A 72,089-nucleotide genomic window follows, 5' to 3' on the forward strand; every position below is an offset into this window, starting at 1 on the left:
CTTCGACATAGTCCCGTTCCGCAGTGGTTATGATGCACTGCTCGGGCGAACCGCATTCGCCAAGTTCAATGCGGTACCGCAGTACGCATACCTTAAGCTCAAGATGCCAGGCCCTCGAGGAGTAATTACGGTCAATGGAAACACCGAACGCTCCCTCCGAACAGAGGAGCACACGGCGGCCCTTTCAGCAGAAGTACAAAGCAGCCTCTCCAGGCAGTTCTCCAGTCTGGCCACTAAACAACCGGACACTGTCAAGCGCTCCCGGAGTAACCAACAACAAGACCGCCTGGCACGATCCGAGCAGGCGTAGCAATGCGGCCCCAACCCCAACCCTCGCAAAAAGGCGACGCCAGTACTTCGCGTACATAACTACGCTCTAGAGATACCATGGGTATAGGGGGAGGGGCACCATCACGGCACGCCCGAAACATGGCTTAAACCGTACCAGGGGTGCCGATTTTTTAATTTTCTCTTACTTTCAGGACTCCATCCTTTGGAAGGCCTGTTCGGCAGTTCAATTGCCGCACAAACGATGCAAGAGCCAGGGAAGCAGACAAGCCACGCCGCATTACGGAACTCCCAGGTGGTCTCCATCACGAGCAGTATACCTGTTCCGCATACTATTCTGCAGCTTGCCCCTGGAGGGGACATGTTCACTAGTCCAACCTTTCACTTATCGCATTAATTGTATCGTTCTGCTTTGATCGCAGCCCTTTTTAATAAACAATGCATAGCTTTTGTCTATTTTTGCATTACTCTTATATATATATATGTTCCTTAACGACATGTTGCACCCGTACACTTTGGTACGGCCAAAATACGCCAGGGGCTTTAGTACCCCTCAATATGGTGTGAGAAGTCCGAACACTTTAACAAGTGCGGCACCCCGAACTTAAAGCATTATATGCATCGGCTCTGAATCATGTCTTGGGTCAATAGTTGGGTTTGCCCGGCTCCTATGTTTTGGTGCCTTACGTTCCGCTTTATCGGCTAAGGTAGCACTAGGAGAACCACTGCGATTGTGCCCTAGTTGAGCTGGGTCGAGCACCTCAGTGGAGAAAGCTAAAACTGACTGTCATGATGAAGTGAGAGCTGGTCGCTGTTCGAGAGGTTTTTCGAGTCCCTAAAGACTCATGCCGCTTAGGGCGAGGAGCCGGCTCTGTCCGGCCAAGGCGTGGATAGCGCCCCAAACTTGGTCTTCCGAATACCAGGGGCTTCGCCGAAATTTAAAATTATAGAATTCTATGGCTAAGTGGGAGTGTTCACGCATTATAGTCCAATTGCCTTGTTCATTGGGTTGAGCGCCTCCCTCGAAGGACCCAAACATGGGAAAAAGAGCGCTCAGGTTTATCCCCGAACACCCTAGCACTAGCGGCACGGGGGCACAAGCTGACGACTCGCCATCTCTCAGAATTGATAAAAAGCCGCACAGAAGGTAATATTTTAAATTCCAACAGCATTGCTTAGTGCATATGAACAAGTTTTTAGCGCACGGGACAAAACGAGCAAGTTTCACTCAAAAATTACATCCCTAGAACATTCATCCGCCACAAGGCAGGCACCCTTCAGAACATCCTTATAATAATTCTCGGGCTTGCGATGCTCTTTCCCCGGCGGTGGCCCGTCCTTCACAAGCTTCTCAGCATCCAGCTTGCCCTAGTGCACCTTAGCACGGGCAAGGGCCCTACAGGCACCTTCAATGCAGACGGAGCACTTGATGACTTCGAGCCTTGGACAGGCCTCCACCAGCCGCCACACCAGCCCGAAATAGCTCCCAGGCAGAGCCCCTCCAGGCTAGAGCCGAACAATGAGGCCCTTCATGGCCTGTTCGGCCGCCTTGTGGAGCTCGACCACTTGGGCACGGGGTGTCCGGCCTCAGCATACTGAGACCAGAACACCTTCTCTGTCAAGCTGCCCTCCTCGGCTCGATAGAATGCGGCGGCATCGGACACACTCCGGGGAATATCTGCGAACGCTCCTAGAGAGCTCCGGATTCGGGTAAGTAACAAGTAACTCATGTTTATGTGTTTGCTTTGCATAAAGAATGCCTTACCCGCCGCTATCTTCTTCACCTCATCCAACTCCTGGAGGGTCTTCTGGGATTCGTCCTTGGCAGACTTGGCATTTTCAATAGCCACCGCGAGCTCGGACGCTCGTATCTTTGAGTTAAGCTCCAAACTCTCATGTTTTTCGATGAGAGCCTGGTTCTCTTGCCGTACCTTGCCAACCTCGGCCTCATACTTATCCCGCTCGGTGCGCTCCGAGGACACCCTCTTCTCGGCCTCGACCAGTGCTTGCTTAAGGGTCGCCACCTCAGACGTGGCCCCTAAAATAGCCACGATAATCCTGTCATTCTTTGCAATTGCACCTATTATATATAATTAAAAACAAGGTATTTCTTACCTTCATTGTCCTCGAGCTGCTTCTTGGCACTCCCGAGCTCTTGCTCGGACCGCTCGAGGTTCTGCTTTAGCGCGTCCACTTCCGCAGTCAGTGCGGCAGACGCAAGCAGAGAAGCCTGCATACGCATACGGACTCATTTTTGTTAGACTCCTGCGAATTTTATTTGATCCTCTATTCGGCTTTTCTTCTCGAACGCCAAACAGAGCATCAGGGGCTACTGTCTATGCGGTAATATTATTTAAACATTCTTTACTTACCTCAAAGCATGTTAAAAGGCTAGTACAAGCTTCAGTCAGTCCGCTCTGGGCGGACTGAACTTTCTGGATCACCGCACTCATAATGGTGCGGTGCCCCTCGTCGATGGAGGCGCCTTGGAGCGCCTCCAACAGATTGTTCGGCGCCTCCGATTGGACGGGGGTCACCGGCATGGTGGGCTCGCTCCCCTTGGAAGGAGGTCCCCCGCCAGACTCTGGAAACTTTGAAGGTTCCGGAGCGGTGTCCGGCCTAGAGCCGGACTTGGAGCCCTGGGGGGTTTCATCCCCTTTACTCCTGGAGTCCGGGAGGTCGCCTTGCGGCGCCTCCAGGACCACCTCCTCCCGGCTTGGAACCTGTTGGGACAACACTTCGGTGTCGTCCGTAGGGTGGGGGGGAAGCCGTCGGAAGCGAGTTCACATCCGACGAGTCTAGTGAGCTGCTCGCCGACGCGTCGAGCCGGTCTTTGGGTGGGCTGCATAAACATATTCGACATAAGGGAAAGTTGTGCAATAAACGAATACTATGAATTACTCTGGTATCCGGATACTAACGATTTTGCCAGGGGCTTGGCCCTGGGCAGCTACTCCTCTCCGCCGTTGTCGGCGTCGGTGGAGTAGTCCGGAGGAAGGGTTTTCCCCTTCTTGGACCCTCCGGCCTCCCCAGAGAGGGTGGCCTTCCTTTTCTTCTCTCCTCCCGCTGGAGGGGGAGAGGTCTCTTCTTCTTCCTCCTCGTCTTCACGGGAGGAATGCGCCTCGGAACCGTCGGATGACGGATCCGACACCTCCTGGCGCCGGGCACTCTTTCGAGTCCCCGTGGCCTTTTTCGCGGCCTTCTTCTCCGGCACAACATAGGGTGCCGGAACCAGCAGCTTCGCCAAGCGAGCGTCCGCTGGGCCTTCGGGCAAAGGAGCCGGACAGTTGATCTGTCTGGACGTCACCTGCCAATCCTGTCAAAGGTAAGGGAGCTTAGATCCCGCATGGAGTCAAACTATGAAAAACTGATACCCTGTAAAAGGAAAAAACATCTTACCGCGAGAGCGTGACGCTGCGCACTGAATCCGCGATCCTTGGTAGCGGATGCGGGAGCCTCGGCGCCCTTGAAAAGCACCTTCCAGGCACCTTCGCACGTCGTGTCAAAGAGCCTACTCAGAGTTTGGTGTCGCACCGGGTCGAACTCCCACAGGTTGAAAGCCCGTTGTTGCCACGGGAGGATCAAGCGGATGAGCATAACCTGGACTACGTTGACAAGTTTGAGCTTCTTGTCCACCACGGTTTGGACGCATGTTTGGAGTCCGGTCAACTCTCCCTTTTTACCCCATGACAGGCCCGTCTCCTTCCAAGAGGTGAGCCGCGTAGGGGGTCCGGATGAAACTCGGGGGGTACGACCCATTCGGCGTCGCGCGGCTCGGTGATGTAAAACCACCCCGATTGCCACCCCTTCAGGGTCTCCACAAAGGAGCCCTCGAGCCATAGCACGTTGGCCATCTTTCCCACCATGGTGCCTCCGCACTCCGCCTGGTTGCCGTGCACCACCTTCGGCTTGACATTGAAAGTCTTGAGCCATAGGCCGAAATGGGGGCGGATGCGGAGGAAAGCCTCGCACACGACGATAAACGCCGAGATGTTGAGGACAAAGTTCGGGGCCAAATCGTGGAAATCCAGGCCGTAGTAGAACATGAGCCCCCGGACAAATGGGTGGAGAGGGAAGCCCAGTCTGCGGAGGAAATGGGGGAGGAACACCACCCTCTCATGGGGCCTAGGGGTGGGGATGAGCTGCCCCTTTTCAGGAAGCCGGTACGCGATGTCGTTAGACAGGTATCCGGCCTTTCTCAGCTTTTTGATGTGTCCCTCCGTGACGGAGGAGACCATCCGCTTGCCTCCCGCTCCGGACATGGCTGGAGAAGGTTGAGGTGGGGAGTGTGGACTTGGCCGCTGGAGCTCGAGTACGCAAGAATGGATAGGCGAAGGAGGAAGAAGGCGTAGGTGAAAAGGTGGATCCTTATCTCCTTATATGGGTGGACGCAACTACATGTCCCCACCAGCCTGGTAAAACTCGCTTATCTCCAAGCGCCGTAATCAATGGCGCGGTTGGGTTACCCACACCCGTATTGATGAGAATCCCGGAATAAGGGGACACGATCTCTGCTTTAACAAGACGTGCCAAGGAAACCGCCTCGCATGACGCGCTGAGGTGGGATAATGAAACGACTCGGATAAAGGCTTGGCCGTGGTGTGTCACATTACGGAATACGTCAGCAGATTAGATTTGTGTAAATATTATTCTCTCTATGGCAATATGTGGAAACTTATTTTGCAGAGCCGGACACTATCTTTGTGTTCAAAATCTTCTATGAAGTACGTGGAGGAGGAACCCGCCTTGCAATGCCGAAGACAATCTGTGCGCCGGACTCGTCGTCATTGAAGCCTGGTTCAGGGGCTACTGAGGGAGTCCTGGATTAGGGGGTGTCCAGATGGCCAGACTATACCTTCAGCCGGACTCCTGGACTATGAAGATACAAGATTGAAGACTTCGTCTCGTGTCCGGGAGGGACTTTCCTTGGCGTGGAAGGCAAGCTTGGCGATACGGATATGCTGATCTCCAACCATTGTAACCGACTCTATGTAACCCTCACCCTATCTAGTGTCTATATAAACCGGAGGGTTTTAGTCCGTAGGACAACATACAACATAACAATCATACCGTAGGCTAGCTTCTAGGGTTTAGCCTCTCCAATCTCGTGGTAGATCTACTCTTGTACTACCTGTATCATCAATATTAATCAAGCAGGACATAGGGTTTTACCTCCATCGAGAGGGCCCGAACCTGGGTAAAACTTCGTGTCCCTTGCCTCCTGTTACCATCAGGCCTAGACGCATAGTTCGGGACCCCTACCCGAGATCCGCCGGTTTTGACACCGATAGTACTGCTCTTCCCTAAACCATATTTTTGAGTTGTTAAACATGCAAAGTAAGTACATCATGTTAAACTAGGCATTTTTCCACCCCATTTACATATAAAGTTTATTAAATTTGGAGCTACGGTTATTTAGTTATGAAATAAAGCATTCTAGCATGGCAATATAGCAAATTTAAACAAACAGCATTTTAAACATTTTAAACATTCATTAAAGTGGCATATTATGAAACTAGATGAAATTCTAGTCATATTTCATATATAAGTTATTTACATATGATGCACGGTTGTGAAGTTATTATATGCATGTTGTGTAGGGTTTTTTTTTGCAATACAAGCGCTCTTTGGAAAAAAATACTAAAACGCGGAACTAGAAAAAAACACATGCAGGCTAAAAGTGCTGGGCGTTGGGCTTTGGGTGGCTAACCATGGGCTTAGGCCCAAGCGAAGAAGCAGGCCGGCTGGGAAGCTGGGCTTCGCGCGGCGCTGGGCCTCGTAGGCAGAGCAAATCGGAGGTAGCACGATTGGGCGCGGCCTCTCTGTTCGACGGGAAGCGGACAGATGGGCGAGACTCGGGCGACAGCAGACGATGCAGGGGCGACGGCTGCGGTCGGACTTGGCGACGGGGACGGCGGCCTCCACCGATGGGCAACGAACGGGCGGCGGCCAAGGTGGTTTCCTGTGAGAGAGAGATGTGAGAGAGAAGCATGGGGAGGAAGGGAGACAGGAAGGAGAGAAGCGGGACAATGCCGGTCCTGGTCGTGGTCACCGGCAGTAGGGTCGCCGGAGGGCGCGGCCTGCGGGGTCGTGCTGGTGGCTCTCGTCGCCGATGAGGAGCTCGAGGAGGAGAGGGGCGGTCGAGGTGGCGACAAGGACGGGTTGCAGGTTCATGGGAGGCTCGAGCAGAGGAGGAGCATGGCAAAGTCGAGACAGAGGCGGGGACGAGCAGAGGAGGCGCCCATGGCGTTGGACTTGGCGTCTTGCAGGTCCGATAGGGATGGCGACCTTGACGCAGGGGAGAGGTGGAGGCGTGGATTCGGCGAGGCGGCGGAGTTCCTTCAGTGGCCATGGCGCCTGGCGTGCCCCCAGTTGCAGCGGTAGAGAGAGAAAGAGAGCCATGAGAGAGAGAGAGAAGTCGGGAGAGAGAGAGGACAAGAGGTGAACGAGCGTGCGCAGCTCACCGAGGTTCTCACCATGCACGCGAGGCATGACGGATGGAGCGACTTCGGCGGTGCTTGAACGAGGAGGCAGAAGCGGGGTGGTGCTCTAGTGGCTCAGGGATCAGAGCAGTGGCTGCATCCGGATGGCTCAGTGGCTGGACACGGGGAGGATGCGATGGAGAGGACAGGGAGGCGCCGGATCGAGCGAGGTGGAGGGCGAGGGGATCTGGAGGCGATAGGTGGCGAGCGATGGTTGGGGAGGGATGGATCCCGAGGGGGATTTGGTGAGTGGGTGGCGGCGGCTGATCCGAGGAGGGGGAAGGGTGTAGTTGGTGGCGGTAGGGGGGACAAATGTCCTAGGATTTAGGGTTTGGGTCTAAAATGGGTTAGGGGTCTACATATGTACAAAAGGGGAATGATTTGGATCCTCCGATCGCGATCGGGCGGTCCGGAATAAAAGGGTTAGGGAGTCCAAAGGAGAAACGCAGATATTATACGGATGTTTGGGGATGATCCGGACCCAACGGTAGCGATATTTCGGGTTGTGTTCGGGGAAGTTTCGGACACGGGCGAGGGGTCGATGCACTATGCAAAGAGGGGTTAGGCAAACAAGGTCAAGTGTGTGGTTGGACTGAGAAGAGAGAGGAGGAATGCAACCCGGCAACCGTTTCCGGAGACCGAAAATGTCCGACGATTTGACCGACTATATGCCACTATAGATATCTGTTGGGGCATCAAACCAACCCCGAATGCGATGAAACTTGGCAGGCGACCTACTGACAACATAAAAACACCGCACTCGAATTTTCATCCCATTCCGAGAACATTTTCCGGCCACTTATAAAATATTATTTCGGAGGTGCCGCGGGCGCGTGCGAGTGTGTCTGGGCTCAGAACGGACAATGGAAAGAACTGGGAGACCCAGACGGATGCAAGTTTGAAAACATGATGATGCAATGCACATGATGACATGGCAAGATGCAACACGCAAGCAAAAGACAAGGTAACAATAGTGAATAACTGGAAGACACCTGGTGCAACGGTCTTGGGGCGATACACTACTGAGGGAGTCTTGGATTAGGGGGTCCTCAGGTGTCTGGACTATTCGATATGGGCCGTACTGATGGGCCCTGAAGATAAAAGCACAAGACTTTCCTCCGTATCTGGGTAGGACTCCTATATGCATGGATGGCAAGATTGGTGTCCGGATATGTTATTTCATTCCCGTACAACCCGACTCTGCATAACCCTAGACCCCTCCGGTGTGTATATAAACTAGAGGGTTTAGTCCGTAGAGGCTATCAGAATTCTCATAGGCTAGACCGCTAGGGTTTAGCCATTACGATCTCAAGGTAGATCAACTCTTGTAACCCCTATACTCATTGAATACAATCAAGCTGGACATAGGGTTTTACTTCCTTTAAGAGGGCCCAAACCTGGGTAAACATCATGTCCCCATCATCCCTTGTTACTATCGATCCTCAGACACATAGTTCGAGACCCCCTACTCGAGATCTGCCGGTTTTGACACTGACAGCGGGCGCGTCCGAGTGTCCACATATTCACCCCAGATGTGGACCGGGAATGGGGAGTGCTGGTCAGCCCAAACATTTGGGCTGAGTTTGCCCGACCCGATTCGGTGGCAATTTTCTGTCGGGTCAGTGACCAGATAGGTCGCTCGGAAGTTTGGGATGGGTATGGGCGCTCCAGTTGTAGAAGCTCTTATGACTCCTCACATGGGACAACCACCGCGTCGGATGTTCCACTCGCCGTCGGACCCTTCTCACAGCCCCCCTTCGCCATCAATCTGGCGCCCCTCCCTCATGGCTACACTCCATGGGGGCACTGCGGTTGCCGGCCAGGACCACGGGCGGCCATGGCCTCAGGAGCAATCCACTCATCGTCAAGGTTGAAGCTGTCCGTAGGGGCGCTGTAGTAGATATATCATTTTTGGGGACTAACTAATAACCTAGTGCCCAGTGCCAGTGATGAGGGCACGACCTCGGACATGCCGCTGATTTGTCCCGATCTTTTGTGGCGATTCTTGATGAGCGGTTTGTCCCCCGTGTTCCTCCTTGCAGCCTCCAAAATCAACATCTACCCATGTACGCAAATACACGAACAAATATAATGATCCCCTTGGATCGGCACATAGGCTTCGATGTGATAATCAACCCTCCGTCGCTAATATATTTTCTGGATGGAAAATTACATAAAATACTCATGACCTGGACACCCCAAACATGGGCGTTTCTGACCTTTTTCAAGCATAGCTCACGAATAAATTTAAACTAAAGGAAATATGCCCTAGAGGCAATAATAAAGTTATTATTTATTTCCATATATCATGATAAATTTTTATTATTCATGCTAAAATTGTATTAACCAGAAACTTAGTACATGTGTGAATACATAGACAAACAGAGTGTCCCTAGTATGCCTCTACTTGACTAGCTCGTTAATCAAAGATGGTTAAGTTTCCTAGCCATGGACATGTGTTGTCATTTGATGAACGGGATCACATCATTAGAGAATGATGTGATGGACTAGACCCATCCGTTAGCTTAGCACTATGATTGTTTAGTTTATTGCTATTGCTTTCTTCATGACATATACATGTTCCTGTGACTATGAGATTATGCAACTCTCGAATACCGGAGGAACACTTAGTGTGCTATCAAACATCACAATGTAACCGGGTGATTATAAAGATGCTCTAAAGGTGTCTCCGATGGTGTTTGTTGAGTTGGCATAGATCGAGATTAGGATTTGTCACTCCGATTGTCAGAGAGATATCTTTGGGCCCTCTCGGTAATGCACATCACTATAAGCCTTGCAAGCAATGTGACTAATGAGTTAGTTGTGGGATGATGCATTACCGAACGAGTAAAGAGACTTGCCGGTAACGAGATTGAACTAGGTATGAGGATACCGACGATCGAATCTCGGGCAAGTAACATACAGATGACAAAGGGAACAACATATGTTGTTATCCGGTTTGACCGATAAAGATCTTCGTAGAATATGTAGGAGCCAATATGAGCATCCAGGTTCCGCTATTGATTATTGACTGGAGATGTGTCTCGGTCATATCTACAGAGTTCTCGAACCCGTAGGGTCCGCACGCTTAACGTTCGATGATGATTTGTATTATGAGGAATGTGATATGATGTACCAAAGATTGTTCGGAGTCCCAGATGAGATGACAGACATGACGAGGAGTCTCAAAATGGTCGAGACGTAAATATTGATATATTGGAAGGCTATATTAGGACATCGGAAAGGTTCTGAGTGATTCGGGTATTTTTCGGAGTACCGGAGAGTTACGGGAATTTGCCGGAGGAAGTAGTGGGCCTTAATGGACCATACGGGAAAGGAGAGAAGGGCCTCAAGGGGTGGCCGCGCCCCCCCCCCATGGGCTGGTCCGAATTGGACTAGGGAGGGGGCGGCGCCCCCCCCCCTCTTTCCTTCTCTCTCTCCTCTCCTTCCTTCTTCTCCTACATGGACTAGGAAAGGGGGAAACCTACTCCTACTAGGAGTAGGGATTCCCCCTTTGGGCGCGCCCCTTGAGGCCGGCCCTCCTCCTCCTCCTCCTCCCCTCCTTTATATATGGGGGAGGGAGCACCCCGTAGACACACAAGTTGATTTCTTAGCCGTGTGCGGTGCTCCCCTCCATAGTTTTCCACCTCGGTCATATTGTCGTAGTGCTTAGGTGAAGCCCTGCGTCGGTAACTTCATCATCACCGTCACTACGCCGTCGTGCTGACGAAAATCTCCCTCGACCTTAGCTGGATCTAGAGTTCGAGGGACGTCACGGAGCTGAATGTGTGCAGGTCGTGGAGGTGTCGTGTGTTCGGTACTTGATCGGTTGGATCGCGAAGACGTTCGACTACATCAACCGCGTTACTAAACGCTTCCACTTTAGGTCTAGAGGTTATGTAGACACACTCTCCCCTCTCTTGCTATGCATCCCTAGATAGATCTTGCGTGATCGTAGGAAATTTTTTGAAATACTGCGTTCCCCAACAGTGGCATCCGAGCCAGGTCTATGCGTAGATGTTATATGCATGAGTAGAACACAAAGGAGTTGTGGGCGTGGGTATATACATATTGCTTGCCGTCACTAGTTGATTCTTGATTCAGCGTTATTGTTGGATGAAGCCGCTCAGACCGAAATTACGCGTACGCTTACGCGAGACTAGTTCTACCGACGTGCTTCGCACATAGGTGGCTGGTGGGTGTCTGTTTCTCCAACTTTAGTTGAATCGGATACAATGAACAGGTTTCTTTCTGAAGATCAAGATGCAATCACTATACCGTGTTGTGGTTTTTGATGCATAGGTAAGAACGGTTCTTTCTAAGCCCGTAGCAGCCACGTAAAACTTGCAACAACAAAGTAGAGGACGTCTAACTTGTTTTTGTAGGGCATGTTGTGATGTGATATGGTCAAGACATGATGCTAAATTTTATTGTATGAGATGATCATGTTTTGTAATAGAGTTATCGGCAACAGGCAGGAGCCATATGGTTGCCGCTTTATTGTATGAAATGCAACCGCCATGTAATTGCTTTACTTTATCACTAAGAGGTAGCGATAGTCATAGAAGCAATAGTTGGTGAGACGACAACGATGATTCGATGGAGCTCAAGGTGTCAAGCCGGTGATGATGGTGATCATGACGGTGCTTTGGAGATGGAGATCAAAGGCACAAGATGTTGATGGCCATATCATATCACTTATATTGATTCCATGTGATGTTTATCCTTTATGCATCTTATTTTGCTTAGTTCGACAATAGCATTATAAGATGATCTCTCACTAAATTTGAAGGTATAAGTGTTCTCCCTGAGTATGCATTGTTGCTACAGTTCGTCGTGCCGAGACACCACTTGATGATCTGGTGTGATAAGCTCTATGTTCACATACAACGGGTGCAAGCAAGTTTTGCACATGCAGAATACTTGGGTTAAACTTGAAGATCCTAGCATATGCAGATATGGCCTCGGAACACTAAGACCGAAAGGTTGAGCGTGAATCATATAGTAGATATGATCAACATAGTGATGTTCACCATTGAAAACTACAACATCTCACATGATGATCGGACATGGTTTAGTCGATATGGATCACGTGATCACTTAGATGATTAGAGGGATGTCTATCTAAGTGGGAGTTCTTAAGTAATATGATTAATTGAACTTTAATTTATCATGAACTTAGTACCTGATAGTATTTTGCATATCTATGTTGTAGATCAATAGCTCGCGTATAGCTCCCTGTTTTATTTTTGATATGTTCCTAGAGAAAAATAAGTTGAAATATGATAGTAGCAATGATGCGGACTAGGTCCGTGATCTGAGGATTATCCTCATTGCTGCACAGAAGAATTATGTCCTTGATGCACTGCTATGTGAGGGACCTATTACAGGAGTAGATGCAAACGTTATGAACGTTTGGCAAAGCTTGGTATGATGACTACTTGATAGTTTAGTGCACCATGCTTTACAGCTTAGAACCGGGACTATAAAAACATTTTGAATGCCACGGAACATAAAAGATGTTCCAAGAGCTGAAATTTGTATTTCAGTCTCATGCCCGAGTCAAGAGGTATGAGACCTCTGACAAATACTTTGCCTACAAGATGGAGGAGAATAGCTCAACCAGTGAGCATGTGCTCAGAATGTCTGAGCACTACAATCGCTTGAATCAAGTGGGAGTTAATCTTCGAAATAAGATAGTGATTGACAGAGTTCTCTAGTCACTATCACCAAGTTATTGGAACTTCATGATGAACTATAATATGCAAGCGATGACGAAAACTATTCCCCGAGCTCTTCGCGATGCTGAAATCGGCGAAGGTAGAAATCAAGAAAAGCATCAAGTGTTGATGGTTGACAAGACCACTAGTTTCAAGTAAAAGGGCAAGGGAAAGAAAAGGAACTTCAAGAATAATGGAAAGCAAGTTGCCACTCCCGTGAAGAAGCCCAAAGCTAGACCTAAGCCTGAAACTGAGTGCTTCTACTGCAAAGGGAATGGTCACTGGAAGCGGAACTACCCCAAATACTTGGCGAATAAGAAGGATGGCAAAGTGAACAAAAGTGTATTTGATATACATGTTATTGATGTGTACTTTACTAGTGTTCAAAGTAACCCCAGGGTATTTGATATCGGTTCAGTTGCTAAGATTAGTAACTCGAAACAGGAGTTGCAAAATGAACAAAGACTATTAAAGGGCAAGGTGATGATATGTGTTGGAAATGATTCCAAGGTTGATAAGATCACCGTAACACACTCCTTTTACCTTCGGGATTAGTGTTGAACCTAAAATAAATGTTATTTTGTGTTTGTGTTGAGCAAGAATATGATTGGATCATGTTTATTGCAATACGGTTATTCATTTAAGTCAAAGAATAATTGTTGTTCTGTTTACATGAATAAAACCTTCTATGGTCATACACCTAACATAAATGGTTTATTGAATCTCGGTCATAGTGATACACATATTCATAATATTGATGCCAAAAGATGCAAAGTTGATAATGATAGTGCAACATACTTGTGGCGCTGCCGTTTAGGTCATATTGGTGTAAAGCGCATGAAGAAACTCCATGTGGATGGACTTTTGGAATCACTTGATTATGAATCATTTGATGCTTGTGAACCATGCCTCATGGGCAAGATGACTAAAACTCAGTTCTCTGGAACAATGGAGCAAGCCACTGACTTATTGGAAATAATACATACCGATGTATGCGGTTCGATGAGTGTTGAGGCTCGCGGCGGGTATCGTTATTTTCTGACCTTCACAGATGATTTGAGAAGATATGAGTATATCTACTTAATGTAACACAAGTCCGTAACGTTTGAAAAGTTCAAAGAATTTCAGAGTGAAGTGGAGAATCATCGTAACAAGAAAAATAAAGTTTCTACGATCTGATTGCGGAGACAAAATATTTGAATTACGAGTTTGGCATTCAATTGAAACAATGTCGAATAGTTTCGCAACTCACGCCACCTGGAACACCATAGCATAATGGTGTGTCTGAACGTCATAATCATACTTTGTTAGATATGGTGCGGTCTATGATGTTTCTTGCCGATTTACCACCATCATTTTGGGGTTATGCATTAGAGACAGCTGCATTCACGTTAAATAGGGCACCGTCTAAAAATCCGTTGAGATGACACCGTATGAACTGTGGTTTGGCAAGAAACCTAAGCTGTCATTTCTTAAAGTTTGGGGTTGTGATGCTTATGTGAAAAAGTTTCAGCCTGATAAGCTCAAACCCAAATCAAAGAAGTGTGTCTTCATACGATACCCAAAAGAAACTGTTGGGTACACCTTCTATCACAGACCCGAAGGCAAGATCTTTGTTGCTTAAAATGGATCCTTTCTAAAGAAGGAGTTTCTCTCGAAAGAAGTGAGTGGGAGGAAAGTAGAACTTGATGAGGTAATTGCACCTTCTCCCGAATTGGAAAGTAGTTCATCACAGAAATCAGTTCCAGTGATGCCTACACCAATTAGTGAGGAAGTTAATGATGATGATCATGAAACTTCGGATCAAGTTACTACCGAACCTCATAGGTCAACCAGAGTACATTCTGCACCAGAGTGGTACAGTAATCCTGTTCTGGAGGTCATGTTACTTGACCATGACAAACCTACGAACTATGAGGAAGCGATGATGAGCCCAGATTCTGCAAAATGGCTTGAGGACATGAAATCTGAGATGGGATCCATGTATAAAGAACAAAGTATGGACTTTGATTGACTTGCCGAATGATCGGCGAGCCATTGAGAATAAATGGATCTTCAAGAGAAAGACGAACACTGATAGTAGTGTTACTATCTACAAAGCTCGAATGGTCGGAAAAGGTTTTTGACAAGTTCAAGGTGTTGACTACAATGAGATTTTCTCACTCGTATCGATGCTTAAAAGTCTGTCCGAATCAAGTTAGCAGTTTTCGCATTTTATGAAATCGAGCAAATGGATATCAAAACTACATTCCTCAATGGATTTAATAAAAAGGAGTTGTATATGATGCAACCACAAGGTTTTTTCAATCCTAAAGATGCTAACAAAGTGTGCAAGCTCCAGCGATCCATCTATGGACTGGTGCAAGCATCTCGGAGTTGGAATATGTGCTTTGATGAGTTGATCAAAGCATATAGTTTTATACAGACTTTTGGAGAAGCCTGTATTTACAAGAAAGTGAGTGGGAGCTTTGTAGCATTTGTGATATTATATGTGGATGACATATTGATTATCGGAAATGATACTGAATTTCTGGATAGCATAAAAGGCTACTTGAATAAGAATTCTTCAATGAAAGACCTCGGTAAAGCTGCTTACATATTGGGCATCAAGATCTATAGAGATAGATCAAGACACTTGATAATTTTTCAATGAGTACATACCTTGACAATTTTTAGAAATAGTTCAAAATGGAACAGTCAAACAAGGAGTTCTTGACTGTGTTGCAAGGTGTGAAGTTGAGTAAAGACTCAAAACCCGACCACGGTAGAAAATAGAAAGAGAATGAAAAAGCCATTCCCTATGCCTAAGTCATAGGGTCTATAAAGTATGATATGTTGTGTACCAGACTTATTATATACCTTAGCCTAATTTTGGCAAGGGAGTACAATAGTGATCTAGGAGTAGATGACTAGACAGTGGTCAAAATTATCCTTAGAGGACTAAGGAAATATTTCTCGGTTATGGAGGTGATAAAAGAGTTCGTCATAAAGAGTTACATCGATGCAAGCTTTTGACACCGATCTAGATGGCTCTAAGTCTCGATCTAGATACATATTAAAAGTGGGAGAAATTAGCTAGAGTAGCTCCGTGCAGAGTATTGTAGACATAGAAATTTGCAAAATACATACGGATCTGAATGTTGCAGACCCGTAGACTAAACTTCTCTCACAAGCAAAACATGATCACTCTTTGGGTGTTAATCATATAGCGACGTGAACTAGATTATTGACTCTAGTAAACCCTTTGGGTATTCGTCACAAGGAGATGTGAACTAATCACATAAAGATGTGAACTATTGGTGTTAAATCACATGACGATGTGGACTAGATTATTGACTCTAGTGCAAGTGGGAGACTGAAGGAAATATGCCCTAGAGGCAATAATAAAGTTATTATTTATTTCCTTATATCATGATAAATGTTTATTATTCATGCTAGAATTGTATTAACCGAAAACTTAGTACATGTGTGAATACATAGACAAACAGAGTGTCCCTAGTATGCCTCTACTTGACTAGCTCATTAATCAAAGATGGTTAAGTTTCCTAGCCATGGACATCTGTTGTCATTTGATGAACGGGATCACATCATTAGAGAATGATGTGATGGACTAGACCCATCCGTTAGCTTAGCACTATGATTGTTTAGTTTATTGTTATTGCTTTCTCCATGACTTATACATGTTCCTATGACTATGAGATTATGCAACTCCCAAATACCGGAGGAACACTTACTGTTCTATCAAATGCCACAATGTAACTGGGTGATTATAAAGATGCTCTACAGGTGTCTCCAATGGTGTTTGTTGAGTTGGCATAGATCGAGATTAGGATTTGTCACTCCGATTGTCTGGGCCCTCTCGGTAATGCACATCACTATAAGCCTTGCAAGCAATGTGACTAATGAGTTAGTTGCGGGATGATGCATTACGGAACGAGTAAAGAGACTTGCTGGTAACGAGATTGAACTAGGTATGAGGATACCGACGATCGAATCTCGGGAAAGTAACATACCGATGACAAAGGGAACAACGTATGTTGTTATCCGGTTTGACCGATAAAGATTTTCGTAGAATATGTAGGAGCCAATATGAGCATCCAGGTTCCGCTATTGGTTATTGACCGGAGATGTGTCTCGGTCATGTCTACATAGTTCTCGAACCCGTAGGATCCGCACGCTTAACGTTCGATGATGATTTGTATTATGAGTTATGTGATTTGATGTACCGAAGGTTGTTCAGATTCCCCGATGAGATGACGTACATGACGAGGAGTCTCGAAATGGTTGAGACGTAAAGATCGATATATTGGAAGGCTATATTCGGACATCGGAAAGGTTCCGAGTGATTCGGGTATTTTTCGAAGTACCGAAGAGTTACGGGAATTTGCCGAAGGAAGTAGTGGGCCTTAATGGGCCATACGGGAAAGGAGAGAAGGGCCTCAAGGGGTGGCCACACCCCCCCCATGGCCTAGTCTGAATTGGACTAGGGAGGGGGGCGGTGCCCCCCCCCTCTTTCCTTCTCCCTCTCCTCTCCTTCCTTCTTCTCCTACATGGACTAGGAAAGGGGGAAACCTACTCCTACTAGGAGTAGGAATTCCCCCTTTGGGCGCGCCCCTTGAGGCCGTCCCTCCTCCTCCTCCCCTCCTTCATATACGGGGGATGGGGGCACCTCATTGACACACAAGTTGATTTCTTAGCCGTGTGCGGTGCCCCCCTCCGCAGTTTTCCACCTCGGTCATATTGTCGTAGTGCTTAGGCGAAGCCCTACGTCGGTAACTTCATCATCACCATCACTACGCCGTCGTGCTGACAAAACTCTCCCTCGGCCTCAGCTGGATCTAGATTTTGAGGGACGTCACCGAGTTGAACGTGTGAAAATCGTGGAGGTGTTGTGCGTTCGGTACTTGATCGGTTGGATCGCGAAGACGTTCGACTACATCAACCGCGTTACTAAACGCTTCTGCTTTTGGTCTACGAGGGTATGTAGACACATTCTCCCCTCTCTTGCTATGCATCCCTAGATAGATCTTGCGTGATCATAGGAATTTTTTTGAAATACTGTGTTCCCCAACATAAACCTGATCTCTATCACTTTCCGTTTGAATAAGAGGTAGACTGATGCCCACGGGAAGCAATAGGACTTGTTCCTAACAAAATGAAACAACCATTCACATAATTCTCTAGCTTGGTAGCTTCTAGTTAATGTTTGGCTAGGCCCACTTGCATGTGTACCTAATTTAGCCCTATATTCCAAGGTGCTAGTCTGCCTCTGGTCATTCTCTTTGAACCAAATATACCGAGTCCCATGAACAACAATATATATTGGTTGCGCCACATCATTCTCCCCATCTTCAGGCGAAATTGTCCTTGGTTTCGAATCATGTTTTGCAGCAACATCTTCATCAACAGGTACATCGACAACACGGACGTCAACAACTTGACCTGCACAGAAAATAGGAGCAACACAAACTACAACAGTGTCATCTTTCATGTGAACTGGCGTAGACAGAAGTATTGCAACGTCGGCTTCCTTCTTTTTCGCCTCTTAGTGCTCTTTCATCTTTGCTTTATCCTCATCTTTCTTCTATTGAAGCCTGTCATCTCTCCAAATTTTAAACAGAGCCATATCCATAGACAGCAAATTATACTCAACCCGACCACAACGAACAACATATTTATAATACCAATTTGTGTGATCGAGGTAGGTGATACGTCTCCGTCATATCTATAATTTTTGATTGTTCCATGCCAATATTCTACAACTTTCATATACTTTTGGCAACTTTTTAAACTATTTTTGGGACTAACATATTGATCCAGTGCCCAGTGCCAGTTCCTGTTTGTTGTATGTATTTTGTTTCGCAGAAAATCCATATCAAACGGAGTCCAAACGGGATAAAAATGGATGGAGATTTTTTTTGAAATATATGTGATTTTTGGGAAGTGAAATCAACGTGAGACGATGCTCGAGGGGCCCACGAGGCAGGGGGGCGCCCCTGACCCTCGTGGCCACCCCATAAGGCAGTTGTAGCCCTTCTTTCGCCGCACGAAAGCTAATTTCCGGATAGAGATCGTGTCAAAATTTCAGCCCAATCGGAGTTACGGATCTCCGGGAATATAAGAAACGGTGAAAGGGTAGAATCTGAGAACGCAGAAACAGAGAGAGACAGAGAGACAGATCCAATCTCGGAGGGGCTCTTGCCCCTCCCACGCCATGGAGGCCAAGGACCAGAGGGGAAACCCTCTCCCATCTAGGGAGGAGGTCAAGGAACAAGAAGAAGAAGGAGGGGGGCTCTCTCCCCCTCGCTTCCAGTGGCACCGGAGTGCCACCAGGGGCCATCATCATCACCGCAATCTTCACCAACAACTTCACCGCCATCATCACCAACTCTTCCCCCCTCTATGCAGCTGTGTAACCCCTCTTTTACCCACTATAATCTCTACTTAAACATGGTGCTCAACGCTATATATTATTTCCCAATGATGTAAGGCTATCCTATGATGTTTGAGTAGATCTGTTTTGTCCTATGGGCTATTTGATAATCAAGATTGGTTTGAGTTGCATGTTTTATTATTGGTGCTGTCCTATGGTGCTCTCCGCATCGCGCAAGCATGAGGGATCCCCGCTGTTGGGTGTTGCAATACGTTTATGATTCGCTTATAGTGGGTTGCGTGAGTGACTGAAACACAAACCCGGGTAAGGGGGTTGTTGCGTATGGGATAAAGAGGACTTGATGCTTTAATGCTATGGTTGGGTTTTACCTTAATGATCTTTAGTAGTTGCGGATTCTTGCTAGAGTTCCAATCATAAGTGCATATGATCAAAGTAGAGAAAGTATGTTAGCTTATGCCTCTACCTCATATAAAATTGCAATAATGATTACCGGTCTAGTTATCGATTGCCTATGGACAAATAACTTTCTCATAACAAAAAGCTCTTTACTAAAATTAACTTAGTTATTTCTTTACCTAAACAGCCCCTACATTTTATTTATGTTCTCTTTATTATCTTGCAAACCTATCCTATCACACCTACAAAGTACTTCTAGTTTCATACTTGTTCTAGGTAAAGCGAACGTCAAACGTGCGTAGAGTTGTATCGGTGGTCGATAGAACTTGAGGGAATATTTGTTCTACCTTTAGCTCCTCATTGGGTTCGACAGTCTTACTTATCGAAAATTGTTGCGATCCCCTATACTTGTGGGTTATCAAGACCTTTTTCTGGCGCCGTTGCTGGGGATCAATAGCGTGGGGTGAATATTCTCGTGTGTGCTTGTTTGCTTTATCACTAAGTAATTTCTATTTGCTGTTCTTAGTTGTTCTTTATCTTTAGTTATGGATATGGAACACAAAATACCAAAAAAATTAGGTGTACTTCCTGCTCATGGAGATGGGGAACCTCCTAAAATCCTCGATGCTAGTTATGTGAAAAATATTATGTACTACTTTAATAATCCTGAGAAAACCCCATTCAATTATGTAATGGGAGTAACGTTGGATCAACGTGAATACTTTAGGGATTACCGCTTGACACAAAAAGGGAAACTATTATGGGATCAAATTCATATATTGAAGTGGTATGCTAGGCAACTATGCTTGAGATATGATTATACTTGTTGCTCTAGGATGAAGGCTCCACACCTTCCCTTTTCATGCGAATTTAATGATAATAAAACCTTAGCTTCTTATGCTAATGGTATACATGATTACTATGATGTGGAACAAATAGAAGAATTTGTTGCTTTTATGGGTGCTTATGAAATTGAATCTATGTTTAAAGAGTTTGAAGACTTTGATGATTCGGTTTACAGACCTGAAAATTTAGCTATCCTTAAATATTGTTATGAGAATTATGAATACAATTACGAAATTAATGCACTTATTGAGAAAGTCTCCGCTGTCCAAGAAGAGACTAATATTTTGCAGGAATCTATGGAAGAAGAAGTTGATGAAACTGTGAGCTCATTGGATGAAAAAGATGAGGAGGAGAGCGAAGAACAAAAGGAGGAAGAGCGGATTGATCACCCATGCCCATCTTCTAAAGAGAGTAACTCTTCAACTCATACATTGTTTAATTCCCCTTCATGCTTACCGAAGGATGAATGCTATGATAATTGCTATGATCCCGTTGATTCTTTTGAAATATCCCTTTTTGATGATGCTTGCTATGCTTGTGGCCAAGATGCCAATATGAATTATGCTTATGGATATGAACTTGCTATAGTTTCTTATGTTAAACATGAAATTGTTGCTATTGCACCCACACATGATAGTCCTATTATCTTTTTGAATTCTCCCGACTACACTATATCAGAGAAGTTTGCACTTATTAAGGATTATATTGATGGGTTGTGTCTTACTATTACACATGATGATTTTGATGAATATAATATGCATGTGTTTGCTGCTCCTACTTGCAATTATTATGCGAGAGGAACTATATCTCCACCTCTCTATGTTTCCAATACGATAAAATTGCAAGAAACTGTTTATACTATGCATTGGCCTTTACTAGGTGTGCATGAATTGTTCTTTTATGACATGCCGATGCATAGGAAGAGAGTTAGACTTCGTCATTGCTTGATATATGATACTTTGTGCTCACTACTAAATGCTAAATTATTGTTAATTAAAATTGGCTTTGATATACCTTGGGATCCGGGTGGATTCATTACTTGAGCACTATATGCCTAGCTTAATGGCTCTAAAGAAAGCGCTGCCAGGGAGACAACCCGGAAGTTTTAGAGAGTCATTTATTTCTGTTGAGTTCTTTCATATAGTTTAAAAACAACAAAAATAAAGAGGGGAACCCAAAACTTTTTCAAAAAGGAAAGCGAAAGTGAGAAAGACAAGCATTGTTGAAGTGGGAGAGCTCCTTGAACTTTGTTCATGCTCATGGCAACTTTGTGAATCTTGATCACAGAAACTTTTCAACAAAAATAATTATCCCATTGTACAGTTCCATTTTATTATAAAAATAATGTGCCAAGGTTTGCTTTTAGGATGTTTGCATTTGCTTGATGGTCTGTACGGTGTAGGACAGAAACTTTGGCTGTAGTGCGCAATTTTACTTTTTTAGCTGGAACGTAAAATGGTTCTGAAACTTTTTGCACTGTCTTCCTATACAAATTGTTTATTTTTCCTAATTTTGGCAGAATTTTTCAAGTATTATAAGTATGGTGAATGTTCAGATTGTTACAGACTGTTCTGTTTTAGACAGATTCTGTTTTTGATGCATAGTTTGCTTGTTTTGATGAAACTAACGATTTATATCAGTGGATTAAGCCATGGAAAAGTTATATTACAGTAGAAAAAATTCAAAAACAAAATATGAATTGATTTGCAACAGTACTTAGAGTAGTGATTTGCTTTATTATACTAACGGATCTTACCGAGTTTTCTGTTGAAGTTTTGTGTGGACGAAGTGTTCGATGATCGAGAAGGTCTTGATGTGAGAAGAAAGAAGAGAGGCAAGAGCTCAAGCTTGGGGATGCCCGAGGCACCCCAAGTAAATATTCAAGGAGACTCAAGCGTCTAAGCTTGGGGATGCCCCGGAAGGCATCCCCTCTTTCTTCAACAAGAATCGGTATGTTTTCGGATTCGTTTCGTTCATGCGATATGTGCAATCTTGGACTGTCTTTTGCATTAGTTTTCATTTTTCTTTTATGCACCATGCTGGTATGAGGTAGTCATTGGTTGATTTATAGAATGCTCTATGCACTTCACTTATATCTTTTGAGTATGGCTTTATAGAATGCTTCATGTGCTTCACTTATATCATTTGAAGTTTGGATTGCATGTTTCTCTTTACATAGAAAACCGCCATTGGTAGAATGCTCTTTTGATTCACTTATATTTGTTAGAGTGTGGGCATATCTTTTGTAGAAAGAATTAAACTCTCTTGCTTCACTTATATGTATTTAGAGAGATGACAGGAATTGGTCATTCACATGGTTAGTCATAAAACCCTACATAAAACTTGTAGATCACTGAATATGATGTGTTTGATTCCTTGCAATAGTTTTGCGATATAAAGATGGTGATATTAGAGTCATGCTAGTGGCTAGTTGTGGATTAGTAGAAATACTTGTGTTGAGGTTTGTGATTCCCGTAGCATGCACTTATGGTGAATCGTTATGTAACGAAGTTGGAGCATGAGGTATTTATTGATTGTCTTCCTTATGAGTGGCGGTCAAGGACGAGCGGTGGTCTTTTCCTACCAATCTATCCCCCTAGGAGCATGCGCGTAGTACTTTGTTTCGATGACTAATAGATTTTTGCAATAAGTATGTGAGTTCTTTATGATTAATGTTGAGTCCATGGATTATACGCACTCTCACCCTTCCATCATTGCTAGCCTCTTCGGTACCGTGCATTGCCCTTTCTCACCTCGAGAGTTGGTGCAAACTTCGTCGGTGCATCCAAACCCCGTGATTCGATACACTCTATCACACATAAACCTCCTTATATCTTCCTCAAAACAGCCACCATACCTACCTATCATGGCATTTCCATAGACATTCCGAGATTTATTGCCATGCAACTTCCGTCATCATCATATACATGACTTGAGCATTCATTATCATATTGCTTTGCATGATCGTAAGATAGCTAGCATGATGTTTTCATGGCTTGTCCGTTTTTTGATGTCATTGCTACGCTAGATCATTGCACATCCTGGTACACCGCCGGAGGCATTCCTATAGAGTCATATCTTTGTTCTAGATATCGAGTTGTAATATTGAGTTGTAAGTAAATAAAAGTGTGATGATCATCATTATTAGAGCATTGCCCCAGTGAGAAAAGGATGATGGAGACCATGATTCCCCCACAAGTCGGGATGAGACTCCGGACGAAAAAAAAGAGAAAGGCCAAAAAAAAGAGAAGGCCCAAAAAAGGAAAGAAAAAAACAAAAAAAATGAGAGAAAAAGAGAGAAGGGGCAATGTTACTATCCTTTTTCCACACTTGTGCTTCAGAGTAGCACCATGTTCTTCATATAGAGAGTCTCTTGAGTTATCACTTTCATATACTAGTGGGAATTTTCATTATCGAACTTGGTTTGTATATTCCAACGATGGGCTTCCTCAAATGCCCTAGGTCTTCATGAGCAAGCAAGTTGGATGCACACCCACTTAGTTTCAGTTTGAGCTTTCATATACTTATAGGTCTAGTGCATCCGTTGCATGGCAATCCCTACTCCTCACATTGGCATCAATTGATGGGCATCTCCATAGCCCATTGATTAGTCGCGTCGATGTGAGACTTTCTCCTTTTTTGTCTTCTCCACAGAACCTCCACCATCATATTCTATTCCACCTATAGTGCTATGTCCATGGCTCACGCTCATGTATTGAGTGAAAGTTGAAAAGGTTTGAGAACGTCAAAAGTATGAAACAATTGCTTGGCTTGTCATCGGGGTTGTGCATGATGTGAATATTTCGTGTGAAGAAGATGGAGCATAGCCAGACTATATGATTTTGTAGGGATAACTTTCTTTGGCCATGTTATTTTGAAAAGACATGATTACTTTATTAGTAGGCTTGAAGTATTATTGTTTTTATGTCAAATGATAGACTATTGCTTTGAATCACTCGTATCTTAATATTCATGCCATGATTAGATATGTGATCAAGATTATGCTAGGTAGCATTCCACATGAAAAATTATCTTTTTTATCATTTACCTCCTCGAGGACGAGCAGGAATTAAGCTTGGGGATGCTGATACGTCTCCGTCGTATCTATAATTTTTGATTGTTCCATGCCAATATTCTACAACTTTCATATACTTTTGGCAATTTTTATACTATTTTTGGGACTAACATATTGATCCAGTGCCCATTGCCAGTTCCTGTTTGTTGCATGTTTTTTGTTTCGCGAAAAATCCATATCAAACGGAGTCCAAACGGGATAAAAACGGATAGAGATTTTTTTTGGAATATATGTGATTTTTGGGAAGTGAAATCAATGCGAGACGATGTTCGAGGGGCCCACGAGGCAGGGGGCGCGCCCCTGACCCTCGTGGCCACCTTGTAAGGAAGTTGTAGCCCTTCTTTCGCCGCAAGAAATCTAATTTCCGGATAGAGATCGTGTCAAAATTTCAGCCCAATCGGAGTTACGGATCTCCGGGAATATAAGAAACGGTGAAAGAGTAGAATCTGAGAACGCAGAAACAGAGAGAGACAGAGAGACAGATCCAATCTCGAAGGGGCTCTCGCCCCTCCCACGCCATGGAGGCCAAGGACCAGAGGGGAAACCCTTCTCCCATCTAGGGAGGAGGTCAAGGAAGAAGAAGAAGGAGGGGGCTCTCTCCCCCTCGCTTCCGGTGGCGCCGGAGTGCCACCGGGGGCCATCATCATCACCGGAATCTTCACCAACAACTTCACCGCCATCATCACCAACTCTTCCCCCCTCTATGCAGCTGTGTAACCCCTCTTTTACCCACTGTAATATCTACTTAAACATGGTGCTCAACGCTATATATTATTTCCCAATGATGTATGGCTATCCTACGATGTTTGAGTAGATCCGTTTTGTCCTATGGGCTATTTGATGATCAAGATTGGTTTGAGTTGCATGTTTTATTATTGGTGCTGTCCTATGGTGCTCTTCATGTCGTGCAAGCATGAGGGATCCCCGCTGTAGGGTGTCGCAATACGTTCATGATTCGCTTATAGTGGGTTGCGTGAGTGACTGAAACACAAACCCGAGTAAGGAGGTTGTTGCGTATGAGATAAAGAGGACTTGATGATGTAATGCTATGGTTGGGTTTTACCTTAATGATCTTTAGTAGTTGCGGATGCTTGCTAGAGTTCCAATCATAAGTGCATATGATCCAAGTAGAGAAAGTATGTTAGCTTATGCCTCTCCCTCTTATAAAATTACAATAATGATTACCGGTATAGTTATCGATTGTCTAGGGACAAATAACTTTCTCGTAACAAAAAGCTCTTTACTAAAATTAACTTAGTTATTTCTTTACCTAAACAGCCCCTACTTTTTATTTACGTGCTCTTTATTATCTTGCAAACCTATCCTATCACAACTACAAAGTACTTCTAGTTTCATACTTGTTCTAGGTAAAGCGAACGTCAAACGTGCGTAGAGTTGTATCGGTGGTCGATAGAACTTGAGGGAATATTTGTTCTACCTTTAGCTCCTTGTTGGGTTCGACGCTCTTACTTATCAAAAACTGTTGCGATCCCCTATACTTGTGGGTTATCAAGAGTAGGGAACTGCTCCATGTATGTTGTACCATGGTTTACCGAGAAGCAAATGACACGACACCATGCACAGTGGAATAATATCACAATAAACCTCTTCAAAAAAATCCCATGCAAAATTGTACCTTGGTCTATTCGGTGACAGTGAACTAGTTGGAACCCCAACACAAAAAATATGGTTGTGGATGTAGCGTCCTTGGCAATCCTAATTTCTCCACCATCTTGGTGCTAGCGGCGTTGATTGAACTCCAATGGTCGATCGTCAAAGACGCGCTCTGTCCCGCACAATCGCCTTTGTGTGAAATTTTTTATCATGGAGGCCTCTCTCTTCGAGCCGAAAACTTGCTGACATAACAGCCATATCATCCATAGTAGTCGGCAAAGACCAGTAGCTACGGTAGAACATTGCTCTTTCCTTAGTTTATTTTTCCAGCCAAAGACCCAAATCTAATCAGAAGTAGTACCTACACGGAATGACCTCCAATACGATGCAGGCCTAGCTAGCTATCCACGTTAATTGCAAACCATGTCTCAATGAAACCAATCTGTACCGATCTTCTCAGACTCCAAGATGGAATCCAACAGGACTCACACGAGCTATGGAACAACCTGTCTACCCAATCCCAGCAGAAAAACAAATATAGCGATCTGACACAACTTCACGTACCAGCAGATCGACGTTAGATAAAAAACAATTGCACCATAACAAACCCAGTAATCTGATACCAATTGATAAGGGCACTACCTCGGACACGCGGTTGATTTCTCCCGATCTTTTACGGTGATGTCTTGATGAGCAGTTTGTCCCCCGTGTTCCTCCTTGCAGCCTCCAAAATCAATTTCTACCTGTGTACACCAATACACAAACAAAGATAATGATTTCCTTGGATTAGCGCATAGCCTTCGATGTGATAATAAACCCTCCGTCGCCAATATATTTTCTTGATGGAAAATCACATAAAATATTCACAATCTGGACACCCTAAACATGGGCGTTTCCTGACTTTTTCATACATGACTCACAAATAAACTTAAACCTGATCTTGATCACTTTCCGTTTGAATAAGAGGTAGACATTTCCACGGGAAGCAATCGGACGTGTTCCAAACAAAACGAAACAACCAATCACGTAGCTTCTGGTTAATATTTGGCTAGGCCCACTTGCATGTGTAGCTAATTTAACCTTGTATTCCAAGGTGCTAGTCTGCATCTGGTCATTCTCTTTGAACCAAAAATACACAGTCCCGTGAACAACATTATATATTGGTTGCGCGACATCAGTCGGTTGCTATTTTTTGCTCGTTTTTGGCTTTCCAGAAAATCATTGTCAAACAAAGTTCAAATGGAAAAAAACTTTGGATTAATTTTTCTGGACCAGAAAAGACCCACGAAGCTTCGACAGGAGACCAGACGATATATGAGAGATCCACAAGCTCGAGTGGGGCACCCCCTAAGCTTGTGGGCTCCACACAGCTCCATTTGACCTAACTCCGCTTCTATAAATTCCCAAATATTCCCGAAACAATAGAGAGCCCCCCAAAACACTTTTTCCGCCGCCGCAAACTTCTGTTCTTTCGCAATCCCATCTGGATGCCTTTTTTGGTACTCTGCTGGAGGGGGAATGTAACACCCACGATGCAGCTATATCTCCCACGTGTCGAGGCACAACTTAGAGGCATAACCGCATGGTGGTTTTGTCGCAAGAGGGGTAATATTCACACAATCACATGTACTGAATAAGAAAGGCACTACTAGGAAAAACGCTACCAGTAGCGTAGGTTTTTTGCATACCAGTAGCATGGGGTACCGTGCTAGTGCTATGACGCTACAGCTATGTTTTAGCGGTAGCGCGTTTTTTACCCCGCGCTACAGCTAAAAAGTTAGTAGTAGCGCGTGAAACCCACGCTACTATTATTCTGCACCTACGCTACTACTATCTAATTACTAGTAGCACACCATTTTGCCCCATCGCTACTGCTAATTAATTAGAAAATAAAAAATAAAAATTAGATGCAATATTCATGGATGGAAATCAAGACACGTCTAGTCCAAAGGTCACATAACCATCTTAGCAGTTGCAACGTTCATGGATGTAACATTGAACATCTCAACTCAAAGAGATCATGAGATCCCATTTAACATCAGACACGAATAACCAGACCACTTCTCTAGATGTATCTACCACAGCCTCGGAGTTCAAACTCCGATGGACCTGAACCCTCCCTCCCCCTGGAGGGTGGCGTTGGCGTCGAGGTCCTCCACCTCGGCGACCTCCGGCGTCGCAATCACCTGGACGATCATCTGCGCGACGCAGTCTCCGGGCTTCACGACAAAGTCCGCCTCTGAGGGGTTGAAGTGCACGGCACCCACCGGGATGTGGTAGTGCTGCGTTATCTCTCCGTCTTGAAGAGCGTTTCCGGTGGCGTGGAGGTAGTCTTGTGTTACCTCTCCTGCTTGATCGCCATACCTACAAAAAGGAGAAGAAATATTAACGATCCAATCAACCAGCGGCATCAAACGATCATGACCGCGCAAAAGATTTTGGTTATGACTAGTTGTTGTTGAACCAAAAACATTTGATGTTTTGAAAGCATGGGTGCAATGCAGTGTATGTACATTACATGTGCATTACAACCGAAGTTGTGACAACTAATGATGTTTGCATCACGTTCTTGCCCGATACCTCAACAGCATCCCATACTTTACGTGAACCATTAAGAAAGTAAGGGACAACTAATAATAATATGTGATGCAACAACGGTTACGCATATCAAATCTCTTGAACTAATACAAATATAGTTCTGATCACACATTAGCTCTTAGAACTGTTTGACTTTTATTTAAATTCAGGCATCCTAACCCAGTGTACTCTATAATAGTAGTATGCTAAATACTTGGGATTTGCTTGGGGAGGCCCAGTAAAACATAAAATCCAAATCACAGTATGATTTCATCTTATCTGGTTGTTTGGTAATGCGACTATTAATCTGATCCATCTTTGGATCAATAAATTCCATATTTTCGGAACAGAATCACGAACTACCTAGACCAACTCAAAAGTTCGGAAATTATTGGCAGATCTAAGAACTGTTTGACTTAAGTTAAGGCAACTTAACCCAGTGCACTCTATAATAGTACACTTAATACCTGGGATTTGCTTGGTAAGGCCCAATTCTGAATGTAAAAAAATGTTTGGTTTTGTTCCTCAAACATGAACAAACAAACAAAAATGTTTGGCTAAAACAGAGTAATCACGGAGTTTGATCAGAAGTATATGAACAGTAGCACTAGTTTGTGGTGTTCACAAATGATTCATTCTGAAAATTTGTTCTCATTAGAGAAGCAAAACTTTCCCGTATACAAGAACATAAAACCATACTGAAGTGATTACTTTTTAGTGAGCATCCATATGTAGCAACTAGTCAATAAGCATTTAAGTTGCTGAAAAAGCAAGAAACCATTGGATAAAAAGAAACAGTTTAACATGAGCAAACTTAGCAACCACTAACTTCACATTTTCCTCAAATACTGCATTTGTTGGAAGAGATCCTGAACTCCACACCAGTCCAACTTATGGCAATTTATATCCTACACAAGCATTTTATTTCATGATATCTCCAAAGTGGCCAGGCCAGCTACTACCAGTTTCAGATAGTCCATTGGTCATTTCTAATTGTGTTTTGGGGATTCAATATGCCACCGCCATCACCAGCTTGAAAGCAGTAACCGCAGCAGAGGTAGGATAGGAATCATCCTGGTTACGTGTTATCGAACCACGCTATGTACTTTGTGGCAGGCAACACAGTGTGCTTAACATTTCTGAATCACATCTAAAGAGTAGGGAGCCTGACAGTAAATTAATTAAACATTCTGATGACCCCCCCCTCATACTAGTATAGTACAGGAGCTAAACTAGGCATAAAACAACCAAATGCCTAATTGCAGGTGGTCACTAGTATAGTACAGGATCATCTTTGCACGAGCGATTTTATAGATATCATCTCCACATACATGCGAGCTGAAGACCAGCAGTTGGTACCAATCAGAGAGGGAGGGTAAGTGTCTAGGGAGGAGGGGACCTAGACGACATCCTCGACGCGGTCGTTGCAGCGGTGCGCCTTGGGCTGCCGCTTGTCCCCCTCCGGCAAACCCCACGGGCTCTTCCACCTTGACACCGGCCTCTACTCGCTCTCGCTCATCCTCCTCCTCCCCTACCAACACCACCACCGCTCTTCCCTGTCCACTCCAAGAAAAGGACCAAAATGGCGGCGGCTCAAATCCAATCCACACATGAATCCTACTCGGCACCATCGACGGAGAGATCAGAGTAGGCCGACTCACCTCGCAACCACCGCCACTACAAAAAAAGACACATCCGTGACATTTTGGGCCAAACGAAAAAAATTATGTCATAGATATGACACTTCTATGACGATAATTGTGACAAAACCCGGTATCCTCATAGATGTGGTGGGCTCCTACTTCTATGACAAAAAATCATGACATAAAATGGGCTTTTCGTCCTAGGCGGGCCGGAGACACAGCTGCATGACATTCTTTGGCCCGTCCATGACGGAAAAAAACCGTGGTAGAAGCGAGGGGGGGATTTTGGGGAGTTCCCGATTATGGTGGGAGGCCGGGGGCCGAGCGATGCGCGTTTCTCTCGTACACGTACGCGCATGTGTGCGAGGCGTCGGCTCTAACTGAACCCGAGCGATTGCACTATAGGCTAAGCGTTACTGAACCCGAGCCATTGATCGATGGATGTTAACTGAACCCGATCGAGCGATTCCTTCGCTACTTCTGCTAACTGAAGCCGATCAATGCCGCCTCTGGGATGAACAGTGAGCGTTGCGGGGGGTTTGGATGAACAGTGAGCGGTGGTGTTGCCTCTGGATGAACAGGACCCCGTGGTGTGGTGGAGGGCTGGATGAACAGTAGATGGTGGAGGGGTGCCCGTGGAGGGGTGGTTGAATAGGACCCCGCGGTGTGGAGGGCTGGATGAACAGTAGACGGTGGAGGGGTGCCCATGGAGGGGTGGTTGAATAGTAGCCAGTGGAGTAGCGTGTGGTGGAGGTTGGATGAACAGGAGCCCGTGGAGGCTAGAGGAGGTCGACGGTAGCCCATGGAGCCTAGAGGAGGTCGACGGTGGAGATGAACAGTATCTCGTGGAGTCCCGTTTTGCAGCACGCCACACCCCTCCCGATGAACAGGACCCCCGTTTCGACCATAGCGCTCCAACACAAGTCCGTTTCGTCCGTTTTGCGGTACGCCACACCCCTCCCAATCAACAGGACCCCTGTTTCGACCGTAGGAGGTCCGTTTTCTCCGTTTTGCGGTACGCCAGACCCCTCCCGATGAACAGGATCCCGTTTCGAACGTGGCCGTCCGAACACAAGGCCGTTTCCTCCGTTTTACGGTACACCAGGCCTCGTTTCCATCACCTGTTCCGTCCAAGCCCTCCCAATGAACACGACCACGCATTCCATTCCAACCCAGCCGGTTGGCTCCCACGCGTTCCATTGCCTCCCGATGAACACGACGCATTCCGTTGCCTCCCCATGAACACGACGCATTCTGTTGCCTCCCCATGAACACGACGATGACGATGTTTCTCCGTTCCGACCCAGCCATGTACACGAGCCCTGGCCGTACGTATGCGCGAGTAGGCGTTCGAGACCCCGCCCGTATGTACACATACATGGCCGTATTTTCTTTCTTGCACCCTGGCCGCTGTACGTACGTGTACATGCTACGTGCGCGCCTCTACTACGACACGTACGCGCCTCTACTACGACACGTGCGCGCCTCTACATCCACCAGTATATATGTACGTACACGTTCGCGACCAGAATGACAACGCTACGTATGCTTCGACCAAGTGGGTCCCGACTGTCAGGCACTTCCTTGCCTGCGAAGATGTAGCTGGTGGGTCCTAGCAGTCAGGGGGCGAATAGTTTTTTTTGCCCGGACGCACTTCCTTGCGTGCGAAGATGTAGCTGGTGGGTCCCAGCAGTCAGGGGGAAACGTTTTTTTCACGAAATACAGTGGCCCGTCCGGTGGGTCCCAGCTATCAGGTGGAGGAATCATTATTTTCCGCGTAATAAGGAGGCACTTCCTTGCTACGGCCGTGGACCCAGCTGTCAGCCTCTCCACGTACAGTCCATGTCCGATGGAAGTCGTTCCTTGACCACGTTGACCACGCCGCGCCGAGAGCACCAGGGCGGTGGACGATGGCGAGGCCTAGGAAGGGGACGACGGGGAGCCAGGGAAGACGCGGCAGTGGAAGCCCGCACGGAGAGGAGTACGAGGGTTCACTGGTTCGGCTGCGGTGTGAGGCTGCCGTCGCCGCAGGGCCTGGCCAGCGGTGGGAATAGTAGGGGCGGTGAGGCCTTCGCGGCAGCACAGCCAGCCACGGGAGGCAGGAGCATGCGGCACGACCGGCGCTTCTTTGGGCGGCTGGAGCAAGAAGACCAGAGGTTGAAGAAGCACTACGACCGTTGGATGGATATCATACGGTCACTGGAGCTAGAATCGTTTATATTGACTAAGTTGACAAAGCCCTCCGTCCCCGTCAACTTATTAGGCCCACAAGTCATCCTCCCACCAAGGTGGGTCCCAGCTAGCAGGGGGTATTCTTTTTTTGTGCGTGATAAGGAGGCACTTCCGGTGGGTCCGAGCTGACAGCAGGGGGAATGTTTTTTCGTGAAATACGGTGGCCCTCGGGTGGGTCCCAGCAGTCAGGGGCAAACATTTTTTTGTGAAATACTGGTGGGCATCCGGTGGGTCCTTGCTGTCAGGTGGAGGAATAATTATTTTCTGCGTAATAAGGAGGCACTTCCTTGCGGCTGCCATGGACCCAGCTGTCAGCCTCTCCACGTACAGTATTCTTCCGATGGAATTCGGTCGTTGACCACATTGACCACGCCGCACCGAGAGCACCACGGCGGTGGACGACGGCGAGGCCTAGGAAGGGGACAACGCGGAGCCGGGGAAGACGCGGTAGTGGATGCCCACGCAGAGAGGAGTACGAGGGTTCACTGGTTCGGCTGTGCTGCAGTCGCCACAGAATAACAGGGGGTGTGGGTAAGTGGAGTGAAGGGATGGCCTGGCCAGCGGTGGGAGTAGTATGGGGGCGGTGAGGCCTCCGCGGCAGCACGGCCGGCCACAGGAGGCAGGAGCAGGCGGCACGACCAACGCTGCTTTGGGCGGCTGGAGCAAGAAGACCAGAGGTTGAAGAAGCACTACGGCCGTTGGATGGACATTGTACGGTCAGTCGAGCTATAATCATGCATATTGACTAAGTTGACAAAGCCCTTCGTCCCCGTCAACTTAGTAGGCCCACTATACTGGGTCCCAGCTAGCAGGGGGAGTATTCATTTTTTTGTGAGTAATAAGGAGGCACTTCCTTGCGTGCGAATATATAGCTGGTGGGTCCGAGCTGTCAGTGGCGGTAACGTTTTTTCGTGAAATACAGAGGCCCTTTCGGTGGGTCCCAGATGTTAGGTGGAGGAATCATTATTTTGCGCGTAATAAGGAGGCATTTCCTTGCGTGCGGCCGTGCACCCAGCTGTCAGCCTCTCCACGTACAGTCCACTTCAGATGCATGTCGGTCGTTGACCACATTGACCACGCCACGCCGAGAGCACCAGGGCGGTGGACGACGGCGAGGCCTAGGAAAGGAATGGCACGGAGGCAGGGACGACTCAGCAGTTGTTTTTGTTTCCCACGCGGAAGGGAGTACGACTGTACGAGGGTTTACTGGTTCGTCTGCCATCGCCGAAGAATAACAGCAGGTGTGGGTGAGTAGAGGGATGGCTAGGCCAGTGATGGGAGTACGATGGGGCGGTGAGGCCTGCACGGCAGCAGAGCCAGCCGCGGGGAGGAGGGAGCATGCAGTCCCGCCGGCGCTTGTTTGAGCGGCTGGAGCAGGAAGAGCACAGATTGAAGAAGCACGATGGCCGTTGGATGGACATCCAACAGTATACATGCCATCTGTGGAAAGCCTCAAATCTGTGGAAAACAGCATACAGCCCATCTGCCATTATTTCAAATAATTTACAGCCCATTTGCTAATTCTTACGGGTTTTTTGGAGCCCATATTCTTTTTATTAGCATTACAGCCCATATCCCTGTTCAAGAATTCATCTGATTAACCAGTTAACTTGCCGATTAATCCCTACTCATAGGGTCCCCGAGTAGCCGATTACCTGATAAATCATCCGATTAATTCATTAAATGGTCGATTAACTTGCCGATTAGCCTATTAATCCCCTACTCACCAGCCGACCGAGTAGCTACCAGTTAATGATTTCCTCAACAATGGCCCATATTGTGGCCACGGTTAAAAAATTATATGAAATTTTGCATATGTCGGTGCGGTCTGAACTGTTTTTAATCCCGAAATTTCGAGTCACATTCAGACTGATTTTTAAAATAAATGTATATCAATATAAAATCCAATAAATTGTCCACGCATAAAAATCAATGCAATTTAAAATCTCGAAATGAAAAAAAGATATTTGAAACTAATTGCCGGTTTGGTGTGTTTTAACAATGTACAGCCCATTTCTCATTACTGATAGGCCATTTTCTCGGCCAGCCGAATGAAGCTCTCCTCGTCTTGAAAGATTTGCAGCCCAACAGGCCTGATAAAGTGACTTACTTGACAAATCACAAAAAACTGGGCTAGCCATTTTCAGAAAGAAAAAAAACTACTGGGCTGGTCTGTGGTAAACATAAAAGAAAAGGCTGTCTAGACAAGCCAGAGTGTCCCGCACAGCCCAGTTGACACCCTGCTTCCGTCTCAAAAACAAATTAGATAAATGCCACTCCAATTATGGCGATTCATAAAAATGCCACTGCAATTTCCAAACTTTGGAAAATGCCACTGCAATTTTTGCAAACTTTGAAAAACGCCACTGCAGTTTGCAAACTTTGAAAAACGCCACTCCGGACTTTGAAAAATGCCACTAGAAATGACATGAAATGGCATTTTTCAAAGTTTGGAAATTGCAGTGGCATTTCTCGGGTACACCATATTTGGAGTGGCATTTATCAAATTAACCCAAAAAATAACTGGGCGAGCTGCTGGGTCCCTGGTGTCAGCCGCTCGTTGTGCAATTCTCTCGTTTATTGACTATGTTGACAATGGCATGGGACCCAGATGTCAGAAATCCACTAGGAGGATCCATTTTTTTTATTGGCTTGAAATAAGGAGGCACTTGCTTGCGTACTGCCATGACCTTGGCGGGTCCCTGCTGTCATCCTCTCCATGTACAATCATCTCCTGATTGTGTACGCATCAACTTGCTAGGCCCACAAGTCAGCCTCTAAACCCGTGGAGGACAAATACAACCCATTAAAAAAATAACAGCCCATTCGATACGTTCAAACGGAAAGTTCAACATTCAGAGCAAAGTAACAGGTCTGATCCACATATAGAGTACTGAACTTCCACGTTGACAACCATCATAGCCAAGTTAACTATCTACTCCCACTAATACTCTAGTAGCGTACAAGTACTAACTTACTCTTAGCTAACCAGACGATGTCGGCCGCCATCTGTGGTACACGCTAAACGCCGGCACCGGCGTCGTGCGCCTCGCCTCGGACTTTCAAGAGGTGCGATAGGGCACGTTGCTCGCGCGCGTTGGCCCTTTCCATGCCGGCATGGTCCACCAAAGCTACGGCTTCCAAGCGGGAAACCCACTTGACGAGCTGGTAGTAAAAATCGGTGTCGCGAATGTGTGCGTGCCCGACAGCCTCCAGGGCTATTTGTCAGGCGCCGGCCTCCATGTAGTCGGCCCAGTTGCGGGAGCTCTTCTCGCAACTCAGAGCGTCGGTGCACTGCTGCTCCATGTCCCACTGGCGGTGCAAATCGGCGATACACTACTCCTCCGGTAGGCGGTCGCGCTCCAAAAACTCCTGCTCCTCCGCCATGTGGTCGCGCTCCAACAACTCGATCTCCGCATTGCCATCTAAAGAAAGATAGAATGCCTCCTCCCTCCGTCTGCCTTCCGGTGAAAACCCGAACACTAGTTCCAGCGGTGACCGCCTCCGGCGTCGCCTACCGCGGACGAGCGGGGGCATGGCGGACGTGGCGAGCGACGTCGGGCTGGTGGGGGCTTATTAGGATATGGCGAGTTGGGTCACGGTGGCACCGGAGAAGGCCGGGAAGCAGTACTTATAGGCGGAAGGTAGCGCGACGGTCATCGGAATTCAATGCATAATGGCTTAGCGCGCCAGCTTGCTGTGGAAAACTAGAAAAACTGAAATTATGACTGTGTCATCCCATCCTGTCTGGGTCGCGCGCCGGCATGGCGGTCAAACGAGTGCACTCGAATCATCTCCCTCCTTGTCAATAATGATTCCACGGATTTAAAAAGCCCGCAACAATTAAAGCGTATCTTTTTCACATCAGTTAGCTGCCTTAATTACGGTCGGCTGCATGCAGGCACTCAGAATCGCTCGCAGCCAGTACGCGAAGCAGCATGCAACGAGTCGCAGCCGAGGGCACACATACAGCCACTTAAATCGCTGGAATTAATTAGGCTTAAACTTCTGCATGCCGTTAATTATTGACATGCCTTGGTCTTGCTACTTTGCTCATGGAATTAATTAGGCTTAAACTTCTTCAGAGGTAGGCATTTTTATCCGTGTAGGATCGGTAGTGTAGCTTGTCAGTTTCTTCAGAGGTAGGCATTTTTATTCCAAAAACTGCCACTTCGCATCTTGCGTCGCAAATAAAACTGCCAGGAGCGCATTTGTAGGCTAGCTAGTGATCAATCAGTAACTTGTAAACACTGAGCGAACAGAAATAAGTAACTGGTAATGCATCTCAATGATTCATAGATCATATACAAATATGTAGCTCCAAAAGCAAAGATTAGCCACTTCAGATCTTGCGTCGCAACTAAAACTAACTAGTATGATTCCCATACATAAGATCAACATGTTAATGCATCTCAATGATTCACAGATCATATACAAATATGTAGCTCCAAAAGCAAAGATCTAGAAAAAACATATGTTCTTCCTACTAACATGGATGCTTCTCTTGGCCAACATTCAGTACAGACTGAAAGACAAATTTGTTTGTGAAGTCTACAATTCCTCTTGCAAACATAAGTGGCTTCACCAACAGCTGGAACCATGAGAATGAACCACACATGATGGAGGAACATCCACTGCAATATGATTTGGTCTTCTCTCGATCACACCGCGAGACTATTTTCGGAATACAAACTTTAACTTAGGCAAAATGATGCCCATTGTATAATCAGACCAAAGCAATGAAGCACCTAGTGTTGGCTAATAAATAGTACAGTACTACTTTTCTGCAGTCCATGAAGTGACTATCCAATCTTTCTGTGTCTATTTTCAAATGGCACTGCATGCAGTGACTATACTATTCTCTTGTGCAGTTCAACCAAAATTGCGAACACTTTGTTTGTTTGCCAAATAGCAATGGGCAGACATCTCTGTCTGCACAAATATCAAGCAGCTAGTAAACATATACCACACCTTGTTTTCGGTTTAAACATGTCTCTTCCGCTTAGCATCTGTCATGTTCTGCACTTGACAATCTGATACAGTTATGTTTTGCCCTGGACAATTTCATACTGAATTGATTTGCTGGTTCAGAGCAGAAATATAGTGCCTATTCTTCATCAGAGCAAGGATATCCATGTTCGTAGTGATGGAAGAGGTGAAATTGATACAATCGAAATTGAGCATCCAATCATTGAATCTTGTCCTGCACCTCCAATGTAGGTCCACCCGGCCAATAAATTCACATGCAAACCACTAGTATTACTATCTAATGACAGTACAAAAAGAGTAGCAAGATAGTAGCAAACCATGTACCTTCGTAATGAACATCTCATAGTGCCACCAATTGGATATGAAGGTTTGGAAAAAACATGCTCCTAATGTTGAATCAGTTGGACTTTTTGTGCAGTTCCACTAAAATCGAGCATCCCTGTTTGCATAGATATTGAAAGTGTGATTACTCTAAAAGTGGCACTAGTTGAAGCATAGACTCACAAATATAAGCATTCCAATTTCTTAACGGGAAAAGGTAGCAAGACTATTTCTAACCACCTATTTGAAGGAATAAATAAAGCAACAACGGCTAATGTCAGGAAGGCATACATAGTTTTTTCTGAAAAACTGAGCCATTCCTCACCTTTCCTCTTCTTTTAAGCAAATTTTGTGCAGTTCTACTAAAATAAAATGCCATCACCGCCTTGACAATTCAGTGACACTGTACAAAAGGAAATGACTTAACATTACATCATGATGTCAGGTATGTAGTCGACATGCATTAGAGACAAACATACAGACCTCCTCCGATAACATAATGAACATTAATTTTAACAAAGGTGTGACTAGCATTACCGGGATAATTTGAGTGAACTCTACATCCTTTGTTCCTTAATATAAGATGTTTTCGCGGTTCAATTTAAAGTACCCAAACGTCTAGTATTTAGAAAAACAGGTAGTAGTTTTCTTGAGCACATATCTGGGAAAGCTTGCCACACTTTATTTATGTCCATACGCTAATGCAACACCATTCGAATACTACAAATATACACTAATCCAGTGGCTGGTGCAACAGTAGAGTAGTTAGTTTATTACAGGGTACAGTACAATGGTTTTACTGAACAAATTTCAATAAACTCTAGCACTGGAAGGTTTCTATAAGAATTAACAATACAAAATGTAAAGGTAACAAGTTTCAGCATTTGTATACTAGCTGTGCATGAGCATTAAACCAAATACAAAAGTCTGAAGGTAACTAGCATTATTAACTAATGACGGTATAAAAAATTGCAAACCATGTACCTCCAAGGTAAATATCATTTCGAACTTGGTGGGACCATAAAAATTGCTATCCCAATCTTGATAATCGATCAAACATAAAAACTTGATCGGACGAATCAAGAGAACAGCCGGAGGAGGAGGTGCCCACTCTTGACCCTTCCTCTTGTCTTCATAATTGTCTGTGCAATGTAACCAAAATAAAATGACATCAGCGCCTTGGCATTTTGGTGACACTGTACAAAAAAATTAACTTATCTCATGAAAGTGAGGTATGTAATCTATAAGCATTAATAGTGGAAAAATCTGAAGGTAGTAACAAGTTTCATCGTTGGTATACTGGCTGTGCAACAGCATTAGAATGCCTTAGCTGAAAAATCATTAATACATCCGCAATCAACAACTAACCCTGAAATAATCAAGTGACATTAAATGGCATTGCTTAAATTTATCGGTGGCATTAGACTGAGAGTGGCATTAGTTAAATGTGGCATCACTTTAGCAGTAGCATTGCTTGACTTGACTACTGGCGTTATACTAACAACAAAAAAGTGGCAATAAGAGCATGGGAGGCCCATTCGGACAGTGGGCGCACCAGTATGATGTACCTCCACAGACGCAGAGTGGTGAGGGAGGTATGGTTGCCCAAAGCAACAAATATCCAGGCAGCATATGTGGATTACGTCCCATTTTTGTTCTCTTTAGCCACCTTTTTCCTATGCAAGGACAATAAACCGATCGACCTGGTCATTCTCTATTGCGTTGTCATGCCTTTCTACCCTTCTTCAACCAAGAGACACGAGACTCGTTCCTTAGCTACTGATTTCCCCTTTTCAACCTAGATGTGGGTTCGATGCCTACTCTCTTGGACAGTACAGTCTCCCTTCCTTTCCTTATTCAACGCAGACATGGATTTGTCTGCATGAAGTAGGGTTTCCTTGAATAGTGCAAATTATGGTTTTCCTCTGCGTGGCCAATAGAGCAGAGGATAGCAAATTGGGAAGATGGTGGAGTGGAAAAAGATCCACATGCAACGACGTGGCAGATGGGGCAATAGAACAAGGTTATGGTTCGAAAAGAGGTAGCATACCCGAGGGTCGGCGGGAAGTGGCTTCGCTCGTGGTTGTCGTCCTCCGCACACACTACGGCAGCGAGCTTGGGGACGGAGGCCATCCCGCGCGGGCGCTAGGTTTGAGAGGACGGCCTTGTCGTCAGTGCGTGACCTCGCTCGCCGACGACGAGTGCGTCAACGCTGCACGTCCTTTTCTTCCCTGGTGGATCTGTGACCACTGGTGAGGAGGGAGAGAGGGGTCGTCTTTTTTAGATCTGGAGAAAGCGCTAAAGCTCCAGCCTATATATCTTTTTTATACTACTAGTACTGGAGGTGGAGTAGTGGTAGAGTAGTTTATATTTTCTCTGCGTACAATACCAGTTAGTCATGCTTCAAAACTGATCGGCATGCCATTAAAAAAATAAAGGTCGATAACTAATGCGGCACCTCGGGCCAACGCGGCCAGATCGCATTTTGCACGAGAAATTACACACCATGTTTCGTTGACATGTGGTCCCATTCCAACATATCAGTGAGATGACGGCGAGTAGTAGGATTATTTCCAAACGGACGTGTAGGACAGGGCGCCTCTTCGTGAACCGTGGCAAACTCGCAACCGTCCACCGACTCTTCGCCTTTCCCTCTCGATTTGGAACTGTTGTCGCACGCTCTTCCTCTCCCTCCTCCATTTTCCTTCAGCCCTTCACCCTTTCTTCTGCCATTGTTCGATCGTCTTCTCCATGGAGGGAACAGGCCGGAAACGACCCCGTTTTTCTAGCCCCAATCTGAAAGATGACATGGTGGAGGAACTCATTGATCGGTGCGACGTCATCACCTCGGCTAGCATGGCAGGTTCGTTCAAGCCCATTCTCGACTCAACTAATAACATCATTACAAAGAACCCAAGATTCAAGGAGCGGTTTGATCTCCCCTATCTTCTTCGCCGTGACCCTGATGACTGGCGCCGGCACGACGGAGGCCTCGCCCTGTGCCAGTTGATGCCGCTTGATAATGATACGTATGATGTTAAGATGCCATCGCTTGAGGGCAAGGCTTGGGCGGGCGCAAATGGAGATTTGGTTGTTTACATTGGGTCCAACTGCGAGTGGGAACTTGTGAATGTGTACACTCGTGACCAGGTTCCACTTCCAAAAATCTCAGCAGACTACCCAGAGGTTGCGTTGAAGTTCATTTCATTGCTTGTTATTTGTTGTGTGGTGAAAACTTTAGTATTTATAATGTATCCTCGTTGTCGATGTGGGTTGATGACCTGTTGTATGTAATAAAATGATATGCCTATGATAAACTTACTAAATTTATGAATGGCTTTCGAGTCACTTCTCTGAGTGAGTGGTGCGACGAGGCAAAAAAAATATTTTCCGAATACATAATTGTACATGCATTGCAACAGGTTATCGGATGAGGCCAATCAACAATAGTATTACACTATTTGTACTAGCTTCACATGCTTCGCGCGTCGGGCGGGTGTTTTTACTGTAGCCATATGTTAATGTGTTCGTTGTACGTAACCAGCACCTTGAATCCTCGATACTAATACTATATAGTAGGAGTAAGTAGTAGGAGTAGTAGGGTGGCATGGGCCAGAACAAGCATTCATGTCCAGGAGTACGGCACACGCCACCACCACGACATCCATCTGACACCATATTATTTGTTGGAGTCTGTGCTAGAGAAATCTCTTCAACCTCGTCGTTTCTCTAACTTCAGCCATCGCGCCGCGGGCGAGGTGGGAGTTTGCCGATAGTCGGTTTCCTTAACTGTGGTCCCACTTGTAAGGCCAACTCCACCGCACGACCCCAAATGGACCTCCGTTTTGCACGAACTCCAATGATAATTTTGACTAGAAAAGCAAGACCAAAGAAAACAAGAACCAAAAGAATACATTTTACTACTCTTGTAAGTTGGATTAGTGCATTCTCGATGCATTCATTGTTGATCTGCGGAGGCTTGATCTTGCGTGCTTCTTTCTTCTTCGAGTGTAAAGAAGTACACGTTGCTTCCTCGCATCTAGTCTCATGTCTAGCCTCTATTCTAGTAGGAGTATCAACAAGTGCACTAATCTCATCTCTAGCCTCTGTGCTAGCTAAAAGTGATAGAACATCTACTAAATTGCGCTCTATCAATATATGGATGTACTCTTCTTCCCAATACAAAAACTTGCATCCATTCTACTCCCTCCGTTGCACAATACATGCCTTCTATTTGTCAATATATATATATATATGTATTAGACATGTTTTAGTATATAGGTACATCCATTTTTGGACAAATGGAAGTCAAGTATTTTGGAACGGAGGGAGTACACAATAAAAAATTTTAAGTTAGCACAACTAGTCTAATCCGAGAGCACAACCGAAGATTTGGTCGGGTTCTTCCTCCTTTTGCTGACACATGGGACATCCAGCATCCAGGTCGTGTCATGAAAGAAAATAGAGTGGTAGTTGAAGCCACGAGGTGTGCATCTTGGGTTAAACTGTAAATAGAATCTTACTACTCTTGAGTAACTCCAAAAGCGGCCACCAGAGATCTTTATTGGATTTGTTTTTCATCACCAGCACGTCGAGGTGAAAGATGTGCGGGTTCAGTGGGTCCTCTTGCGTTTTCACTAACATGTGGGGCCGCATGTGAGCAAACAGACGATGGGCTCCGCGCGTTCGCTGGCTGGCTGAGAAGAGAGATGGAGGAGGGCTGAGCACGGACTGCAGGAAATTTGTTCTACGTACCTCAATATGGCCCTGTTTGGATCATGGGGTTAGATCTAGTTTGGGTTAGTTGAAGGCTCAAATAACCCAAAAGTATCCAAACAGGGAGGGTTAGAGTGGGTTAGTTTCATCTAACCCAACTATCCCGGTGGAGAGGTGCTTATTTGGGTTAGAGTGGGTTAGAAAATAACTCTAACTCTAACTGTGTTAGAGTATCCAAACAGGGCCATAGGCTCGATATAGTGGGGTGGCATGGGCCATAACTCAGTAGCATTCACGTCTAGCAGTACGACACACACCACCCACACGAGTCCCATCTGATACCAATTTTCTTGGAGTCCGTGCTACAGCCATCTCTTCTCCCTCCTGTTTTCTCAGCTATCCGACAAGATAATTACTGTAGCATCATATACTACTACATGGATTTGACGAAAAGATAAAAATATATACGGATCCATCAACGTTCAACGACATCCTCACGCCCTAGTGCGCCGGGTCACCAACCGGCGTGTGAGGAGCAGCGACGTTGGCGGCGAGCTCAACGTGCTTCTGAATAGTGCTGGCTGATGCTCGCGCTCATCACCTCCATGGGTCTAGCTTAGCTTCTAGTCAACTGATCTTGTGATTCGAGTAATCACTCTTGCCCTTGGTTAGCGTGCGTAGGTGCGTAGGATTCCGTACTACTCCTCGGCCCTCTACTGCACCTGCCTTTCGCTGTATGATAGGTGGGCCAGCCACCCCCTAGGCCCATGTGTCATTCACCCAAAGGTAGTTGCCGTAAGTCAATGAAGCTGCATCCCCCTCCGTGCTGGTGCAGTATAGTCATCTCACCAGACCTCTAGTTGGGGCCAAATGAGAGAAGTTTGATGTTTACTGGTTTATTGGTCCCCTTTGCATTTTGCGCCAAGTTTTGACCTTTGATTTAACTAATAAAATGTTAATGCATGTAAACAAAAATGGTGTGTAAGTCACCTCACGACAACCAAATAATCCCAAAATACTTAGGCACGGTGTATTAACTCCCTCCTTGTTTCTTATTTCGTGACATATCAACCAATGAGAGATGTGGGCCGTGCATGCTTTCAATGACTTGAGACTACCAAACATGACATGCAGTGTTTAGTTCATTGCATGTAATCCTATTAGTACTCTAGTTAGCAAAAAAACATTAAGTTCTCTCGCCGATAGGAATAAAACACCATGTATTTATTTACAGAGGGAGTAGTACATTTTTGTGACATGCATTACTAGATATTGCTAGTCAAATACTAAAATCCAGATGGACGTGGTAGTACTCCTAAATCCAGATGGTGGTGCTACTAGTACTAGTAATAGTACTACCAATGTAGTAGTAGGAGTACTAGCATTGTTCTACCCGTTGGTCAAATTATTACATGCTGCTCCTCACAGTGAATTGACAAGACCCTGCGCAGGAGATGACACCTGAGTATAGGTGCCATGTTCGGCATACCATAGTCAGCCTCACCATCTGCAGTCACTATCATCATGGCTGTAGAGCTAGCCTGCTTACAACTATCCCTGTTCGACATAATTTCCTGTGTGTAGATGCCCGTGCATTGCACGGGACACCAAGATTGGGGGTGGATGGCTCCGGCAGCGGCCATCGCGCCAAATTTTTCCACGGCCTTCTAGATGTGGTGGGGTGGAGATAAGGCTGATTGTGAGAGACAAGGAGTTGTTTATAAATAGGGAACAAGTGCGGGCATCTTTTTGCAAAAATGGAGAAGCTTGGTTTGTATGTGTCAGATCTAGATCCGACGGCTATTGGTGAAAGATGGGAGGCACAACATCATCACCAACTCAGGACATGTTTGATTCGCAGGATTTTGAGAATGCAGGAATAGGACACGGCAATATTACAAGTTTCAAACTGATATTACAAATGTTAGGAGTAATGTTGCACCTACGAAGAGGGAATTACTAGGAAGTTTACGTAAGAACTTTCATTACTTTAGGTGGATGCAGCATTATCGTACAAACTAAAATCCACCGCCCTGACAAGTCACTAATGGGCAATTATGTTTTCGAGTCTCTGGCCACTTGATGTTTCAAAAACAAATTCAGCTTCTGCGGAGACTTTGTCATTTAGGCTTAAACGCTTGCGGTGATCAGCACGCCATTCATTGTTGCACCAGAGAACTCCAAACCTCATTACCTTGAGCACACTTGCCTCCAGAACAAAGAACCTGGCCAATTTAATCTCAGATGTGTTGCCTCGGTAGTCGATCAAATCAATTTCTGTAAGATGGAGATCAAGGCATTCGATGAGATTGTTATAGTGCAGCACATTTTTCACTTTCGGGTCTTTTTTATCTACAAAAGAAGAGAACATATTAGAGCAGCTGGCTGCATAAGATTGCCGTGTCATCAAGAGGTACCAATATCATTCGCTCATACGATAGGGTTGGCTGGCTAGTGATATTTTTTCACTACAAAATTGGAAGAGTAAACCAGGACGGAGGTAGTACATGCTCATAGGGTAACCATAGAGTTACTGGAGTAGTCTAAGTTACTTTCCACTATGACTAGCCTAGGCTACTATAGTAGTACAGCATAAAAACGATGGAGGTGATCACGTGAGAAAAAATATTAAAAACATTTCTTTCGGTGCAGTGCATAGATGCAGTTTTGAACACTACACTTGTCATCGTAATTTGGGAAAATTACGAAAAAATTAAGCTACATTGTGATTACCGTTTACTTATAGGAAAGAAGTTTCACCTCGATGAGTAGCTTCTCCGTGCACGGAAAGCATGTAAGGAATCCAACAACTTGATCCAGATTGGGGCCGATAGATTTTAGTGCTAAGATCTTCACTGTGCGCATGGACTGGGTCAAGCTTGTGGGAATCATTTTCTGGAAGACAGTCGTAAATACATCAAGAAGAAATTAAAAAATGTGAATTTCAAGAAGACGGAGAAGAAGATGAGTGTTGTACTTGAACGATTACGGATCCAATAAAGAGTTCGGAGAATTTGGCAGACGAGTACACCAACGCTATCAATTTCGGCGCGTCAATGACCCGGATTTTTGTTGGACCTTCTAGATCCAATACAAGCAATCTCTCAAGGAAAGGCGCATTCTCAATTACCATAATGTGGAACAGCTAGAGTGATCTCTTCCCAATTGATGTCTTGTTGCGGGGTCAGCAAGACACATAAATCCATCGGAGATTCGTCGAGGCGATGTGGAGGCTAATGAACCCGTGGATCTGCTCAAGACGAAGGTACTCGAGCGCAGTACAGCTGCGAAGCAGGTGCTCCATAGCCTTCTTCAAGATGACAACGTCGAAGAGGTTGAGCTGCTTGAGTTGAGGGAGAAGAAGGACGGGCGCGGCATTAATCTGGGGAAGATAGCAGGAGCTGAAGCTGGCGCGGCGCAGCGTTGGCGTCAGGCGGAGCGCGGACGGCGGCAGAGAGCGACATCGTCCAGCTTCAAAGCTGAGCTCCTCGAGCTGATCTAGGGCAGGGGATAAGAACCACTCGTCGAACTTGGGTTGGACCTTGCAGTTGGTACTGAACATGCGGATGTCAAGGCGTCTGGCTGGCCCAGGGTGCGATGAAAGGATCTTGGAGACTGCGGCCATGCGTTTGCAATCCCCGTCGCAGAGGCAGCTATCGACGGTGAGGTTGGGGGGACGTAGCACCAGAGGGGGCGCCACCGCCGGGAGAGCAGGGCAGTCCACACGGCAGATTTTGTGGGGAGGAGGCCGATGATGACGAGCAGCATGTCGTCGGGGAGGCTGCTGATGAAGTCCAGGCTCGCTGGATGCGGTTTTGGCTCAAGCCTCCTCCTCTTGTTGGCTGCCTCGCCGTCCATCTCAACCGGCGGCGACGCCGGTGTACACGTGTGCTGGTGTGTGTTGTGTGCTGGGTGTGCGCGAGTGCATCCTTCTGTGCATGCCACCGTGCAGTGGTGAATTGTGCGCGAGTGCATCCTTCGCGTGCAAGAAGTTTTCCCTCAATGCGCCCTCAATTTACTAGCGTGCGGGGTGCTACCCCGAGTGGTTTCAACTTTTTTTACTTCACCGCGTGTCAGATGGGCCTCTAGTTTACTTATTTTCACCCACTGCCACATGGTCCAGCACACGAACATGCAGAACACGAGCTGACAAGGCAGCATGTGGATTGGTTGACCTGTCAACTAAACAATATACAGAGCTGTACGTTGACACAGTGAGCGTATAATCCGTCGGTATAGAGAGTTCGAGTGAGAGGGGAGACCCATGAGAGATAGCAGAGAGAGAGAAAGAGCTACTCCCTCCGTTCGATAATGTAGTTCCAACATTTTTTTAAGTCAAACTTTTGAAACTTTGACCAAGTTTATAAAGAAATTACTTATATCTACAATACCAAAGATAAATGATAGTATGAAGTAAGTACATGTTGTGATGAATCTAATGATCATTCCATATGTAAATGTTTTTCTCCACATATACCTGGTCAAACTTTTATGAGGTTTGACTTTTCAAAACATCCATATGCTTATGGACGTGACAGAGTCCCTAACTAGAGAGAGAGAGAGAGTGAGTGCAAAAAGTGTGCGTGCGTGTGTGAAAGAGACATGGACAACACACAATAAAAGTAGAGAAAAAGTGTGCGTGTCTTATGCAAACATATCACACATGCATCTTCGACAACGGAGGCAAGGTGAGGAGATAGTGTGTGGTTGTTTGGAACCGAGAGAGCAAGACCCCTAGCACGTGGCCAAGAGGGGTCTGACAAACAAGGGAGAGAGGTCGAGAGAGACGTAAGGATAAAATGCAGACATGGGGAGGAGAGAGTGTATGTTTGTCATAGAGAGATCCCTGGAGATCGTGATGGGACTACATGGGTGGGAGATCGAGTGACAAGGTGTGTGCGCGATAGAAGATGCCCCGAGAGATATCGACATAGACGTATGGATGGAAGGAGACAATGCGTGTGTTCTCGATGGCTAGTAAGAGATAATCATACTTAGGAGGGGGAGTGCTTGCGCCTATGATGGAGTGAGGGATTATGGTACTTAGGGGGGTGCGTGTCACATGGAGAGAGAACAAGGGCGGTGAGTGTTGGATGGGTCTATATGTATAGCACGAGCGAGACATGTGTATGTGTGAACCAGGGAGATATAAGGCCAGTTTGGCTTGCATCCTGAGCATCTTTTGCCTGGCCTGGGGTTGTGGCTGGATTTCATGCACGCTTGTTTGGTTGCTACCCTGTGAAAAAGAAAGCCCGCCTGGCCTGGGTTCCCTTGCACTTTAATTAGCCTGGCTGAACTCCAAACACTGCAAGTAGCCTGGCCCAGGCGACCGATTTCGAACGCCTGGTCGTGCCTGGTTGTGTGGCCACGAGGCTAACAGCAACATGGATGGATATTAGCATTAAATAATTGGTGCATGGATTGATTGATGGGACGTTGATGCTTTGCCTGGCCCAGGCATGAACCAAACGCTTCGGCAGCACACAAGCCTGGCCAAGCAGAAATATTTTACATCTCACGTCCACACCAGGCAGTACCAGCCATCAAGGCATGAGGGTCAGGTCACGAACCAAACTGACCAATAAAGTTTGAGAAAGATTGAGGAGCCCCGATAAGGCTCAGTGGTCCGTCAGATAGTTGAGAGGGGGAAAGAGATATTCCATCCGCTCGATAATGCAGTGCATGTAAATTTTTTAGAAGTCAAACTTTGGAAACTTTGATCAGGTTTACGCAAATGTTATTTATATCTACAATACCAAAGATACATCATAAAAAACTACATCTCATGGTGAATCTAATGGTATATGTTTGTCGTACTAGATGTAATTCTTTTTCTCTACGTACATGGTCAAACTTTGTGATGTTTGACTTTTCAATAAATCTATATGCTATGGACCGAGGAGAGTGCCTCAGTCGAGACAGATCAAGTGCGTGTGAAGGAGAATGAGTAAGTGTGCAAAAAGAGTATGTGTGTGAAAGACAAAGTGACAACAAACGATAAATTAGAGAGATTGTGTGTTTTTTCGTTTCTTATGCGAACATATCACGCATGCATCTTTGAGATGGAAAAGTGAGACGAGGAGATACACGAAGATAGCTAGTGTGTGATTGTTTGCAATGGAGAGAGACACCCCTGTAGCACATGTCCAATAGAGGTATGGCCAACAAGGAACAAAGGTCGAGAGGGACACATGGATGGCATGGACACATGGGGAGGGAGAGAGGGTGTGTTTGTGATAGAGAGATCCCGTCGAGATCGTGAGGGGACTATATGGGTGGAAGATCGAGGGAGTGCATGCGCGATAGAAAGATGCCCCGAGAGAAATCGAGATATACCATGCACATGTTTGTGATGGAGACTAAGATTAGCTAGTCATATACATATAGGGGGGACTGTGTGTGCCTACAATTGAGTGAGAGACCATCATACTTGGCTAGCTGGGCATGAGACTGTGTGTGTGCGCGTGTGAGATGGATAGAGAACGAGGGGGAGAGATAGAGTTTTAGATGGGCCTATCGAGTGCGAGTGAGATATGCATGTGTATGTGTGATCCAGGTGCATGGAGAGTTTGAGAGAGGGGGGAAGAGCTCCGAGACGACATAGTGGTGTGTGAGAGAGTTATGGGCAAAGAGCCAAGGAATTTGTGTGCGTACGATGAGTGCACCCAAGATATCTAGCTTGGACTAGCTAGAGTATCATACATAGTGTGCGAGAGAGACCTATAGATGGTATATGCATGCGAACTAGAAAGACCCCCCACACACACAAAGAGAGAGAGAGAGATGGAGAGAAAGGGAGAGGGACCAACAAGGTTTTTGTGTCGGATGCATGCGACAGAATTGAAGATTGTCGGCGAGAGAGAGAGAGAGACAGAGAACAGGAGTCAGGGAGAGGGGGAGGTCGCATTTTATGCATCAAAGACTGATATAAACCATGTTTCGATATAAACTTGCATTCAAATATTTAAATTAGAGAACATGTTGTTTGTAATCCACACATGAACGGATATATGCGTATATCAAACAAGTTCATTAATTTGACTTTCAACATGTTCATGGAGTACTATAATACTGTACAACATGCTACTCGATTGAGGTGTTCAATTTTGGATTTAGTTCACTATTTTGACCTACTGAATGAGCTATTTCATTGAATCGAGATATTTCATTTTGGGTTTGATTCACGTTTTAGAGTGGGTCAACTATTTGTCATATAGTAAATCGCTAGCAACGAGCATGTAAAAACACATTACTCCCGAGCATCATCTCTCCATCTAAAAAAGAAGTGGCAAGCTAATATTTCAAAATTTGATCCGAATCGACTTGGTAAGGTAGACGTGGATGCTCGTTCTCCCAAAATTTGAACGAACCGTTAAACATCCTCTCTGCTCGGTGGAATTCGCCCGAGCAAATAAATGGTAGACGCGAAATTACCGTCCTATGTGGGACATGTATCAATTGGCCTGTTGTACATCGAGGGTAGGTTCGTAACTTCATCCAAGCGTGCCTTCTCCTCGGCCGAAATGGCATGTGCCGAATAATTCATAAACCATGGTCGGCAAAACACGCTCTCCTCGCCCGAAATAGCTCGCGCCCACTATTTCAAAACACGCTCTCCTCGCCCGAAATCGCTCGCGCCCACTATAGTTCAAACCATGCCCTCCTCGCCCGAAATCGCTCCCGCCCACTATTTGTGGAGAAGCAAAGTTACTCTACTATCCCCGACCCTCAGTACACAGACCCAAGCCGAGAAGCATATAGGCAAGGGTAGAACTGTAACTCCCCCTCACATTTCAGACAAATGCGTCCGTAATACATGGTTCCACTCCCCTCCCAATTCCCGCCCGCCCGCCCCCATTCATACCTCGTGGGCGCCAAATCACCTTCTCCCCGGGAAGCTCCCTTCTCCCGAGCCGCGAAACCTCAGCCCCACCTCCATGGCGCCCCCCACCGCACCAATTTCGCAGCCGCCCTCCTCCCTAATGCCAGAGACGCTGTCCATTTGCCGTCGTGCACTGGGTCGTGTGCCTCTTACTCCGTGCTGCTGGTGCTACCTTGACGATGATCGCGTGAACCGTACCGGAGCCGATTCACCCTCGCCATTGTTCACGGCGCCGGAGCGGCTCCAACTTTGGATCCATCCAGAGTCCTGGCACTGCTTCCGCGTAGCCGTCGGCCGTCGCAACATCGCTCTTTCCCTGCCACCGGTCGCCACCGCAACCGAGCCGGCCTCACCGACTCGGCAGCTGGACCTGCCTACTTCACCATGTCACCAGATAGGTCGCACCCTCATCTCAAATCACTTTATTTAGGCGTCAGTTGTTTGAATTTTTATTCTTGGCCAATCAATTCCCAATGGGAAGCAGCACCCCTGGAGGCGGTGGAGCTCCTAGGCTACCGGTTGGCTGGTGTCTAACGTAAGTGAGGGAGTCCTGGATTGGGGGGTCTCCGGACAGCCGGATTTTATCCTTTGGCCGGACTGCTGGACTATGAAGATACAAGATTGAAGACTTCGTCTCGTGTCCGGATGGGACTCTACTTGGCGTGGAAGGCAAGCTAGGCAGTACGGATATGCATATATCCTCCTTTGTAACCGACCTTGTGTAACCCTAGCCCTCTCCGGTGTCTATATAAACCGGAGCGTTTTAGTCCGTAGGACAACAGACAATCATACCATAGGCTAGCTTCTAGGGTTTAGCCTCTCTGATCTCGTGGTAGATCTACTCTTGTACTACCCATATCATCAATATTAATCAAGCAGGATGTAGAGTTTTACCTCCATCAAGAGGGCCCGAACCTGGGTAAAACTTCGTGTCCCCTGCCTCCTGTTACCATCCGCCTAGACGCATAGTTCGGGACCCCCTACCCGAGATCCGCCGGTTTTGACACCGACATTGGTGCTTTCATTGAGAGTTCCTCTGTGCCGTCACCAGAAGGAAGGATGTCTCGTCTCGTCTTTAAAGACGGTACTACTATCGGGGGAACTTTGGTTGTTGGCCAAACTCTCCGGCTAGGCGGTTTCATCATGACTGCCTATTCGGCCGCCGCGCCGACGATGACTTCTCGGGTCATCGAAAACGGCCTCCATGTCAAATCGGCACTCGCCGAACAGATGGATCCAATGGAGCTCGCCTCCTTAAACGAGCTCTTGGATCGCATCGCCGCCTTGGGAGTCGCTACGGACTATGATCGGATTGGGCTTAAACCCGATCAAAGGAAGATTAACTCTCCACCGGTCACCCATCATGTTGCAGTGGTGGAGGAACAATGCGGTGACCTTTCCTCCATCTTGAGGACCAACTATGTCCGGATTCCCGAGCTCCCTGAGCCGGACGCCCGTTCGCGGGAGGACAACACCCGATCCCTCAACTTAGAGTCAGGCAGCGGGCCAGGATTATCGGGTCACACCCCAGAACCGGAACTTCCATAATCGGAAGCGCCGCCGTGCTCCCTTCAGCTTCTCCGCAAGCTCTGCAACGCCTTCTGGCAGGGAGATGGACGGCCACAAGGCCTGGGCAACACCCTGCATCACCTGCCGAACTTGTTCGTGCAGATGTGACAGCTCGGACAGAAGATCACCCGCAGACCCGGGAATTTCCTCCGCGGGACGACCCATCAGCATACCTACAGACATAACACTGTTAGTCAGCTTCTTCGCCGAACTCCTTTAAAAGGATTCGTTCAAACACTTACTAAAAATGTCGCGCCGAAGCTGCTTATTCTCCTTCTCGGAGTCCGCAAGCTGGCCCGAAACGTCTTTTAGTTCCACGTTCAGCTTAATATTGGCGTCTTGGAGATTGTTTTTCTCCCGCATAACCTCAGTCAGCATGTGTTTGCCAGCCTCTAGCTGTCGCATAACATGCTGGTCCCCCGGATTTTCTCCGGATTCATCTGCAAAATCAATTGTTAGATCTGCAGACACGCCACACACTATATGGTAACCATCATTCTTTAAAGTAAATGTTACCAGCGAGAGGCTTTTTCTGTTCCCGCAATGTGGCAAGAGCGGCCCGCAGTTGGGTCTTGCATTCCTCCAGCTCCTGGGACAGCCTAATATTCTTCTCTGTAAGAACATGCACATTAAAGATGATCCTTAAATCAGTTCTGCTAACTGTTTCAAGTCTCAGGGGCTACTGATACATATAAATCGCCAGATTTACTCACCCGTACATTCTTTACATACTGATCCGTGGCTCTGGCTAGACCATCTTGAGCAGCACGGAGGTATGCCTCTCTAGAATTGAAGGCGTCGAACGCCTCTGGTGAGAAACAAGCGTCGCGGAGTATGGCCCGGCGGCGCCTATGATTCATGGCGCTTTCCACTTCTGAGTTTGTAGCGGATAATCTATCTGCATCCTCTGTAGGGGGATTATCCGGCGCCTGCCCCATATCAGCTTCCGCCTCCATGTCTGGTCCTGGCGCCCGACTGGTGGAAGCTTGATTGGCAGCATCGCCGGACATATTCCGGCAAGCGTTTTTTCTGTTAAAGAAACGCGGGCGCCATTACATTTTGAGAAAGACGACAACCACGGAGCAGGGTTTTTCCGATACCTTTGTGCCGGTGTCTCCGTCCTGACCGCCTTCCTTTTTGGCCTACCCGGCCTCGGTGCCTCTTGTTGGCGAGTTGCTGCGGGTTTGGCAGGGTGTCCCGAATGCCTTCCCTGTAAAAGATACCATGTGTATATGGTGGGTGAAGTGCCTAAAAGGGGATCCTAGTTTTGGAGTTGGGACTTTTTGATTTTTCTTACCTGCGATGCAAGGAGCAGTCCGAGATAGTCGGCCGTAATGGCCACCACGGCATCATCGCAGCTTAACTGATAGAACTACCGGTCTATCAGTTCCACGGAGATAACCGGATCTTCTTCAAGTCCGGAATCGAGGGCCCGGTCAGGGTCCTCTGGTTGTGGAGAAGGGTTGCTGACCTCCTTTATGGCTTTTCGCAGTTCCTGTCGCAAAGTGGCAAGGTGAATACTTACGACTAAGAATGCAGGAAAAATGGGGGCGGGGAGATATAACTTACCCAGCTTGGAGGATTGTACATGGAGAATCCATCTCGTGGCTTGATGCGGGTCAACTCCTCTTCCTCACCCTTGAACAGTTCGGACAGAATTTTCGCTAGAGCGGCAGCATTGTCCGGACCCTTACGCCCGCAGCGGGTGGCGTCATCCGCCTCGTTATAACACCACAAGGGGTGCCCACGATATTGAAGTGGCTGCACTCCCCGCATATGCAAATCGACATAACTTCAATTATTGTCAATCCTGATCGAGCCAGTGCTTTGATCCGGTTCATTAGATAGAGGACTTCTCCGTTGTCTTCCGCCTGGGGGCTCCGTGGGCGCCAGCTTCGGTGCTTCTTCAAAGGATCATTGTTGAACTCAGGAAGACCCCGCCGAACAGGGTCCGGAAGGGGGACGTCCTCCATATAAAACCATTCTGAAGGCCAGTCTTCGGACGGCTTCTTTGGGGTACCAGACAGGTATCTGGTATCGGCGATGCACCATATTTCGGCTCCGCCCACTTGATAAAGTGATTCCCTCTGTGTGCGAGGGACAAGGCAGAATAGCCTTTTCCACAGCTTGATGTGAGCCTCGCAGCCCAGGAATAACTCGCAGAGAGCAACATAGTCGGCGATATGTAGAATGGAGGCAAGGGTGAGATTGAGTAATTGGAGGCCGTAGAACTCCAGGAGCCCGCGGAGGAACGGATGAATTGGAAATCCGAGTCCCCTTAGTAAATAAGGAACAAGGCAGACCTGTTCCCCCATGGAGGGACAAGGACAGCTCTCCGCTTGTGCCCCGCCATTGTAGGTGGCAAGCCCGGCTCGAACGGGCACCATATACGCCGGAGGGAGAAATCCCCTAGTCTGCAGCTCAAATAATCGACTGTGCGGGACTGAACACCTCTCCCAATCACCGGGCTTAGGGCTATGGGGGCGGGAGGAGGAGCTGCGGAGGTCGGCCATGCTGGAATGGATCTTTCCGAAACGCGCTCTGATGAATTCTCGCTGGGGAAGGATGGTATGGATCAGATCTAAGAATCCCCATTCCTTTAATAGACAATTTATTTATCTGGCTAGGGGGTGAAGGTAAAAATGCCTTGCCGCCTCATATTCATTCGACGCATGGGAGAAAGCCCTTATTGGGCACAGAAGCCAGGAGGTTCAACATTTATGGAGCCGGGCACTGCTTACGAACACTTGAAAGTTGGAGAAGAACCCGCCTTGCAATGCCGAAGACAACACTGCGCGCCGGACTCATCGTCATTGAAGCCTGGTTCGGGGGCTACTGAGGGAGTCCTGGATTGGGGGGTCTCCGGACAGCCGGATTATATCCTTTGGCCGGACAACTGGACTATGAAGATACAAGATTGAAGACTTTGTCTCGTGTCTGGATGGGACTCTACTTAGTGTGGAAGGCAAGCTAGGCAGTACGGATATGCATATCTCCTCCTTTGTAACCGACCTTGTGTAACCCTAGCCCTCTCCGGTGTCTATATAAACCAGAGGGTTTTAGTCCGTAGGACAACAGACAATCATACCATAGGCTAGCTTCTAGGGTTTAGCCTCTCTGATCTCGTGGTAGATCTACTCTTGTACTACCCATATCATCAATATTAATCAAGCAGGACGTAGGGTTTTACCTCCATCAAGAGGGCCCGAACCTGGGTAAAACTTCGTGTCCCCTGCCTCCTGTTACCATCCGCCTAGACGCATAGTTCGGGGCCCCCTACCCGAGATCCGCCGGTTTTGACACCGACATTGGTGCTTTCATTGAGAGTTCCTCTGTGCCGTCGCCAGAAGGAAGGATGTCTCGTCTCATCTTTAAAGACGGTACTACTATCGGGGGAACTTTGGTTGTTGGCCAAACTCTCCGGCTAGGCGGTTTCATCATGACTGCCTACCCGAGATCCGCTGGTTTTGACACCGTAGTAAGGGTGCGGGGCCGCAAGTTCGCCGCGGAAGCAGCGCTTAGATGGCTATCTTTTAGAGTTGCGTGGGTTGAAGGTATTGCCGCCGTCGGATCTGGATGACGGGGAGTCTTTGTGGATTGGCCTGGGGGCGGCGCAACCACGGCAGTGCGGTGGGGCGGGGAGCGGGGTTTTGGCCGGGGTCACGGACGGCAGAGGTTGGCTGCTCTGCGGTAGGTCGCTGGCTCTTCAGGTGTCAGGACCCCGATTCTAAGTCACATCGATCTAGCCGGTAACACCTCATATCACTTTGCGGCCTCACGCACGGTATTCCCACGGGTGTCGCCATACCATGGCCCGGGACCATTTGCGCCTTTTGGCTCACGTATATGATAGTGTCGCTAGCATCCATATGATAGAGAACCCGGGCCAACATGGCTAGTCGTGAACCCAAAGCGGCACTAACCTATGGGGATAGGCATACATGAATCACATCGAGCATGTCGGTCAGCAGCGTGTGAATCCGGGCTGTAGCACTGGGCTAACAGGACTCCGGGAACCCGGGCTGTAGCAGGCTAGGCAGGACTCCGGATGTCACCGCGTGACATTTCCCCGAAGGGACAGACACAGGAACGAAGTGAAACACATGCCGGCCAGTCAAGTGTCCTGAGCAGTAGTGCTGGGCTAACAGGACTCCGGTGAACCGGGCTGTAGAGGACTACTATGGCTCATGGAAGCACTAGACTACATTTCCCCATAAGAGAGGCTGCCAAGGATAAACAACTAGATTGTCGGATCCCACACATACCAAGCATTTCAATCATACACACAATATGCTCGATATGTGTAAATACAACATGGCATCACAACATAACTCTAGAACTCAAGTATTATTCATTAGACTCCGAGGAGTGAGAAATACAAACATGGGTCTCATGACCCAACATTCAGATCTCTATAAATGAAAAAGGCTGAGAAGCCTGACTATCTACCAGATCCTGCCGAGGGGACAAGATCGAAGCTGAGGGTGGTGGAGTTTAACTGCATCAAGCCAGCTTTGACTTAGTAGCTAACCTGAACAACGACTGCAAGCAACTCTTTTGAGGTGGCACACACGAGTCCACATATTCACCATTCAATACACCACTATGGATCCGCTCCCGTCTCCCTACGAGAAGGCCATCCATAGCACTCACACTTATCTTGCGAGTTTTAGAGTATCCACTTTCACTTGTCTATGAACTATTATAGGAAACCCAGAAGTCCTTTACCGCGGACACGGCTATTCGAATAGATCATTTATAACCCTGCAGGGGTGTACTTCTTCACACACGCTCTCACCACTTACCGCTGTTTACACGACATGTACTCGGCAACCTTCAAGCGGAAGCCCAACGAGGGTGTCAGCCACGGCCTACCTAAACACTCAAGTCTCTAGTACAGGTTTATCGCCTATCTAGGTTCCATCCACAGGGAGTCCGGCCGAGGATTCCACATACGGCCCCGGACGATGTGTACAGGGTTCCGAGACACCAAACGAGCGCCCGGCATGCCCGGCCATGGTGTATCTACCGCATCATAGCCCACCCCTAGGGTCAGCGCTACGCACGGCCGCCAACACATATCCTATAAACACCAGAAACTAGTTGCAACTCCTGGACAGAGGACAAGGGTGATCAAGAAGCCAAGAGGGTCCATTGGTTTCGGGCCCAATGCATGGTAGTAACTGTTTCATGGATCACAAACACAGAACTCAGTTCCTAAGAACGGTTTCAATGAGACAACCCACCATGTACTCCTACATGGCCTCTCACCGCCACCTTTACCAAATCGTGTTCACACACTTAGCTCTCAACAGTAGGACATGTTTACACACCTCCGATTCATCTTCGATGAATCAGACCTGACTCAACTGTAAGCAGAAGCAGGCATGACAAACAAACATGAATGAGTAGGCACATCAGGGCTCAAACAACTCCTACTCATGCTAGTGGGTTTCATCTATTTATTGTGGCAATGACAGGTCATGCAGAGGAAAAGGGTTCAACTACCGCAGCATGTAACAGTTGAATCACCGTTGTCCTAATGCAGTAAAAGAGAGCAGGAGCGAGAGTGGAATTGTATCGAAATGAACAAAGGGGTCTTGCTTGCCTGGCACTTCTGAAGATATCATTGGGTCTTCATCAGTGTCAACGATCACAGCGTCGGTACAACGTCTATCGAGAGGGGACAACCACGGGCAATAGAGAATGAACACAATCAATGCAATGCACAATATGATGCATGATCATGACATGTCAATATGCTGTGTTTTGAGCTAATGCAACTAGCAACATGTTAAATGGAGTTGGTTTGAACCCTAGGTTCAAATTCAAACTCCATATGTGAGAGTTTAAATTCCATTTATGTGAATTGGCCTAAACAGCATCCATAAGTTGTTCTAACATGCATGAAAATGCCGTAAACAGATTCCTTGAATTTTGCTGATAATTTTTCATATATAAATTATTTCATTTGGAGTTACGGTTGAATTTCTATGGTTTTTCGAAGTTTAGGCAATTTTCTGGAATTCCTGGATTATTTTAAAATCCAAAAAATCACTTACTGCGTCAGCATGACGACAGCACGACGTCAGCAAGGTCAACGGGGTCAAAATTGACCCGTGGGGTCCATTGGCTAGTGAGTCAGACACTAATCCCGCGTTGACTTGGGCTTTGACCCGCTGCGGGGCCCGTTATCAGTGTCTAAAAGTGGTTTAGCTGGCGGTGATTAGCACTAATTACACGGCCACGTCAGCACGCCGGAGTTTGGCCGGCAGTGACCTCAAGCCGCGGTGGAGTCCGCTCGGAATTGAGCTACGGGCGACGGTTTCGGGCGAGGTTTGCGGCTATGGGTTGCTGGCACACGCGCGCATCCAGTGGTGGCAGCGACCGGAGCTGGGGTGGCCTGTAGCGGCGGCGGCGGCGAGTTGGGCGGTGGCCGGAGTTCGGCCGGCAATGGTTTGGGCGATGCCGAGCAAGGGAGGAGCCGTGGTTAGTCGTGTTCGACTCACGGAAGTGCGGTGAGTGCAACGCTGAGCTCGAACGCCAAGTTGCGCGGTCGTAGCTACGATGGCGACATGGCCGGCGGCGGGGAGTTTCGGGCTTGATCGGAAGACGGGGCTAGGGAACAGGAACGGAGGGGGAGAGCGAGGCGGAAACAACAGGAGCTCACAGGGAGGTCGAAGAACGGCTCAGCGGGCTTGGGGACATCCTCGGTGGCGCGAATCGACCGGCGGTGACCCACGGGTCCGAGGAGGAAGAAGAGCTCGGGGTCGTCGTCACGGAGCTCCTGGCGGCGCCTGGATTGGTGCAGAGGACGCGGGGGTCGAGGCGGTTCCTCTGGACCCATCGGGGAGGCACGGGATGGACGGTGGCTGCGGTAAATTGCGTCGGCGACGACGAGCTCCGCTCGGGTGTGCTCGGGAGAGGGAGAAGAGGGCGAGGGGGAGAGCGGAGAGTGAGGGAGAGGAGCGAGGGGCCACGGGGCGTCTCCGTGGCGTCGCTAGAAGGCCCGGGGAGGAAGCAGGAGGTGGCCAAGGCGGCATCGGCGCGCTCCAGCGAGCTGCTTCGTGCGCTGGTGCGGGGAAGAAAACGCCCATGCCCCTGGTGGGCTTGCTGGGCCAGCTGGGCCGCCAGGTGGCGCCAGGTAAGGAAACTCTCTCTCTCTCCTTCTATTAGTTTTCTGTTTGCTATTTATTTGATATGTTAGGAATTAGTAATAATACTAACTCATTTCCATAAATCCTGGGATATATTTTGGGCTTTAGTTGAAATATTTACGACTGCCAAAATTGTTTCCAGGATTATTCGAGCATTTAAAATATTTATATTGATTAAATGCCCAAATTCAAATACCTAGTGATTTAATTCAAAGCCCAAATGTGTCCAGCAAAAATGCAAATCATCTTGGGTAGATGCTTCCACCTTAAACCAAAGATGATGAACATTTTTAAAAGGCATTTTGAGTTCATTGAAAATATTTTTATTTGAAACTATTTGAATTGCATTTGTGCTAGGGCTTGACCATCCCCATTTGAGAGTTTCATAAAACTTAAACATGATGACATGATGATCATGCAAGGTCAAGCAAAGGCTAAGGCTAGGGCTGTGACAACTCACCCCTACTAAACAAGAATCTCGTCCCGAGATTCAAGCTGTGAGGTAAGAAGACAGAGGGACACAAGCTAACACAATGTTCGCGTTCCAGACGTCTTTCTCGAGGATGTTGATTCATTGAATCACCTTGATCTCGACGTCTTGCTTTGAGCACTACATCCAACATGACAACGAGTAGAAAGGGAGAATTTAAGAAGAATCAACCTTCCTGAGATTCGAGCAACTTAGGATCATCTTAATGATCACAAGATCAACTCATGGAATGAGACATAGTAACATCTCTTGAGCTGAGACATGAAGCATACACCTAAAGAGATGGAGTGAAACGGTTGGCGAAGGTTCACTAGGTAGGCAACCATTCCATACTTGAATAAGATGGAGCATGAATTCCAAAGTAGCAAGGAGATATTTGCCATGATTTCGTAACGTGATACCTCGGGGAAGGTGACTCGTAGAATTATTCCCTTAAGTGGCAAAAAGAATTACTTTTGATTCGGAGATCATTGAAACTCTTTATACCAGCCTAAGGCAATCACAAACAATCATTTGAAGGAGTTCGAAAGAATGACATACTCGGACTAGGATGGATGATGTGGACTACCTTGTTGAAGACAACGCAATGGATGATTTTTTCTTATCATCGGAAATGGATGAGACCCATGGTAAGTCCACTTTTGAAGATGATCCTGAACAACAACTACTGAGGTGCAGGCTGGGAACAAAATGCAAATGTTGGGTATGATTCTGGTAACTGGGGAAGAGGTCAACAGTCGAGAGTGAGTCCACTGTTTGAAAAGGTTATAACATAACCGAGGAAACTGGAAGCAAATCCCTGTTAACGCCAATGGTAAAACCTGGTGCTTGCGCGTGCTCTCAAGAACTTGAGCATCTCCATATTCATCAAGGTTTTACCAATATCTGTGTCAAGGATCCTGGCAACACAACATACCACCATGATGAATGGTGATGGATGATGCAGATGCAAAGGAAGATAACACTTTCTCAGATTTCACCTTAGCGAGGCCAAGGAAACAAAATCTGGATGATCGACCGAGAGACATTTAGCACTCCACTTCTAATGTTCTCCTTGATGTGCTAGGATAACCCATTTATTGATATGGTTTGGTATCTAGGACATCAAGTAAAAGGTCAGACTTCGGGAGCACAAGAATCCGCAAGGATTAACTACGGAGGTAAATCCTATGAAATCCTCATGGGGAGGTGGCCAACTTTCTTCGATCGAGATACTACAATAATAGGTCTTCCGGCTGGATGTGTTGGCCACGACATCCACTTTACCGGTTATCGAGGGACCAATATTATAGTTCTTGGAAAATGCTCCAACCATCATATCTGCCTGAGATTCAGATCTGGTTGGTGTCAGGATATTCCAGACTCATCGAGTCTAGAAAGGAAAATGAAAGTTTGCAACACAAATCGACGAGACGACGTTGCGAGATTCTCGGGGAATGAACTGCGATAGCAAGCCCCAAAACATGAGCTGGTTCTGCTACAACATGTGAACACGTTGTCCCAGACAAGTATGACCACATAGTAGTCTTATAATAAAACACTACCGAGTTCTGGTGGGGAACCATCATTGAGGATATCGAAATCTTGTGCATGACCTAGGATAGCACAACAACTTCTTTTCCTGGAACAGGTCAATCAGTGGCTTAGTGTGCTATGGAATTCATATGGAATGAAGATGATCAGTCTATCAGACCATGGAATACTTCACACGTGCATGACTAACTTGGGATGATTCCAGAGGAAGCAAAACTAACTTTCTCGAACTCACGGCGGCAACTTGCACCAAATGCACGTGAATTAGAGGAAGTCACTTCTTTCATCCAACATATGCTTCATGAGCTAGCATGAAGAGATGCTTTCAAAATTTTCCAACACTCGCTTAATGTTCGACAAAATCATGGAGAGGACATGGATGTTGTCGATGGGCTCAACAACAATTCATCCAGGTTTCCCTATAAATGGAAATCCATAATTAAGTGAACACGGTGATAGCATTGGTCAGACCAAAAGAATATAATGATGTATGCTCGAGGAATCAACCACGAGTAGGACAACATTATGAATATCGTTGGTTCTGATTTGATTTGACGATAGCCCACACTCAAATCAAAGTTTGGGTAACATAATAGCACCGACAATTGATCACGAGGATCAATTGATGAAGATATCATCTTTCTCCAACACACACGCGCACACACGCAAGATATCCCTTTGGAATGAACTGAGTCAGACAAGCTTTTATCTTTCAACTCTCCAAGTTGTTGTTTAGCTTAACCAACTTGCTCAGGGTATCCGACACAGATTCTTGGAGAAAGGACGGTTTGGAGGAAAACCAACATGATCACGAACTCAACATAGCGGGCAGGTGACAACCTGGTAATACTTCCAAGAAGATATTCGGAACATCACGAACCACCGATATGTTACTAAGCTCGAGAACAATCTTGCTTTTCAGGGCAAGACAATGTGATCAAGAGAGTGATGGATTGACACACTCCTAACACATTGGTCGAAGAGTGCACCAGAAACAATGATTAGGTAGCACAATCTACCTTAGAACGATGATTCAATAACCAACATGCTAAGAATGAAGTTATTGTCCTTTAACTACCAAGCAACGGGGTTGCTAGGAGTATTGATTTCACACATCACGATTCACTTGTCGACATTCCGGTTGCAACAACACGGAAACCGAGAAATGAATAATGATGGGGAGAGTATCACTACGTCAAGAATTCATGAGAGATGCTGCATTTCCTATGACAATCCTGACATAAAGGGGGTAATACTTCGAGGTAGAACAAAACAAAAGCTGGATTGGCATTTTGATCTACGGAATACAACTACTTTGACCAGTCCAAGAAATGGATGAGGTGTTGGAGTTTGTTTCTCCTAGTCATTCCGGAATAGAATGGCTCGATGGACCACAAGAATAATAGGCATTGATAACACGAATGCATGACATAAACTTGGCTATCAACTGATAGAAAAGGATCGGAATACAACTACAGAGGGACAACTCAAAGGAACATATATCTTTCTGAGTTGTGGATGCATAGGTTAGTATGCCGAACAAGTTCAACATATTTCTTCCGGATAACCCATGCTGAGAGGTAGGACTGGCAGAGTCACAATTATGAATGGAGAACTCCTCAGGAGTACTCTAATGGTGATCTTTTGGTTCAAAGAACTTCTGCCTTAATGGTTCATGGTATTTGGAAGAAGGAAATACCATGGACCTCGAGGACTATCGCAAAGGTTACTAATATCCTAAAGGTACAAGCAACACTATCAACACGAGGTAAGTAGAGTGGATCTTGGGCCAAGAACCCAGGAATAGAATGCCTACTAACTAAACGGCATCACGGGACGCTTTCGAGAATGGTGGCCAGAATAATCACACTGGGGATGCAAAGCATTGCTAGATTACCAGGTGATACTCTAGACACCTAGGGTCATAATAATAGCTCCAACATAAATGCCGAGGAAGCGGAGTACCTCAACAGACGGATTAGTGTGCTTAAACTGTCCCAAAAGAACATCGGGAACTAGGAGGAAGGATTTGCAAATGCATCAGATTGTTTAGAAACCTGAGATGACTCGGACAGCATAACAGCTATAAATGCTCAAAATGATTTGAGACATCCTGCAAAAATGGTGGCATAACCACTCAACATCACAATATCAAGGTTCTGAGACCAATTATGAACATATGGAAGTAGTAGGAACTGAACTGAGGCTTGAACTCAACAATCCTAGGCAACTACGGTTTAGTAACACGTCATCCTGAGAGATAGAAGAGAAGCCTAGTACTTAACCCCGTAGAAAAGATAAGATGACTCAGATCAGAAGGTCATGAGGATAAGGAGTAAAAAGAGCCTTACGTTCCCTACCACAATCAATTCCCCTACATAACTAAAGCATTTCTAGACAAAACTTCGACCGGTTTGGCTTGGTAATCCTACAGGCAGTCAGGCTCTGATACCAAAGCTGTCAGGACCCCAATTCTAAGTCACATCGATCTAGCCGGTAACACCTCATATCACTTTGAGGCCTCGCGCGCGGTATTCCCACGGGTGTCGCCTTACCCTGGCCCGGGACCATTTGCGCCTTTTGGCTCACGTATATGATAGTGTCGCTAGCATCCATATGACAAAGAACCCGAGCCGACATGGCTAGTCGTGAACCCAAAGCGGCACTAACCTATGGGGACAGGCATACATGAATCACATCGAGCATGTCGGTCAGCAGCGTGTGAATCCGGGTTGTAGCACTAGGCTAACAGGACTCCGCGAAACCGGGCTGTAGTAGGCTAGGCAGGACTCCGGATGTCACCGCGTGACATTTCCCCGAAGGGACAGACACAGGAACGAAGTGAAACACATGCCGGCCAGTCAAGTGTCCTGAGCAGTAGTGCTGGGCTAACAGGACTTCGGTGAACCGGGCTGTAGCGGACTACTATGGCTCATGGAAGCACTAGACTACATTTCCCCATAAGAGAGGCTGCCAAGGATAAACAACTAGATTGTCGGTCCCACACATACCAAGCATTTCAATCATACACGCAATATGCTCGATATGTGTAAATACAACATGGCATCACAACATAACTCTACGACTCAAGTATTATTCATTAGGCTCCGAGGAGTGAGAAATACAAACATGGGTCTCATGACCCAACATTCAGATCTCTATAAATGAAAAAGGCTAAGAAGCCTGACTATCTACCAGATCCTGCCGAGGGCACAAGATCGAAGCTGAGGTATTAGGCTAAACGTCGAAGTCCACGCGGAACTACTAGCGAGACTGAAATCGCTCTGCAAAACATAAATTAAGCAAACGTGAGTACAAAGGTACTCAGCAAGACTTACATCAGAACTAGCTACATATGCATCGGTATCAACAAGGGGGTGGTGGAGTTTAACTGCAGCAAGCCATCTTTGACTTAGTAGCTAACCTGAACTACGACTGCAAGCAACTCTTTTGAGGTGGCGCACACGAGTCCACATATTCACCATTCAATACACCACTATGGATCCGCTCCCGTCTCCCTACGAGAAGGCCATCCATAGCACTCACACTTATCTTGCGAGTTTTAGAGTATCCACTTTCACTTGTCTATGAACTGTTATAGGCAACCCAGAAGTCCTTTACCGCGGACATGGCTATTCGAATAGATCATTTATAACCCTGCAGGGGTGTACCTCTTCACACACGCTCTCACCACTTACCGTCGTTTACACGACATGTACTCGGCAACCTTCAAGTGGAAGCCCAACGAGGGTGTCGGCCACGGCCTACCTAAATACTCAAGTCTCTAGTCCAGGTTTATCGCCTATCCAGGTTCCATCCGCAGGGAGTCCGGCCGAGGTTTCCACATACGGCCCCGGACGATGTGTACAGGGTTCTGAGACACCAAACGGGCGCCCAGCATGCCCGGCCATGGTGTATCTACCGCATCATAGCCCACCCCTAGGGTCAGCGCTACGCACGGCCGCCAACACATATCCTATAAACACCAGAAACTAGTTGCAACTCCTAGACAGAGGACAAGGGTGCTCAAGAAGCCGAGAGGGTCCATTGGTTTCGGGCCCAATGCATGGTAGTAACTGTTTCATGGATCACAAACACAGAACTCAGTTCCTAAGAACGGTTTCAATGAGACAGGCCACCATGTACTCCTACATGGCCTCTCACCACCACCTTTACCAAATCGTGTTCACACACTTAGCTCTCAACAGTAGGACATGTTTACACACCTCTGATTCATCCCCGATGAATCAGACCTGACTCAACTCTAAGCAGTAGCAGGCATGACAAACAAACATGAATGGGTAGGCACATCAGGGCTCAAACAACTCCTACTCATGCTAGTGGGTTTCATCTATTTACTGTGGCAATGACAGGTCATGCAGAGGAAAAGGGTTCAACTACCGCAGCATGTAACAGTTGAATCACCGTTGTCCTAATGCAGTAAAAGAGAGCAGGAGCGAGAGTGGAATTGTATCGAAATGAACAAAGGGGTTTTGCTTGCCTGGCACTTCTGAAGATATCATTGGGTCTTCATCAGTGTCAGCGATCACAGCGTCAGTACAACGTCTATCGAGAGGGGACAACCACTGGCAATAGCGAATGAACATAATCAATGCAATGCACAATATGATGCATGATCATGACATGTCAATATGCTGTGTTTTGAGCTAATGCAACTAGCAACATGTTAAATGGAGTTGGTTTGAACCCTAGGTTCAAATTCATACTCCATATGTGAGAGTTTAAATTCCATTTATGTGAATTGGCCTAAAAAGCATCCATAAGTTGTTCTAACATGCATGAAAATTCCATAAACAGATTCCTTGAATTTTGCTGATAATTTTTCATATATAAATTATTTCATTTGGAGTTAAGGTTGAATTTCTATGATTTTTCGAAGTTTAGGCAATTTTTTGGAATTCCTGGATTATTTTAAAATCCAGAAAATCACTTACTGCGTCAGCATGACGACAGCACGACGTCAGCAAGGTCAACAGGGTCAAAACTGACCCGTGGGGTCCATTAGCTAGTGAGTCAGACACTAATCCCGCGTTGACTTGGGCTTTGACCCGCTGCGGGGCCCGTTGTCAGTGTCTAAAAGTGGTTTAGCTGGCGGTGATTAGCACTAATTACGCGGCCGCGTCAGCACGCCGGAGTTTGGCCGGCGGCGACCTCAAGCCGCGGCGGAGTCCACTCGGAATTGAGCTACGGGCGACGGTTTCGGGCGAGGTTTGCGGCTATGGGTTGCTGGCACACGCGCACATCCAGTGGTGGCAGCGACCGGAGCTGGGGTGGCCTGTAGCGGTGGCAGCGGCGAGTTGGGCAGCGGCCGGAGTTCGGCCGGCAATGGTTTGGGCGATGCCGAGCAAGGAAGGAGTCGTGGTTAGTCGTGTTCGACTCACGGAAGTTCGGTGAGTGCAACGGTAAGCTCGAACGCCAAGTTGCGCGGCCGGAGCTACGATGGTGACATGGCCGGCGGTGGGGAGTGTCGGTGTCAAAACTGGCGGATCTCGGGTAGGGGGTCCCGAACTGTGCGTCTAGGCCGGATGGTAACGGGAGGCAAGGAACACGATGTTTTACCCAGGTTCGGGCCCCCTTGATGGAGGTAAAACCCTACGTCCTGCTTGATTAATATTGATGATATGGGTAGTACAAGAGTAGATCTACCACGAGATCAAGGAGGCTAAACCCTAGAAGCTAGCCTATGGTATGATTGTTGTATGATGAAGTTGTCCTACGGACTAAAACCCTCCGGTTTATATAGACACCGGAGAGGGTTAGGATTACACAAAGTCGGTTACAAAATGGTAGGAGATCTTGAATATCCGCATCGCCAAGCTTGCCTTCCACGCCAAGGAAAGTCCCATCCGGACACGGGACGAAGTCTTCAATCTTGTATCTTCATAGTCCTGGAGTCCGGCTGAAGGTATAGTCCGGCTACCCAAACACCCCCTAATCCAGGACTCCCTCAGTAGCCCCTGAACCAGGCTTCAATGACGACGAGTCCGGCGTGTAGACTGTCTTCGGCATTGCAAGGAGGGTTCCTCCTCCAAATTCTTCATAAAAGTTTGTAAACACCAAGAGTAGTGTCCGTCTCTGCAAAATAAGTTTCCACGTATTGCCACAGAGAGAATAATATTAACACAAATCTAATCTGCTGACGTATTCCGCGGCATGACATCACACTACGACCAAGCCTTTATTCGAATCGTTTTCACTTTTCCACCTCAGCATGTTTTGCGACGCGGTTTCCTTGGCACGTCTTGTCAAAGCAGAGATCGTGTCCCCCATTTACGGGATTCTCATCAATATGGACATGGGTAACCCAACCGCTCCATTTATCACGGCGCTTGGGAGGCAAGCGAGTTTTACTAGGCTGGTGGGGACGCATAGTCGCATCCGCTCATATAACGGGATAAGGATCCACCTTTTTACCTACGCCTTCTTCCTCCTTTGCCTATCCATCTTCTGTGCACCCGAGCTCCAGCGCCCAAGCCCGCACTTCCTACCTCAACCTTCTCCAACAATGTCCGGAGCGGGAGGCAAGTGGATGGTCTCCTCCATCACGGAGGGCCATGTCAAAACGCTAAGGAAGGCCGGATACCTGTCCAAAGACATCACGCACCGGCTTCCTGAGGAGGGGCAGATTCTCCCCACCCCAAGGCCCCATGAGAGGGTAGTATTTCTTCCCCACTTCCTCCGCGGACTGGGTTTTCCTCTCCACCCATTTGCCCGTGGGCTCATGTTCTACTATGGCCTAGATTTCCACGATCTGGCCCGGAACTTCACCCTCAATATCTCGGCGTTTATCATCGTGTGCGAGGCTTTCCTCTGCATCCGCCCCCATTTCGGCCTCTGGCTCAAGACCTTCAACGTCAAGCCAAAGGTGGCGCGCGGCAACCAGGCGGAGTGCGGAGGTGCCATGGCGGGCAAAATAGCCAACGTCCTATGGCTCGAGGGCTCCTTTGTGGAGACCTTGAAGGGGTGGCAGTCAGGGTGGTTTTACATCACCGAGCCACGCGATCCGAAGTGGATCGCAGCCCCTGAATTCCGATCCGGACCCCCTACGCGGCTCACGTCCTGGAAGGAGACGGGCTTGTCGTGGGGCGACGAAGAAGAGGTGACCGGACTGCAAAAATGCATCCAGTCCCTGGTGAACAAGCAGCTCAAGCTTGTCAACGTAGTCCAGGTCATGCTCGTCCGCCGGATCCTTCCGTGTCAAGAACGGGACTTCAATTTGTGGGAGTTCAACCCGGCGCAGCACCGAACTCTGAGCAGGATCTTCGACACGACATACGAAGATGTCTGGAAGGGGCTAACCAAAGGCGCCGAGGCTCCCACATCCTCCTCCGAAGACCGCGGATTCAGCTCGCAGCGTCCTGCTGGCGAGGTAAAATATTTTCATCTTTTACAGGATGTTAAGTTTTCTTCATAGTTTGACTCTATGCGGGATCTAAACTCCCTCACCTTTGACAGGATTGCCAGGCGAAGTCCGGACTGATTAAATGTCCGGCTCCCTTGCCAGAAGACCCAGCCCCTGCTCTCCTAGTGAAGCTGCTGGTTCGGGCACCTTATGTGGTGCCGGAGAAGAAGGCCAAGAAGAAGAAGTCCACGGGGACTCGAAAGAGTTCCCGGCATATGGTGGTGTTGGACTCGTCGTTCGATGAGTCCGAGACGCACTCCTCCCGTGAAGACGAGGAGGAGGAAGAAGAGACCTCTCCCCCTCTAGCGGGGGGAGGAAAGAAGAGGAAGTCCGCCCTAGTAGGGGAGGCCGAAGGGTCCAAGAAGAGGAAAACCCCTCCGCCGGACTACGCCCCCGACGCCGATGAGAACGAAGAGGAGTGGCCGGACAGGGCCAAGCGTCCGGCGAAATCATAAGTGTTCGGATACTAGAGTAACTCATGATATTCCTTTTGTTGTGCAGCTTTCCCTAATGTCGAATATAATCATGCAGCCCGCCCAAGGACGGGCTCGACGAGTCGTCGAGCGGCTCCCTGGATTCATCGGATGTGAATTCAGTTCCGCCTGCTGCCTCCCCCTGTGCTGCGGATGACGCCGAAGTGGCGTCGCGACAAGCTCCGGGGCAAGAGGAGGTGGTCCAGGAGGAGCCACGAGGCGACCTCCCGGACTCCAGGAGTAAAGGGGACAAGACCCCCCAGGGCTCCAAGTCTGGCTTTAAGCCAGACATCGCGCCGGAATCATCAACGGTTCCGGACCGCGGCAGGCGAACTCCTGCCAAGAGGAGCAAGCCTATTGAGCCGGCGTCCTCCGTCCAACCGGAGGCGCCGGACAATCTGCTGGAGGTGCTTAAGGGCGCCTCCATTGACGAGGAGCACCGTACCATCATGAGTACGGTGGTCCAGAAGGTTCGGTCCACCAAAAGCGGACTTACTGAAGCTTATGCTAGCCTTCTAACAGGCTTCGAGGTAAGTAGAAATATGTAAAAAATATTACCACATAGACAGTAGCCCCTGATGCTCTGTTTGGCATTTGGAAAAAAAAGCCGAATAAAGGATCTATTAAATATCGCAGGAGTCTAACTAAAAAGGAGTCAATATACGTATGTAGGCTTCGCTGCTGGCCACCGCCGCACTGACTGCGGAGGTGGGTGCCCTGAAGCAGGGCCTCGAGCGGACCGAGCAAGAGCTCGGCCTTGCCAAACGGCAGCTCAAGGAGAAAGAAGGTAAGAGATACCTTATATAAAAAATGCCTATAAGAAGACGCAATTGCAAAAAATGACAGGAGTATACTGCTTATTGTAGGAGCCACAACTAAGGTGGCGACCCTCAAGTAGGCGCTGTCCGAGGCCAAGAAGAGAGCGGCCACGGAGCGCACCGAGCGGGATAAATTTGAGGCGCAGGTCGGCGAGGTGCAGCAAGAGCTTTAGGCTCTCATGAAAAAACATGAGAGTTTGGAGCTTGACTCGTAGACGCGAGCGTCCGAGCTTGCTGCGGCCCTTAAAACTGCCAAATCTGCCAAGGCCGAAGCCCAGAAGGCCCTCCAGGAATTGGATGCGGTGAAAAAGATAGCGGCGGGTAAGGCAATCTCTATGCAAAGCAGACATATAAAAGTAAACCACTTGTTACTTACCCGAATCCGGAGCTCTCCAGGGGCATTCGCAGATCTTCCCCGCAGCGTATCCGATGCTGCCGCATTCTACCAAGCCGAGGAAGGTAGCTCGACGGAGAAGGTGTTCTGGTCTCAGTACGCTGAGGCCGGACACCCTGTGCCCTTGAGCGACCAGCTGAAGCAGCTGGTCGAGCTCCACAAGGCGGCCGAACAGGCCCTGAAGGGCTTCATAGTTCGGCTGTGGCCTGGAGAGGCCCTGCCTGGGAGCTACTTCGGACTGGTGCGGCGGCTGGTGGAGGCTTGTCCAAGGCTCGAGGTCATCAAGCGCTCCGTCTGCATCGAAGGTGCCCGTAGGGCCCTTGCCCGTGCAAAGGTGCACTGGGGTAAGCTGGACGGTGAGAAGCTTGTGAGGGACGGGCCGCTGCCGGGGAAGGAGCATCGCAAGCCCGAGAACTATTACAAGGATGTTCTGGCCGGTGCCCGCCTTATGGCGGATGAATGCACTAAGGATGTAATTTTTGAATGAACTCGCTCGTGTTATCCTGTGCGCTGAAAACTTGTTCATATGCGCTAAGCAATGCTTGAATTAAAATATTACTTTCTGTGCGGCCTTTTATCAAAAAATTGAGAGATGGCCAGTCGTCGGCTTCTGCCCCCATGCCACTAGTGCTGGGGTGTTCGGGATAAACCTGAGCGCTCTTTCTCCCATGATTGGGTCCGTCGAGGGAGGCGCTCAGCACAACGAACAAGGCAATCAGACTATAATGCTTGAACACTCTCACTTAGCCATAGAACTCTATAATTTTAAATTTCGGCGAAGCCCCTAGTATTCGGAAGACCGAGTTTGGGGCGCTATCCACGCCTTGGCCGGACAAAGCCGGTTCCTCGCTCGAAGCGACATAAGTCTTTAAGGACTCAAAAAACCTCTCGAACAGCGACCGGTCTCTCGCCTCATCATGACAGTCAGTTTTAGCTTTCTCTACTGAGGTGCTCAGCCTAGCTCAACTGGGGCACAATCGCAGTAGTTCTCCTAGTGCTACCTTAGCCGATATAGCGGAAGTAAGGCACCAAAACATAGGAGCCGGGCAAACCCAACTATTGACCCAAATCATGATTCGGAGCCGATGCATATAGTGCTATAAGTTCGAGGTGCCGCACTTGTGAAAGTGTACGGACTTCTCACGCCATATTGATGGGTACTGAAGCCCCTGGCGTATTTTTGCCGTACCACAGTGTACGGATGCAACATGTTATTGATAAACATATATATATAAAGAGGATAATGCAAAAAATAGACAAAAAGCTATGCATTGTTTATAGAAGGGCTGATATGAAAGCGAAACGATACAAATAGTGCGATAAGCAAAAGAAATTGGACTATTTAACATGTCCTGGCCAGGGGCAGGCCGCGGAATTGTATTAAAAAACAGGTATACTGCTCGCAATAGAGACCACCTGGGATTTCCATAATGCGGCGTGGCTTGTCTGCTTTCCTGGATCTTGCATTGTTTGTGCGGCAGTTGAATTGCCGAACGGGTCATCCAAAGTATGGAGTCCTGAGAGTAAGAGAAAAAAAGAAAAAAAAGGAATCCGGCAGCCCCTGGTGCGGTTTAAGCCGTATTTCGGGCGTGCCGTGATAGTGCCCCTTCCCCTGTGCCCATGGTATTTCAAGAGCGTAGTTATGTACGCGAAGCACTGGTTTCGCTATATCGCGAGGGCTAGGGTTGGGGCCGCATTGCTACGCTAGCTCAGAACGTGCCAGGCGGTCTTGTTGTTGGGTACTCCAGGCGCGCTTGACAGTGTCCGGCTTTTTGAAGGCCGAACTGGAGAACTGCCTAGAGAGGTTGCTTTGTACTTCTGCTGCGAGCGCTGCCGTGTGCTCCTCCGTTCGGAGGGAGCGTTCGGTGTTCCCATTGACCGTGATTACACCTCTAGGGCCTGGCATCTTGAGCTTGAGGTATGCATAGTGCGGTACCGCATTGAATTTTGCGAATGCGGTTCGCCCGAGCAGTGCGTGATAGCCACTATGGAACGGGACTATGTCGAAGATTAACTCCTCGCTTCGGAAGTTATCCGGAGATCCGAAGACCACTTCC

This window comes from Triticum urartu, chromosome 6A, assembly GCF_056163025.1.
Source record: "Triticum urartu cultivar PI428250 chromosome 6A, HENAU_Tu73, whole genome shotgun sequence".
In the NCBI taxonomy this organism is placed as follows: Eukaryota; Viridiplantae; Streptophyta; class Magnoliopsida; order Poales; family Poaceae; genus Triticum; species Triticum urartu.